The following is a 64,951-nucleotide window of genomic DNA, read 5'->3' on the forward strand; positions in this document are numbered from 1 at the left end:
ATAGCAGATCAGGTGTAAAAATGATGAAAATTTTTATTAGTTACGGATTTTTACAAATTATGCTTTTCATTGTGTTCAAGTGATGATGAAGAAGATATTAAAATTTTCCAAAACTATTGTTGCAGTAGAAGGTGAGTTTTGATTTTAAAAAGATAGCAGAGCTACAATTCACCGTTTATAGATAAAAGATCGTTGTAATTTAAATGAAACTAATATTTTTCGGATTATACCACACATATTTTATTACTTTAAAAAACTATATAGGTAATCCCGATGTTTTGGCTACTTTGCAGCAACCGTGATCACGGGCAAACGAGATGTCGTGCAATGTCGTACAATGTTGCTGGAAAGTAGCCGAAACGTCGGGAGAATGTAGTTTTTTAAAATAATAAAATACGCGTAGTATAATCCGAAAAATAATAGTTTTATTTAAATGAATACTCGCGAAAGTCTTAGATCTCATTAAATCGTTGTAATCTTCACTTGCTATACTTCGTGCTTTACTAAAAAAATATTTTATAAATGAGAAAAAATATTGAATTAATTCCATACTTAGAGTACCTTTCTTGGCCTTTTTTATATAAACAGAATCTAATGTCTTGACATTACGTCTTGACGTCACGTAAAATTGAGTAGACCCCTGTTTGACCCTAGAAGAACTTTAATTCTTTATTTAATGGAATTCTTATAACAAGTCTAACAAAGGCTTGATATTTCGTTGTTACATAACGAAACATAATGGAACACAAAACATAAAACTTTAACAAAGCATTTCCAAAAATAGAATATAATCCTGTCAATGTCAAGTGTGAGGGAATAAGATAATTTATAAAAATAAATCCACATAGTTGTTATCTTACGATTTAATATGTTCAAAGGTTTTTATTGTTTAATTAAATGTACCTAATGGGGATTTTTCATGTATTTAAAATAATAATTTTTCATTAAATTATACTTTTAATTGCTTTAGAAACATTTAATGGGACTTTCAAAACAATCAATACGTACACTGAAATCAATCTTGATACATAAAACGTGTAACATGGATAATGTGGATATGGTATTTCATTCTTATATAAATAATATTGTTTAAATGTCTTCAAGCTTCATCCATAAATGCTATATTAATTAATGCTATATATTTCAATATTTTTAAATATCCTTTATTTTCATTTGAATACTCGATAAAGAAAATTATAATTTACACTTATAGCAACACTAGGACTGTGTTAACAGCATATAACTATCGCAATTTTCTCTCCGCGTGTAAGAAAGATCGCCGTAAAAGACACGATGGTTCACGATCAAGTTGAAAGCACAAACAGTAGTTATTACAAGAGATGTGTATGTAAGAGTAATTCAATCTTAGAATCTGCTAAGTACCCTGTCACTAAGGTACCAAAGACGATAGACGCATTTGTATTCGTAAAAGTATCAAACCTGGTAGAATAATAAACAAGCCCTAGTCCGTTTGTATTTTTAAAAAATCAAAAAATACCGTAATACTTTATACCCTTCGCTTTCCAATTTTATTTTTTTCAAATTATCAGCTTCCTCATTTCCTTTAATTATATAGAAATACAATTTTAGATCAAAAGATATTACTTATTGCAAAGCTTAAATTCAATAGAAGTGTTGTTCATCAGAAGCAACCACTTTTCCATAATACAAGTACCTTTCGCCTGAAAAACACTAAACATACCTAATACATACCAATCGACCCAATTAAGTTGTTTTTTTTTTGTTTTTATAATAGAACCGCTGCTCCTGCAGAGTGTCTGTCATTGACTTAACCGATGATTGTCGGACGGAACAAAATGAGTGGATACAGCGTATGGTATAGTACTTTGAAATCAAATGTTTTGAACCATTTTCTCAGAATCCATTACATACAGACAATCATTATCATGTAGAAGTATAATTTTGCCATATCTGAAAAATTTTTACAATATTGAGGCCGTTTTTACTTCTCAGTTCGGTCCGATCTTATCAATTATTTTCTATAGAAACCTACAGTAACTGCGTCTTTTGCATTAAGTACCTCTCAATATCCAAAAATAAAAGTAGTAAATTTGGCTCTCTTCCTCATAAATTATTATAACGTATCCACTTAAAGTAAAAATCTCTTTTGTGCCCAGCTAGCAGCGTTTTGCTTATGCATAATCGCCGTTTAAGATCCTTCGGATTTAATTCATATAGAAACAAAATTTATTTGTTTTGCAATCTTTCGAAAAGATTTCATGCAATATGAGACTAATTGCTAAGTAACTTGTTTTCTGTTAAAGAAATTTCTCCAATATCCCCATAAATTTCTCCAATTCTACATCCTTGTATATTTTTGGCCTTACACTTATCAACTAAATCAAAATCGTTATTTCAATTTTTGAGACGACTCACGACATTTTCTTGAGTAATCTAAGTAGCCTAACTATATGCTACTATTAGAAATTGAAGCGTCTTAGCTGCAATTTTTTTATTTAATAATGTTTATTTGGATCAAATCGGAAATATATTGATTTGATTTTAGATTGTTTTTTATTTAAATATGTACTTTGGTACATTTCGGACATCTTAGCCATTTTTGAAGGAGAATTTTTATTTTGAAACCAGTTCATCAGCGAATTCTAGCGTAAGCCTTGAGTTATGCAAGTTTTCACAAACATCAAAAATCATTTGTCCCTCTAAGAAAAATTTCATTAAAGGTATAACTGTTCACTATAGAAGTATTATCTCATTTAAAAATCCTTCGAATTATACTCCTTTTTTATAATAGGCTATATATATGTTAGGCTAAAAGAGCAAGTACATAATGAAATAATGAAAAGCTGTTGGAAAGTCAAAACTATCCACATAATAGGAAAACTGGAATGGATTCGCCGCAATCCGCAAATTACGCGCATCATTTCAAGAATCTCATTCACGATGGTTGATGAGAGGCACTCACCTTATATTGAGTATGAAATTAATGTCATTATATAAAACATTCAACCATAACAACTAGTTCCACAACTGTTTGTGACAATTTTAAAATTACTTGTACATTTTTAATGTTATGTTTATTTATGTATATTTAATTTGTCCTTTGTAATTTGAATATATAAAACGTTAATAAGATGTTTGAATTACAAAAAAAAAACATTATTATTAGTTGAATGACTTTTGATTATGATGAACGATAAATGAATTATTCAATAATTTTTGATAAACAAAAAAATATTCAAGACTGTAAGTCGTGAATATTTTTTCTGTGTAATTTTTGAATCTATATACACCAGTAGGTACCTATCGTTAATATATCTTTATATAATATAATTATGACGAAAAATATTAATTTTGTTTTTATTTAATTCAAGAATTCAAGTATTAGTCAAGAATTATGAGAGTAAAATGCTAATATTTAACGGTAAAGAATTCGCAAAAAAGTTTTCGCTCTGCTAGACCGCATCCAAATAATAATTATTTTTACAATGGCTCTTCTATACTGGATAGTGAAGCTGAAAGAGCCCCTTTCTTCTTTCATGTGAGTTTTAGTGCTTCCTTAAGAAGTAATAAAAATTCATATAGAAATGACGGTTAAGCTAATTTTAAAATAATTGGTTTTAGGAAGATGCCACCAATACACCAGTATAAAGTGTAGTCTACATTTATAACGTCATAGTTTAATAAATAATGTATTCTTTTACCGGCTATTACAACAAAAGGTTATTAATGAAAACTTTATGATATTTAAATCTAATAAAAAAGATGACCTTGACAACTGTAAAGTAAAGTTACACTGTAAAGTTACCAACTTAGAGTTTTTATAGTTGGTACTAATAATATTTTTGGCACTAATAAAATTAATAATTAATTTCTGAAGCACTAATCCATATAATCTAACAAACAAAACAATAAGAAATCACGAATAATATTTTAAATAAGAAATTATTTTTTATAACAAAACAGTCTATCAAAATGAGTGGAAGGTGAAAAGTATTTAAAAATCAAAGACGGCACTTGAAAGCCAATATGTATAAATTACAAATATTAATTTCAAATATTTTCCTACGGCAAAGATATAATAATTGAACTTTTGATTGGTTGGGAAAAACTGAAAGTTGTAAAATTAATTCCTTTAAGAATGATAGGAAATTACCACTTATAATATCGAATGTATTCTTTTAAAGAAGTAATAATAGCAGGATTTCTATTTCTAGAATTTCTTTAAAAAAATCTTTTAGTGGAGCTTTGCACACAAATTTGACTCTCAAATATATTTATTTTTAAACTTTGTTTTTCCAGTGTTTCTATGAGATTTAAGTAAAATCTTCAACACCCGATTAAAATTTTTCTTAGAGCAATACTCAATGGTATACATTTTTAAATATGAATTAAATAAATTAACAATTATTATTCCATAATGTTATATTATTATCATTATAATAACATTTAGTTCAAACCTTTGGATCAAAAACAAATATTTATTTTCTACATTATCACTAGTTGCACTGCCATCTAGTTTAAAAAAAAATACTTAAGAAGGGTTTTATTTTACAAGTTTTTACAACATTTATTCGAAAATAACCATGAAATATGTTTATACATTACTTTATAATTTTTTAATATAAGTATATTTCTATGTTCTATATTTTCTCCTTACACACTCTGTACTATTTCTTGTTTTGAATCTGTGGACGAAGTGATGTGGACTGTGGTTGATGTGATAGTTAAAAATTAGAATATTCAATACCAATGGTGAGTTGAGTGGTTATGGCTTGCCGGTTATTTACATTTTTGCGAATTCAAAAGAATTAACAAAAATGTATTAAAATCTGGACTTTTGTAGTAACTGATACATTCAGTCAATTTTAATAGTTATAAGAGCTGACAATTAAGAGGAAATGTCTCGTGTGTTTATAGTTACATTCCTGTTATGCTTGCATTTATTAGATAGTGCTACAGGCCTGGGAGAAATTATTTACGCTATAAATGCCGGTGGTCCATCGCATACTGATATTTATGGTATTCATTATGAAAAAGATCCATTACAAGGCAGAGTGGGAACTGCTTCTGATTATGGAAAGCAACTTGTTATGATAGGAAGGGTTAACTCCAAAGATGAAATATTATACCAAACCGAAAGGTACCACCATAGTACTTTTGGTTACGATATACCAGCGAATAAAGATGGTGATTATGTTCTTGTGCTCAAATTTAGTGAAGTCTACTTTAATGCTCCTAACATGAAAGTTTTTGATGTGGTTTTGAATGGTGATCATACAATAGTAGCTGACTTGGATATTTTTGACAAAGTTGGTCGTGGAGTTGCACATGATGAATACATACCCTATTTTATAAGAAATGGTAAACTATATTATAATGATGAAGAGTCCGATATAAGGGGTGGAAAAATTAAAGTGGAATTTATCAAAGGTTATAGAGACAACCCTAAAATTAATGCATTATATGTGATGAGAGGAACAATAGATGAAGTACCTAAACTACCTCCAATAGTCTGGCCGGAATCAGAGAGTGAAGAGCCCCGAGAAGAAGTGGAAGAAAAGAATACCAAAACCCGAAGGGCTAGCGGTCCCAAACAACCAGATCCATATTTCATGGATGATAGTTCAGTTTTAATACCAGTGTTTATAACTATAGGTGCTTTTATTCCTTTACTATTTTGTCTCTGTAAACTTTAACATTTACATTGACTGTAATTTTAAAAGAACTACTGTTTATTCATTCTTAAAGTGTTGCTTTGTTATTTTGTAAATTTAATAAATTATAACAAAATATTATTTTACATTTTTCCTAAACTAAAGCTCAAGCCAAATAGTACAAAACGAAATAAAACACTAGTGCCCGTCCCACATAGAGTATAAATTAATAAACATTAAATATTTTATAAGCACTATTAACTGCATATGCACATATGGAAATAAATGTTTAAAAATATTAGAATTTGTTTTGCTTTAACATTAAATAAACAAACTTTATTGATATCAATTTTATTTATTTATGTATTGACAGAGGATATTTAATTCAAAGCAGTCTTGTTTTTTTTTCCTTTATAATATAATTTTATGATGTTATTATGAGTTTTCATTGCTCTTGTTTTCTCTTCTCAGTTTCATTCTCTGTGACAGTTTGACAAGTTTCAACAATCTGAAAAAATATATTTCTTATATGTATGGTATGGAAATCTGTTAGTCTTAGTCTAAAAATTGTTTAAGTTATAATATAATAAAAAAACAATATTAATAATCACATAAATATGTGTTGAAATTCAAAGTAAGATCTCTACTTAAACTCGAATTAAAATAGATAGTATTAAATTAATGTTTTTGAGCTTTATTGATCAAAAAGTAAATTTATATTTTATTAAGTGAATAGACAACGTTACCCTCTGAACAAAATGTATACTTACGCGTTCCCGGTATTATTTAATTGAAGTTGACATTCTCCTTTTTTATTCAAAAAGAAACCTTTTTTACATTTAATTGTAGTTCTCGGAGTTGTGGTCACCACTTTTTTAGTAGAAGCAATCTCAGCAGTTTTTTCAGTCGTATTATCATCCACAAAGTAATTTGTTGTGGTGGAAATAAAATCCGAACTTGTAGTTTCGCTAGTAAAAAGTCCAATTGTCTGTCCCTGGACCGGCGTCACAGTTGTCAAATTATCTTTTAAATTATTTAACTCTGTCGAAATAACAGTAATATTTAACGGTCTTGGTGTTGTACGGTTTTGAGGTTTTATTGTTAGTTGTGAATAGTCATAAGCGTAGTCATATTCCTGAAAAAAAAAAATATAACGGATATTTATCAGTACAGAAATTGTTATTTAGGAACTCGAACAAAAGTTCCGAACTAAATCCAACATATGTAGGTAATAATTATTATATATTATTGTTATTGTCTTGACTGTTTAAATGTGAACCACATCGTGATGGAAATTCATTTATTACTTATATGTTACCTAAAGATATCAATGCTTTAATATTTAAGAAATCAGTGAAAAATATTTCTATGGTATATATTTTTTTTGTTACTAAATTATCACATCACCTAAAGATATCCGTTAAGAAACATTATTTTCATTAATATATCATGTAAATTAAACTTTAAAAATACGTTATGTACATTACATTTAGTTCAGTTTTGTCAATAATCTTTAAGTCCATATTCGAAGAAAGGAACAAACCGGTTTCAATTTTTATGTTTCTTAAAGCTAGATATAAAATACTTGATTTTATGTGTCTACACATAACGGAATATAAAATTATCTATAAAAACACACATCTCGAACATGATAAACCAATTAATAAAAATTTAATTATTTTGGAAATGAAAACTGTTTATTTTATGAAGAGAATACTATATAATCAACAACAATTAAAGAGCATTGATTTCATTGCTCACCATATAGTCTTCCTCACTCTCACCATTCATCAGAGCGAATATTTGCACATCCTTCACGTCAACTTGGAAGTTATAATCACCAGTTTGACTCTGATCAATATGAGCGGAATTAACATAAACTGAAAATAGAGGACTTAAAAGACAAATAATGATAAACATTTTATGCTTTTTTATTATTATTATTTAAATAGATGGGTACCGAACAGATCCCGTGCAGAAGCGCAACTAACAAGCTAATCAGTATCGCCGGTTACCCTACGTGCTTAAAGCTTAAAGTTATTTCCATCAACATAACAGTTATTTCAAGTAACCGAGAGAAGGTCGATAGCCTTTGCTTGAGCACTGCGTCCGATTGCGTAAAGAACGCAAAAAATAAAAACTTTGTTAGTGTACAGAACCTTCTTTTTCTTAATAGATGGTACAATGATGATTAGGTAATTAAATGATTCATTTAATTAAAGACAGTCATCATGTTTAACAGAAAAATTAAACTCGCATTTTTCACCGACGAGTAGCTTTTATAATATAAAATTATTTGAATACAAAATAATTGCAGTTACAAACTCTGTGAATGTTTTTTTTCTTAATTACTAATATGTTTTGATTTTAAAGGCTTTGTCGTGTATAAAATAAGTACATCATTAGTAAAAAGAAAATTTTATTTTTGGTAGTTTTCATTGATTTTGAGGGTATTTGTGGTCACTTAATATATATTGTCTATTATCATTATAATCCTGCAAACTGTACCACCATTTTATGTAAATCCTATTAAAATTAGTTTAGCCATATCACATTACTTGTGACTAATCCCGAGAGACAGGTAAATAGCCAAAAAATAAAAAATATATTAATATCTATTCATCAGTGCAGTAGCAAAATCACTGGAAAAACATTAACTTATCTTAAAATCAAAAAATGTAATATTTCTTAAAAACTAATAATGATATCTCGTTCAAACCAATTTTCGTTGAAAGTTTCTATTGAAATCTACAGCATATATTTATTTTAGATTTCTCACTCTCTTATTTTAAAAGTTATAGGGGAGGGGGACACTCATTTTTCCACTTTGGAAGCGTCTTTCTTTCAAAAAATTGATTTTGACAAAAAATGGTTTTAGGAACCTTCATGTCTTTTTTAAAGCCCTATCCATAGACACCACGTATAGGTTAGCTGAAAGAACATTTATTTTGAATTAGTTCCATTTATGGAGGGTCCCCCTTTAATTTATAAATTTATTAATTTTTATTCAAAATTCGAATAGCGGTTACCAGAATACATCAACCTACAAAGTTTCAACTATGTAGGCACAACAGTTTCGGAAATAAATGGCTGTGACATACGGACGGAAGGACGGACAGACAGACATGACGAATCTATAAGAAATTCGTTTTTTGCCATTTGGTTATGGAACATTAAAAAAGATACTTCCTCTTTGCTTGTATGATTATACGCAAGCTATCCAGTGTCCAGTATAGAAAAGTATTAACTTATTTTGACCGAGATTATCGCTAAAAGCAAACTACTTGCTTACCAAGTAATAGGCAAGATTGTCATCTCAAATAGTTATCAATGTTTGGTAACTTATTAACTTTTTCCTATTATTCTGTAGCTCCACTTTCCGGCCATATTAATAAAAGAAACTTAACTATTAGACTCAGTTTCGCACAAAGTAATATTTATTAAAGTTTTAGAAATCTGCTCTTTAAAAGGTAAGCAGTTCTCTTGTGTTCGACGAGATGTGTTCACTTAATGAGATCTAAGATTAAATTTTCGCGAATATTCATTGAGATAAAACTAATATTTTTCGGATTAACTACGCGTTTATAATTATTTCTCACGAGATGTCTCGTCTGCCCGTGATCACGGTTGATGCAAAGTAACCGAAAATCGGGAGTATGTTGATAAAAAAGACGAGAGGAAACCTCTTAGCAGTCAATGGATTCACAGTGCGGGTGCCGGGTCCATCGCGTTGCAGGGAGATGAGCTTCAACAGTGCCTGGGACTTGCGACCCAGGTGTAGGATGGGCCCCTAACTAACGCGCGTTAAACGCTCACCTACACCGTCCAAGCTCCTCTCCCTACCTAACCATATCTGAAAAGAACCTACTAGGGCTGCCTTCGAAGTACGTTCCAAGAACGAATTGATGTGAGTTCTGGACAGGCCCAAGTCTTTTAGTAGGTTGTAGAGAGATTTTGCCGTTATACCTCTCGCTCCCACTTCTACCGCGTATAAATCCACGACGAACCTATTTCGAGTGAGTTCGTTTGTGAGCTCGTAATATTTGTTGACCCTGATGGTATTGTCTTTGGGGATGTTGGTTTCCCAAGGAACCGTAAGCTCTGTCATCACAACGCGCTTTAAAATTCGCGAATACATAAATATGTCTGGTCTGGAGGCCGACGCACAAATATCCTCGGGGATTTTGTATTGTTTTTCACACGTATCCATCATTATAGTCCAATCCGTAGCCGCTTTAAGGATGGAGTAAGGCTTGACATTTGTTTTTATAGCCCTAGTGCCCTCTCTCATAAAACGCTCGCTGATCGCTCGTTTGTGGTTATTTCCTTTTGCGGTCTGGCTACCGAAAGACTAACCGCTTCACGTATGATTTCCAGATACCTATCGTGACGACGCGAGTATTGACCGCTATCGAGGACTACCCTACATCCCACCAACAAATGCCTAGCAGTTCCAACTGCCTTCCCACAGATATAGCAAGTCTTTTCGGTACCTTTACCCCATCTTACTAAATTACCCTGATCTGGGAGAGTCATCTGGAACGCATTGAGATGAATTTTAGCAATGCTAGCGACCAATCATGGATTAAGGTGCGCCATTTTAGTGCTAATGGGATGCAAAAATCTCCTATGTCTAACCACTCGTTCTACATTTCTAAACTTATTGAAAGGATCTTATATTTATCATTCTCGTCTTGCCGAATAAAAGACTTTAATATATCCTTATCTTGGACCTTCTTACTCGATCCTAACCCTACTCTGTTACTTTGCTCTCCTATCATAAACTGCTTGTGAAATTGAAGCCTTGACTCTAGCTCTGGGGCATCTTTGTCTTTTGGGAGCGATGTAACAACGTCATTCTGGGATTTCCCCAGGATGTATCTCTTGGAAACTCTCAGGTGTTTATAGAGCTCCGATGGCCTTTTTAGATTATCCCAAAACTATTGCGATCCCTAAATAAAGCCGATGAATCAGCCGTTAGCGCGAGCCCGAGCCACAACTTCAACATCTTTATGACGCCTGCATGTAACTTTGACAAAAGGGTTTTATTAAAATCATAAACGAGGAAAGGCCAATTTAAACGTGAAGTTAGATAATTATCGTAGATCCAAGCTTTTTTAACGTTACTGATCTGTTGGCTATCTACCTTGTTGAGATCGTTTAAAAAGCTATCTACTATACCTTCTAAAGATGGAGTACGACCTATATTATCAATCTTCCGACCGAGAAAAATAAATGGTGCATTTTCTGTAACCGTAGAAATGCATTGACCGCCTAACAATATAATAAACGATAGTAGTGTTATAAACGATATTATAAACACGTAGTAAATCCGAAAAATATTAATTCTATTTCAGCTACTTCTGAACCTTTTTTGCTTGTACATTTGGTAATAATTAAAAGAATATGAAGAGAATTGTTATATTTTTAATTTAATTATTCCAATTTTTACTTTTGTGTTAAGTATAAGAAATGAGATATACATATAAATATAAAATTTCATAATAATACATGCAGAATCAATGTAGTGTTATGTACTTCGTATATTTCTTAAACTGTCAATTTAATATAAAAATTTTGAAATATATTTGTAAGTAATTAGTAATAGTATATTTGTAAAATGAAATTTTTGTTTGATAAACTTATGCAAATTTTTAAAATCCTTTAATTTCTCTGACATAAATGTCTCTCTGACAGCTGTCAATGAGTGAAACGTAGGTATGTTGTTACACTTTATTTACAAAATATTTGTGACGGTTTTGTAAGAATGTTCTTTCGTTGAAATATTAAGTTGTTACCTACTAAACATTGATAAAAACGTGATTTTTTATGAAACAAGTATTATTTCATAGCTCCGATGTAAGAACATGATAAAATTTTGGAAAAGTGCTGGTAAGTAATTTTATTTATATCATTTCTTGTAACTTTTCATGAAAACTCATTTTTCTTTAGCTAAAGGTAAAACAGGATGCCCTGTACGACCACCAGAGCCGATTCAAAATGTCCAATCAGAATTGTTAAACACTGAGCAAAACATAGACATAGATGGTAAATAAATCACACATACATTTATTTTTCAAAATAGTGGATAATACGTTCGGATCTAATTTATTAGTTTTATTTCAGATAATGTGTTTGAAAAAAAATCATCATTGTGTATCAGTTTGAATGACATCCTGTATGGAAAAGTAGCAATTAAACACTTTATAACATACATGGAAGGTATTAATCAGCAATGCCACATAAAATGCTGGTTTGAATTGGAAAATTTTAAGGTCTGTTTTTACAATTCTAAAGAAAACAATGATGAGTTCCGGGCTAAATTAATTCACACAAGAAGTTTAGATAACCATTCTCATGAAATTGATTTTGAGAAAAATTCTGAAAGTTTTACATCACAAATATCTAATTGGAGATCAAGCATTCCTAATTTGAGAAAAACTAAAAGTGAATGTTCTTCAAGTTCCCCTGTTGATTTTAAGAATCAAGACAATTGTAATTTTATAAGTGATAAAAATGTCGATATTACTGAGAAAGCAATTAGTATATTTAAAAAATATGTTGCTTTAGAAGCTCCAAATAAATTAGAACTGTCAGATTCTGTAAGAAAATTAGTAATATCAAATATATGTAAACCAGAGGGTCAAATAGAAGAAGACTGTTTCAAGGCAGTACAGGATGCATTATATTATACAATTGAAAAAGATTTTTTCAGTGGATTTCAAGACAGCCCACTTTACATTAAGTCACAAATAGATATTTTGACAAGTGGTTGCTTGTGCTTAAAAGATATTTTATACAATGAAACAATTCTATTCTATTATACTGAATATTTAGAACAAGAAAATTGCAGTAAATTACTAGAATTTTTAATATCAGTGACTAATTTTAGGGATAACTTAATAAACAACAATCCTAGCCTTGAACAGGCACAAGGTGATGCTATTGTTTTATATGATAAATATTTCTCACTGCAAGCTACGAGTCCACTTGGATTTTCAAGTGATGTTCGATTAAAAGTTGAAAGTGACATCTGCAGTGAACTTGGTCCTATAGCAAGCTGTTTTGATTATCCATATAAAATTATTTACAAAACTCTTAGTAGATATGTTAAAACGTTTTTGAGTTCTGAATTATATTACACTTACCTATCAGAAATGATGAAATCTGTTAACCAAATGTGGTCTGCAAATTATAAATCATATTCAGATTGTAGCAGTGAATTTAGTATAAGTACACAAAATACACTTTTAGCAATGGGTGACCAAAAATTTAGGAAGAAACGAAACCACTCTGTACCTGATATGACTATAGATTCTAACCAACTTTACAATGCTGACTCTTTATGGCAAAGAAAGAAATATGATGGCCTAAGCCTCGGAAGGATTAATAGTTTAGGAAGATTTGAATCAAAATTTGAACCTGACCCAGACAAAAAATGTAAATCGGTTCTAAAGAAAATGGTAAGCAAATTCACACCAACAACCTCCTCTAAGGTAGAAGAGGAAATGGCTTGGCAGATAGCACACATGATTGTGAAAGATGTAACTGATCTAACTATGTCACCACCAGAAAATGACAATGATAATATTTAGTTATGTGATAATATTAATATATAAAAAATAATATTTTGTAAATAATCATTGTTGAATGTAAAGTACTCTAAGCATTATACCATTAAAATAATTAAACCAAATCAAGTTTCTCATTTGTATTAATTTTTAGAGTTCTCATAAAAATATAGGGATTAAAGAGAAAAATATAAAATAAAATCAGTAAAAATGTTTTACTTAGTAATATAACAAAAAGTTTTTACATAAATTGTATAAAATATGTTATAAAATAATAGTAGTATCACATCACATCACATCACACAAAACACACATTACAAGGTAGCATAATTATTAATTGCTGGAATAGGAGAGAGTGGCAAACGTGGAGGCTCTGAACCTAGGAGAGGAGATTGTTCATCGTTGCTTTGGAAAAATTTTTGGAAACTTGGCACAGATGGCTTAGAACGTCTTTCATTGGTATTCCACTTTCGATACACCAATGCATTCAACAAAGCTTGCATAGGATTCAAGAGGGCCTACAAAAAATATACATATATAAACAGATATATGTTAGAGGAATAGTAATTAGATATTTAAAAATAATACCCACCATAATATACCATATAACAATGATAAATGTAACAGGCATATTGAACCACATGGTCCACACTAATATCCCATTAATAAGATTTGGTAACCAACAGATGTAAAAAACAGCATTTATTAGAAAAAACTTTAACCTTAATGTATCAACCACATGCCTTTCTTTGCTTGTAAACTGAAAATGTATGTAATATTGATTAAAATTTCCTGAATCTGATATATTATATACAATAAAATAATATAATTAAATAACTTTGTTGACAAAATCTTCTCTAAAAAATACTGTATGTTAATCATATTGTCAACAACTAAAATTTTAAATACATATATATATATTTGTTCATTGGCTAGTTTTGAGAGAAGAAGTAAATATTGTTTAAGTTGTTCATTTAAGTATGACTAGATTTTTAATATATTATTTGTAAGAAAACCTGAGTGTGTAAATTTCATAGTGACAATTATATGATTACCTGAGCCAAAGGTAGAGCTACTGTCATTTCAATCTTCCTGCTAGCCATAATATAAATAATAGGATTTGCTACCATTACTATGGCTATGGGCAAGTATGTAGCACAATAATTGGGTAAAATTTTAAGTAGAGCTGATGAAACAGATGTTATATGGTGACATCTAAAAATGATATCAAAAATTAAATTTCTTCATTATTTAGATTCATATAATTCTCCGTGGAGCTAGTAAATATGTTTTAGTTTTTTTTTTTGTATTATTTTGAACTCACTTTGCATTTGGTAAATACAGAATAGATAGCCCTATACTGGTGGTTGCAGCTGGTAGCCCCCATGCCAAAGAGTGATAAAGTGCTGACTGAGAATCATATCCTCTGATTGATCGCCATGTGTCTATTGCATAAAACAAGGTCCAAAACCAGGTAGCAGTGTAAAAATATTGAGTCCAAGCCTAAAAATATCAAGGCATTCAGATATTAAAACACAAGTTTTATAAATGGTTAAAAATAAGTATCAAAAACATTCACAAAATGGTCCAACATGTTGATTGAGTTAGCAATTTATTCAAACAGTACTTTTACAGAGATACTCTTGCTTATATGTTATTAGATTTTAAACACACATATTTATCTTAATGCATAAAAAACTTACAGAAATGATGCTGCAAAATAATACACTCACATCATCATTAGGCATGGGCATAATATTTTTGTATTGCAACCACAGTGAAGACCTTACAAGTACACCTGAAATTGAATCACATTACAAAAATAAAAACATGTCAAAAAAGATACTTTCATATATTTTACAGTTTAATCACCAAGAGCAGCTAATAAATCTGCAATTGCCAACCAAATTATAATTCTTCTTCCTCGTACTGAAGAACAGTTAAGTGGTCTGGTTTGATTTTTTCGCAGAGGCCTTGGGAAAATCTAGATTTTAAAAATAATTTGAATGTATAGGCATGTTGTTTATCAAATCAGATAAAATAAGTTTATCTTACCTGATATATAGAACCTAGTATTCCAATAGTTGAGGACACTAAACATACTGAATTATATGATTCTGTATTAAATTCACTCATAATTTTAATTGCCAAGTCTTCCTTATTTTCTGTATGATGACAGCAAAATGTTTGAATTGTTGGATCGGACATTGTTTCATCAATTAATATATAAGGGTTTATTAATTTGTTTAACCAATATATCTTCAATGTATAAAATATTTACTTTCGGAGTAATTGAATTAAAAAACACAAACAGCAAAGAGAATCCTACAAATTTAAACAGTACTTAGTTATTGTTATAACAATATAAATAGTTTTATAGTTATAATTTTTTATGTATGTTTACAATGTACTTTCAGTTTTAACTTTCAAGTCTAATTGATAAATAATAATGATGTGCCGAACTCGATTCCTGTTGTTAAATGTGCGAAAGTACAGATACTATGAAGGTCGTACAATAATCGATTGTCTTAAAATATTTTTCGAATAATTTATGAAATTTTAGACTGTTTTAGATTTTTATAACAACTTCCTTTTAATAATTTATGTATGTCTGAATTAGAAAGTAGAACATTTATAGTAGTATAATTTAAGTCCCGTAACAAAATTATTTAAAGTAATTATTATAACATATGATATAATTAGTTCAAAATATAGAGTTTATTTATTGTTTTAAATAGGTCTTCTATTCCTTATATTATTTGTTATAATATCACTTGCGATTTTTTGCATAAATTCGATTCTCTTAGACCGAGTAACGAATAAATAGATGTCTCGATACGTGCTGTGAGCGATGATAGATAATATCGACTGATTCTTGTTCATCAACAAAAATTTGAATTTCACTACAAATACATTAGAACAATAACTGAGGCCTCAAATTAGTTTAAACTTAAAAGTCATAAGTCTTGGAGGGCCTTCTTTAAAGTTTGAAATTAGTTCACTTCTGTATGATGCTACGCACTTGAATTCGACACCTTTCTATTTCTGTATTAAGCAACTTCATATATTAAAACGAAGTATTGATTGATATTGTAGTAACCTGGGACTTAAATTCAACTACACCTTGTCATCAAATATCAAACGTATTTATCCGTATTGCCTAACTAACTAAAAGAAAATTTATGTTATACTTTGTCTGTTAAATGTGTATTCGAAAAAAATCTACTCATGTCTTTTATTTATTGTTACTTATTAATACAAATTTCTATTACTAATCAATAATCATATCTTTCAATTAACATTTTATATCTTTTAAAGAATTTGTAACAAAAATCATCAACACGAGCAGGATGCGAACCCGCAACCTCCAGAATATCGAGTACGCTACTGGCAATCAAAAATGAATTTTCTCATTCTATATTTTCTAATTTAAATTTAACTATTAACTCAACATTGATTTAATGTTAAAAACATAATTGCACGAATAACAGATTTATCTCAAATCAGTACATATTTATCAATATTGTAATATATAAATTTTTGTAATTTAATATAATAGTAAACTAAAGTGGTAACAATATATATAATAAGTTCGTAACAAATATAAAAGTTTCATAAATATTTTTATACAACATTTAAAATTCCTTATAATTAATAGTTAATCAAATAAATCATAAAATATAATTGTTCACATATGAATAGGCTAAATGTATTTTATTCGTTTCATAAAATAACTGTTAAAATAGTTTCACTCAATAACTAACTCAATTTTTGCAAAGAATTTTGTCAACCGTAATTTTAAAACATGGACGTAATATAAACTTGTTTTTCTTCAATTAATTGACCTTTTTCTTACACATTAAAAATTGAAAGCTCTTACAATATGTTTGTACTTTTACTGTTCTCCCTTGATGTTTGTAATTCAATTTTATATAAAGTTTTTTTGGTCGGCTATAATGATAAAAAATATTGTTACTAAGGTCGACAGATACAAAGACTTTTTTAAAGGTCACATTATAATAATAAGCAGATAATTTGTATTATACATTAATAAACTTTACACATTAAAACACATTTTTATAAACATTATAGGTTTTATGCAAGACGTGTTTTATGCTTTAAAAGAATTATAATAGTCTTATTTAGATACCATATGATATGGAAGGAGATATTTGAGAAATAATAAATCGTTTATATTTGCATAACGTCATTGAAAACGTGATAATATAATAAAAATTACTAAACAATTACTAAACTCTTCTGGAATGTTTTAAAAGATGCGGTTGATGGATAATTCACATCTATTGTGTAACAGTTGTTTCTAAGGGAATGACAGTTAAATTATGTTTCACGCTAAAACAAGGATTAATGGGATCCCGAATTTCTCCTTGTTCTTGAGTACAGTTTAATGTAGTTTTAGGTTCTTTGAAGTTCTCATCTTCTAAAGAAGAAAGACGTAGAGCCGTGGGTTGGTCAGCACTTAAGGTTTCTTGAGGAGATAAAACCGAAGTACCATTTTCTATAGTCGTATTTGTATCCAGGATAGGAGCCTCGGTTACATTATTTTCAGCTGCAGTATTAAGAAGGACCGAACAAGGTATGGATGTCATAAATTCCTTAGACGATTTTGTAACCACAGTTATAATACATTCTGTATTATCGCTTGATTCCTTATTTAGACTCTCATCTTTAACATTGGCATCCGGAGTGAATGATGTTGCAATCGAACAGGGTATTGCAAGAACTTCTGTTGTATTACCATTATTAATCGTGAGTGTGCAGTTGACTAAATCACTTAATATTGGATCCACGACTGGTGTTGTACTGTTATCTGGAGCTACAGCGATCGGTTGACCACGATTGTCATAAATCACTGTATGATGATGATGCCCAGTTGATCTTGCTAAATTCCACAATGCTAAACCTGTTAAAACAGTCCCTATTCCTGCTCCTGCAATTCCGACTCCTGTTAAAACATTGCCTGATCGACTCACACCTCCATAATTTTTTCCTGGGTTAACGTAGTTTCCAAAGTATCCAGGGGCTTGAGGACTGTAAGATCCACCAGAACCTCCATAATTATGTCCATAGTTAGTGTAAGGTGGTGGCGGATGTTGAGCATGATGATAATTACTATTTCCTACATTAGTATAAGGCGGCGGTGGCCCTTGGGGATGATAGTTTGTATTCCCTGCACTTGAATATGGTGGCGGTGCATTTTGCGTGTTACGATAAGGTCCAACATTGTTAACGGGATATCCATTAGCTGTATTTATATTTGATGAAGGCTGTGCTGGGTAATTTGAACCCGATAATCCAGTTCCTTGTGGATATCCAGTCCCAGAATTAGTTCCAGAGTTACCTGATAGACTGTTCGATGCTGGATAAGTATGACTCGCTTCATTAGCATTTTGTTTATTCGGTGAAGAATGTTGAGACGGCACATTGCTTCTCTGCATGCTTCCTTCCTGTGTGGGAGGTTGTTTAGGTTGCCCATTGCCAGATAATCCTGTGTTGCTTGATGGATAAGAATGACCTTGATTTGATGGTTTTGATTTTTGAGACGACACTTGAGTTTTTTGAGCAGGTTTTTCTTGCCAGCCAAACAAGGATGGTTTAGGTGCTGAAGATTGTGGATAACTGAAGGATGTCGGTATTGGTTTTGGATTTGTTCTTTTACTAGAACTTCGGCCAGAACTAGAACTGCGACTACCTGATAATTTTCTTGCTTCTATTACATCATTCACAAAAATAAGAAGCACTACTGTGAGAACGAAAAACGTTTTCTTGAACATTTTCCTAATATTACATTAGTTTTAACTTTAAAGCGTATTACAATTGGCTGGTGCTGTATGTTTCTGGAACGTTGTCATGAGTCACGTTCGCTACCGTTGTGTAGAATAATACTAAGGTATCACTTTAAATCTGACACGCGCAAACTAACAATTTTATAAAATCAATACAAACTACTCAGTAAGTACCAACGTAGAACTTACTTGTTATACTCATAGGTATGCTTTAATATTTTAAGCCTGAAGGTCAAAGAAGTGGCAATAGATCGATACTTGCTTTTTAGAGTTTGTTCTACTTCTGAAATTTTAATCTAGGTAATAATATGAAAATACCCAATTTAAACCCCGCAAAGAGAAAATGTGACTGAAAAAAAAAACAGTGCTGCTTAGAATTTTTAATAAATATTTAAAATATTTTTAACCTGAACTGTTAAATGAAAACATTCTGATTTATATTTTATTTTTTGATGTAACTTATTATATAATAAATAAATAAACACATATTTTATTTTCAATAGTAGGGACCAATTTATCTTTAGAACGGAAATATCATTAGCCCTTGTTAAGGAGCAAAATTCGTATACAAGTGTGAGCGTCTCTATAACGTGGGCAAAAGGATCAATGTCATATGCTTTTATACTGTTATATCTACCGTGGGGAATTTTATACTCAATTGGTAAATTGAAGAGCTATCTAGACTATTTCATGAGAGTCAGTGAGTCTGTTATAAATATTTATGATATTCTCCGTGTAATACATAAATCTATTTAAACACATGTTATGTTTAAAGATGTTGGAAGATTCAACAAAAATCAGTCAATAACGTTTTTCAACGCCATAAAATAAGATATACCTTTAACAGCAAAAAAAAAAACAAAAAAATCTATCAAACAGCGTTTTCGTAATAAAAAAACAGGGTCTAATACTTTTTTATTTATGTTGTAACCATAGACGTACAAAAATGTATAATATTTGCTAGGTGGGTTAAAAACAGCGAGAAGCAAAACGGAAACTGAACAGTTTCTTTTTAAACTAGTTACTATTTTTTATGGTAAATATCAGATGATCTAGCTTTGCGAATAGCTACATCGAACCATCTCAAATGATCGAATGTATCTCTTTAGCACAGTTTATAGGAACATAAGATATAAAGGTCGTCGTTCATTAGTTGATATAAAGAAGCTGTGATCTACCTTAAATCTACAAGTTCTCTAGGCCTGTGTGGGTTATTACAGCTGAGCTCGTGTATATACATAGATAGGACTCATAGCAATTATGGCTTTCATCAAATATTTACGTCCTCTCTTCGTTTTCTGCTGTGATACTGATAGATACTGCTGCTGTAATAGAGATACATTGTTCTGGGTGAATTAAAGCCTTGTATTCTATATATGACACTGGAAGAATCGAAAATAATATTGTGCTAGCTTAAATTGATTAACTCAATTATTGGTATAATGAAGTGGATCCCTTCAATTCTGGACCAGCTTCTGTCCGGATTGTCACCGATTGTCCCATTATTAAGTCTGTTACTACATGCCAATACATAACGATATATTGGAATAATTTTTAGCATAATACCCAAACAGACCAATATTTACTTTCAGAAAATTGACTTGCACCGACGCCATTGTCCATTTCATCCCAAACACTTTATTTCACACAAGCCACTATCAGCCTTATGCGATAAATACTGTACAGGATTAATGGCTGTAAAACGATGGTAGTTTCAAACCTAGGTTGGGGCTTTAACGATGTAGTATCCAAAGGTAAACGACGCAAAATAATATATAACAGAATGCTATCCCTAAATTCCGCAAGAAGAACATTGCATGACCAAAACAAGATCGCGTCACTAAGTTCCACTTCATGAATCAGATACTATCTTTCACTTACCAAAGCCGTAAAGGATCAGTTTTCTTTAAACTCACATATTCACATTTTTCTGTAGACTGTGGTCTAAGTATAATTCAATACTCGTGGCTCAGTAAGCCCCACAAAACCTTCGATAAGCTTAACAAAAGTTAGCATTACGAGTAAAATTATGAGGCTGCTGCAATTTCATATCATTTGAGAAGCGTTATGATGCTCTTCAATCAAAAGTTGGAAAATTTTTAAACGACCCGACGACTTTATTTTGAGACGCCATAATTTTATTTTCTACAAGATAAACAATAATTGCTTCACGTGAAGACAAGTCTAAGAAATATTTTTTCTAAAAATTTCAAAAAAAATAATATTATAAAAACACTAACTTGATATTATTATTTTCACAGATACATACTCTTAATTTGTTGCATCCTTTAAAAATATCTTTATATTTGAGGAAAACATAAAATTACCTCACCTTTTTCATTTTCATATAAAATTTAAGTGACATTAGTCGGGCGGGGAAAACGATCGTTAAAATGTTCGATAAACTGTTTACAATTTACTGCAAATTATTATTTTCACACTCTCATTCCTTAACATTTTATTAACTATTATTTATTTACATGAAATATAATTTTCCGGATTTTGAAATACATGTTAACATTAATTAATGACACTGGATAACAAACATCGGTCTCCTATAAATTGCTTAGTGAAAACATTTTAACACAAACACGAATAGGTAAGTATTGTAGACATATTTATAAATACCATAATTTTTTTGTGAATATTCGCTTTTTTCATTGCTTTAATATAAAGAAAATAAGTATTTGTGTGTCTAATACACTAGGTATGTAAAAAAAATTATTACAGGTTCAATTAAATGTAGTCAATATTAAAACTTACACGCAAAGCTTTATTTACTTTTTAGAACATTTATTTAATCAAATCTATTGTTAACTAACGTCTTTTCATAAAAAGGTTCGAGAACGAAGCGACACAATGATACAAATTTTAGTCCTATCAAGCCTCGTGGCTATCTCTTTTGCGCGGCCTTATTACGGGGAGGATAGACATGGGCTACCTGTCCCAAGTCATTGTCCTCACGGCAAGGAATGGATAAATGGAATATGCAAAGACATTTGGCTTGATGGTGTCACACCTCCATCAATATTGTGGTAAGCTATTTCTTTGTAAACAACACCTTTACATGCAGAGCTCATTTGATAGAATCCTAGCCGACGTGCTTTTCACACAAATCTACTATAAAAACCTCAAATATATTGCTAAACATTATTCTTTCCGAAATTTCTAATTAATTCTTTAATTTATAACACACATGCTATAATTAACTTAGACAGGAAGTTATTCAGTAGTCATTGATATACAAAATACTTGCCGAAGTAAATCCTATCAAATTTATAAATGTGTAAAGTAAGATTCTACACTTTTTTGTTTCTTAAGAGATAAAAAAAAATCCTGGTATATAAACAAGATATACCAAGATTCATACCATCTTCAATACAAATCTCACTAGTTCAATTTGAATATCTTGCTCAAGTGTTTTTCACTTAGGATATAACCTTTAAATTAAATTTAATCATGCATTTATTACAAAAAAAGATTACTTCGTTTTTGATTTGCTTCCTAAACTAATTGAGTTCAATAGATAATATTATGCCTTCCATCGGCAACAGAAACTTATAAGTTTACTGAAATCTATAACCAACTACTTTAAATTACGGCAATTTGTAATTAACATCGACAGGGATAATCAAAATACCGGCTTTGACAACATAATTGACAACATAAACTCACCTCCCCGCTGCCCTCATGGTCATGTTCATATTCATGGAAAATGTCGAATTTTGCATGAAGCCGGCAAGCTGGCGTAAGTATTTTATTTGTAATAGGTATATGAATTATATCACAATTTGATTTCATTTTTACAATTGATACAACACACAAAAGTTTAGGTTTTGTATTAATTTGTTACTAATTTATCAACCATAAACTATTTTCCATTTAAAAGTATCGAAACTATGGAAATAATCAATGGTTTTAATTGTGGATATCGACTGGGCAATAATAAAAGTATTTTGTTTCAGGAATGCACACATCGTTAAAGGTCTATTGGAAAATGTTATGGATGAACATGGGCGTAAAGTACATTATTCACCAAAGAACATTGTAAACTTACCTCGCCACAGTCTAATTGGATACCAAGAGAAAGGCCCTGGAAATTGTTTACGCATTCCCTAAATTAAATGTTGGAGTTATTACATATCTGATATCGAATTTTGAATTTGGAAAAATTAAAGCACCTAACATATAACACCTCTTTTAATCACTTATTTTATAATTCTTAATCGAAATAACCTACTTCATAATTAGAGTAAGTTTAAAATAAAAATACAGGGTGTTTTGCTCATGAACCGCTTTGTAGTTCCTTTATTTGCCTAAAAATATTCAGTATAAATATGTAGTCACAAATTATTTTTTTTAAATAAACGACGCAATTAACAGAATTACCTACACTAATGTTTCACCACCAGAAGATATAAAAATTAATTTCTATTACAGTAAAAAGAAAAACAACCCAGAGATATCCGGCTCATATCCATACTTATTTCTTATCAAAACCACTGAAGTGTAAAGTCCCTTACCAATTAAGTAATTTCCCATTACTATAAAAAAATTAAAATACCTTTCAATCCCGTTTCCATCCTGGTCGTTGTACCTGCAACTACAATCAATCAATATCAATATGACATGATATTTGCGAAAGTATGAAACAACAACGTGTCATATTTAGTATCAGTGGTATTTGCTGTTAATAAGGGATTTAATACCGTGGGCTTTGATATCCTGATTGCTGTTTAATTTTCTCTTAACATATCTCCTAATTACTGATTACATGTTTGATGTTAGCTGTTATCGATTATTTTCATAGCAGATGGTACCACAAAAAACTCCTACTATTAATGGTCAAAAGGTGGTGTCTTTTAATAATATAAATATTGCAGGATACTATTTTCATTATTCAATATATGGCATTAGTATTCAGTAGTATGGAATCTTCCAAAAACGACATGACAAAACTATTCAGACTTGCGAGAAATAAATAGTTGGAGCAAGTAAAATGAGTTCCTGAAAAGTCTTGCTCAAACGTAAATCAATTAGTGGGCAACTGAAAACCGCAGATAGCCGTATTGGTGTCATATTTGATTAATAACTTTGCGGGTATCCTCATATAACTGAGCTTATTGAAGATGGCCTTGCTACAGCTACATCCCAGTGCCGACTGTTCAATATTCATTCAAACTGTTGTATGCCTTCCTTTTTTTACAGTAAAAAATGTCACAACTCTTAAAATCCATGTCTTTATTTGTGAAAAGTGATCCTTCCCTCGCATATTTAAAATTCTATATTTTATTTTCATATTCTTTTCTTAAATCTTCTTTGTTCCATAAGATAGAACATAAATGAGAAAGATCACTGTTTATTTATTTTTGGTCTATAAGGCTCTTAAAAAGAAAAACAAAGAATGTTAACTTCTTGTAGTCTTAAAACCATTATTATAATGCGTAGGTAATGAGTGGCCCTAGGCCTAGTAAACACTATTGAAGACCTTTTTAAAATTTGATGTAGAATTTAATTTTTTGATACCTATAGGAAATATAATATTAAGATTTAAGATCAATAAATACCTATATAATCCAAATTTGTGAATAGGCGTTTAATTGTTATGAAAGTTAAATTACTAATTAAAATTAATAATTTACCAAATTAAGTTATTTTAATTCTTGAAACTCTGAGTAATAAATAGTATTCATTTCCCTCCAATAAAACGATCTAAGAGTCGAAGTTGTTTTTTTTTAAACATGTTGACAAATATCGTACTTCTGAAAGTTCATTAACTTTTGCAATTTAAGTCTTCCGGTTAGGTATTCTTTTTTATTTTTAAAACGTAAAAAGTTTACAATATAACAACAGATGTAATTCTTTGGATTATACTTTCGGTCTTCTGAAAACAAACAAGTACCTTATACTAAAATAATATTTCATTAACACGTTTTTAATAATAAATAAAAAAAGATGCTTCAGTTTCAAGTGAATGAACTCAATACAAAAAATAATACGGGTATAGCTACATATGCTTCCACTTTGTCCTACTTTATAACTTTTTTTTTGTCACAGATTTCACCGTCATCTGTCGCTCTCTGGGACATTAAACAGTGGGTATGGCGAGTTTCGTAGATGTCATGCTCGGCAGGCGACCTTTATGTCATCCTACTTTACATTATATTTTATTTCAGTATGTCCTGGGGCATCTTCCATTTCAGTCTACGCATTATTGGCTCTTCGTCCATCAAGACACTAGCTAAAATGTTAGGGTGTTTTTTTAATCCGTCTTTATAATTTCTTGTATGATGCAAAAATTTTTGTTTGACTGTTGCCATATGTAGGTCGTTATGTAGTTGTTCATTCAAGGATCATTAGTTACTATTCTCAGCATTTTATTTTGAAATCTTTGCACGATTTCAATGTTGCAATGAGAGGCTGTTCCCCACAATTGGATACCTTAGATCCATATTGGTTTCAGTATTGTCTTATAGAGGAGCAGCTTGCTGTTTAGGGACAGTTGAGATCGAAGACTTAATTGTTTCCTTTTTGTGAAGATATGTTTTTGCCAAGTGAGCCGCTTTTCTAGGAGCAAACCCAAATATCTGAAATGGTCTGCTTGTGGGACTTCTAAGTTATTCAACTTGACTGGTGGGCAAATGCCTCTTCTCATAGTAAAGGTAACCTTCACCAATTTAGTTTCATTTGCCTTGATTCGCCACTTTTTTAACCAATCGAAAATATCATCCAGGCCGCTTTGTAAAATTTGCGCTGCTACATTTGGGTTTTCATTTGATGCTAGGATGGCGGTATCATCAGCAAATGTACCAGTTGTTATACACTCTGAAGTTGGCAAGTCAGAGGTATATAGGAGATACAGAGTCGGGCCCAAAACGCTGCCCTGTGGGACACCTGCCTTGATAGGGCATAGGCTTGAGAGTGCTTCACTGTTTTGGACAATGAAGTGTCTGTTTTCTATGAACGATTTTAGAATTTTATATATATATAAGTTGGTAGCAAGGATTTTATTTTAAATAACAAGCCTTCGTCCCAGACCCTGTCAAAGGCCTGAGAAATATCCAAGAGAGCACTTGCGCAGTATTTTTTTTTTTTCAAGCACTTATCGATTTCTCTTATTAGTCTGTGGACCTGGTCAATAGTGGCATGCTTATGTCGGAATGCAAACTGGTGATTAGGAATCAGTTTGCACTCATCTATTACTGGTGGCAGTCGAAGCGATATTAAAGATTCATATATTTTTGCAGGTATAGGTAATAACCTGATAGGCCTATACGATTGCGGGTCTTCCGGGTGCTTGTGAGGTTTAAGCAACATAATTATTTTTGCACCTTTCCATTGAGGGGGGATGAAATAAAATAAAAGTTTGGCAATTCCTGTAAGATCTTGTTGGTTATGAGGTCATATCCAGGAGTTTTCTTAGATTTTGCTTTTTGTATTACCCTAATTACTTCCTTTTTGGAAAATAATTCAGGATCATCATTATCTTGATCTGTATCTTTTATGAAGTCAATTACTTTTTTTTCATGATCTGCTGGCCCTTCAAAGTTGTGAGGTTGGAAAACTGTAACAAGATGTTCCGCAAATGTTTTTGCTTTTTCTTGGTCACTACGAGCCCAGCCGTTATCCTTATTTATGAGGAGGAGGAAATGCTGTCAACGGTCTTTTAATTTTTTTCGTGGCTTTCCAGAGGGAGTAATCGGTTGCACCAGTCGCGTCAAGACTTTCAAGATACTCTTGGAAACTTGCATTGCGATCCTGTTCTAGGGCTCGTTTTAATATTTTAATTTTATGGTTTGGCTTTCTTTTAGTATCAGGACATCTATTTTGCTGCCATAACTTTCTTGACGCTCTTTTATCCTTAATCAACAATACTATACTCGTAGCAATATATCAGGTTTAAATTTTTCTAGAGGAGTAGAGTTTCAAGCGGCATTTTGTATGTTAGTGTTAAAGAATTACTGCTTTATAATACATTATAAAAAAAAAAAAACTTCATGTTTTCGGTAATAATGTCTGTGAAATCGTTACACTTGCTTATTAATATCTCCTATAAGAACTAATTTTATTTTATAGTCTATAGGTCCTCTAAGATAACATATCTCATAGTTTCCTTTGATTTATCTTTCATATATAAATTAAAGATAAGTAGCGATATAAATTATTGTACTTTAACATCATTGTTCACTAAGATCTCTTCAGAAAGGTTTTAAAAACGACGCAACAGAATGCTACTAGTTTTCATTCTATCAAGTGTCGTGGCTGTCTCGTTTGCACGGCCGAATTACGGAGAGTCTAGAAATATAATAACTGTGCCACCTAATTGTCCTTCTGGCCAGGAATGGATAAATGGAATGTGCAGAGACGTATGGCGTAGTGGTGTGACTCCTCCATCAATGTTATGGTAAGCTATTTCTTTGTAAACAAAAACTTTATACCGTACAGTATCCAATCTATACCAAATACCAAAAATGTATTGCAGAACATAATTCAGGTTATACTGATATTTCAATTAAATTCCATAATTTAGGTTCATTAGTTATTATAATATAAAATATTTTATATTTTTATTAGTGTAATATGTATATATATAATATATATAATATCCTACTAAATAAAAAAAAACTCGAAAGAAAAGTTTTACAATTTTTTGTACTTTATCAGTGATTAGGGCCCTGGTATAATATAACGAAAGACATAAGTAAAAAGCCTTTATCAAAATTGAAACTCGTTCCAATATAGAACATTTGCAGGACTGTCATTGATCAGGTACTGAACCTCTGCTTGAGACATTTGTTAATATGAATAGCTATAATGTTTTAGCCAAATTTCTCAAAAAGACAGTTGAGAATCTATTTTTGATTATACTAATGTCCACAAATTTTAAATAAATATTCACACAATGAATATGATATTTTTAATTTACTCATAGTGTTCCTATAAATACTTAAACCATACATGTATTCAAATTATATTCAATAATGCACATGTTACAAAAACAAAAGATATCTTACTTTTTGGTTTGCTTGGTCAACTAATAAACTATTAATAACATTTTATCATCCGCAAACAACAAAAAATTCAAGTCCTCTATTCATCTTCTTTATTAAGCCCAGTTTATTAAAATATATGACTAACAGCTAACAAATTAACATTAATTTAATCTGTCTTTAACACCGGCAGGGATAATCAAGACTTAGGCAACGTCATCACCGTACCTCCCAATTGCCCACCTGGTCAAGAATATATTAACGGACAATGTCGAGATGTTTGGCGTAACGGCGGCAGTCTGGCGTAAGGATTTAATTAGTAATATATAAATTACATTTTAAAATATGCATTAATTACTAAAATTTTTACAACACAGAAAGCTTTAGGATTTGTACTAAGTTGTTAATTATAATTTGTAAACCATAAAATATTTTTGATCAAATTTATCGAAACTATGTAAATTATCAATGATTATAATTGTACATGTTTACTGCGGAATGATAAAAGTATTTTGTTTCAGGAATTCGAATCTCTTCAATGCTTTATTAAAAAAGTGGAGTGAACATGTTCGAAAAGCCCAACAATCATACGGTAGTGGATCAACAAGGAACATTATAAACGTTCCTAATCAATGTCCAATTGGTTTCCTACCGGACGCCTTGGGAAATTGTCGCCCTATTCTCTAAAATAAATTTTAGGTGGATGTTTCATTTATTTTGATTTTGATGATTAAAAATAACGATATGTACATAATGCTTCTTTTAATTTCATATTCTATAACTCTTGTTCTTTTTAATCATTTTTCTAACAATATTCCTCGTGCAGAAACGAATTGCTACTTATATTTAAAAACTCTAGTCTATGGTTCTTTAAATGTATAAATATGTTCTAATATATTATTTAGTAGAATTTTTAAACATAGAATATTGCACATTGCCATCAACACACTGTTAATATATATTTCTTTTTATTTTTGAACTTCTTTTTGTAAAACTGTGCAATAATAAACAAGTGAAGTGTATGATTAATTTTTATACATTGCATTACTGTTTTATCGAATAGACTTAAATTTTTTGATTTCTTTTTATTACTCAAATGTTATATGCGTGATAGTCAATTACAACGTATATAAATATATAATTATCTTATGAACATATCTCGATATTTAGAATTCAAAAACCAAAGATAAAGGAAAATTAATTAAACAAATAATAGGGTAGCCCTAGCCTTATTAGATGGGCATTTTGAAATAAAACTATTTATCCAATCCTGTACTGTTTTAAATAGTTAAGTTGTTAAATACTTTCAATTCAAATCACTTATATCATAATAAATATACAAAAAAATATTAAAGTTGTTACGATCTGATAAGAAATAAAATTATTAACTAAGAACACCCTAATTTGAAAGCTTTGGATTCTTCTTTAAAAAGCAATATTTTGAATTTGACTTGAACTTTACTACTGAGTACTTACTTATCAAGGGCATTGAACAGTCGACTGCACGTAAATAGGTATGTACTTACCCACTTATGCTTTTACAAAGTTGTCATTGATCTGTCACCTGACATTCAACAAAACTCTAAAACAATGTTCATTTTGACACATCATTTCTAAAATTTTCTCTTTCCTTTCAGTAAATAAACTGTCGTGGACCTGTTTAAAAACGTGTCGATTATAGCACTTTAACACACTATGAAATAAGTTTTGATCATTCTACTATGTTTTATATAAAATAACTCGTTAGTCATCGAGTGCACACATATTGTATATTATGATTATTTTATAGCACAAGTATTGTTTCAAATAAAGTTTTCTACAATGTCTGAAGTAAAGGGTACTAAAGCTTTAGAACTGTGGTGTAAACGGTTAATTAAAGATTGTCCTGAGGTACAAATAGATAATATGACAACATCCTGGAGAAATGGAATGGCGTTTTGTGCTTTGGTTCACCATTTTAGACCTGATTTAATGTAAGTATTTACATTAGACATAAGTATACATATTTTTATTAATAGTTTTGTTGGAATACAAAGTTTACCTAAATGATTTATCTTTCAGAGATATTTCATCGCTTAAACCTGAAAATATTTACGAAAATAATCAATTAGCGTATAGTATTGCTGAAAAACACTTGGGCATTCCTGCTCTCTTGGATCCTGAGGATATGGTAGAGAATGATGTACCTGATAGACTGTCTATACTGACATATTTGTCCCAGTTTTATCAACGTCTTGGCCATACCGGTAACACCATAATAACAAATCAATACGGTTACATTTCATTGCAAGTTTCTAAAGAATATTATTTTACAGTTAACACAAAATCATCTGAAAGTGATCAAAAAGTATCACCACCTGTATCAAGTACACAGGTAGAGGTTAGTATAATATGTTAATTGTTATTGCACATCAAATAAATGTTTTATTAAAGCTTACCACATCACCGCTCCTTTTTTTATGTTGTTCACATCACTGTGTGTTCTTAATTCTTCTCTGTTCTCTCTTTTAGAGTCCAATCAAATTTGGAAAAGTGGCTTTAGATAAATGTGCTGTATGTGGATTGCCTGTGTATCTGGCACAGAGGCTTATAGTAGCTCAAAAACTCTATCACAGGAGATGTTTTCGATGTTCCAAATGCTCGGGACATCTTAATCCTAAAAACTATAATATTATTGACTCTACAAACTTTTCTTGTGATACATGTAAAAATGAAAAGATAATCCCTAAATATCTCAATAACAATGACCAAATAGGAATGTTGGCATTTAGTAATGATGTTGATGTGAGGCCAAATTTTCATAATGAAGAGGTGGTCAGCCCAAAAGCTAAACCAAGGCCACAATCCATACTAGGTGAGATAACTCTTTCTCTCTTCTGTTCTTAGCATGTATACTTCAATCGATGTGTTTGTGTTGTAATTTATTACCATTTACATTGTTTCTTTTTCCCTAACAATTAATTAAATATAATATAATAATAATAGACTAAAAGCTAGAGTTAAAAATAAAATTAAAATATCTCATTGCTATGAAATATATTGTATACAATAATAAAAAATTATTTTTCAGACAAAATAAACATGTTTGAGAAAAATATAGAAAAAGAAACAGTAAACCTAGAAGATAAAGTAGGAAATATTAGTTTAAAAGACAACTATAATAATAAGTTAAAAGAAGGAATCAAAACTGATGATGAAGTTAAAAATAATAAATTTGAAATTCATAATAATGTTAATAGTTCGGAATTTAATTTAAAAGATAAAATTAAGTACCAAATAAATGCTGACACTGAAGTTATTTCTAAACCTCCATCACCCATATATAAGAGTAGTAAAGAAAAATTTGATTTTTTACAAACACAGTTATCTGACGATGCCTTAGACACTGGCATAGTCATAAATAGTCTAAAAAATGATTCCGTACAAATTAAGAATGAAGACGCTCTGAAAACAACATTCCCTCCAAAAGAATGTAGTGAAGTAACAGAAAATATAGAGAGCAACATAACAGATGATAGCAGATTGGCTCAGAGCAATATACTGTTGAATCCAAACGAAACGAAAATTAATAATATTGAACCGTTAAATACAGAAGAAGAGATCACTATAAGCGTTCCGCCGCGAAGAAAGAAACAGATTTTAGCTGATAGAAGATTAAAAGCTCTAAATAATAAAACTGAAGAAAACACCAAGGAGTACCCAGATCACTTGAATCCGTTTTCCGACGAAGAAAATGAGGTATGTATTAAAATATAGTTTCTGATTGTAATGATATGGGTTATAATGCATGCCTTGCACTTTCCATTTAGCATGAACAACAGGATTTAGCAGAGAAAGTCAGCACCAATCCATTCGGGAGTAGCGATGAAGACGAGATGCCAAACAATCCTAGTGTACCCGACATACAGACATCCACCCCTGTGTATGTAGTGAAAATGCATGAATATCCCAAAAATATGTTATTCCTGCCTGTAAAATATATTCTTTTTTAGAAAACGTCACATCAAAGCATATAACCCTTTCTGGTCGGACGGCGAAGAACCATCGTCTGATGAGGAGTGTGATACAAGGTATGTTTTCAGCTTTATATAAAAAAAAGTTCAGTATTTAAGAAAAAAGGTTTTAAATCGAAGTCTGAATCATTTTAACTTTCCAGTTCGAACATGCACAAATCGTCAATAACCGGTAGCACACCAAATCTCAGATCTCGGAGGAAGCCCAAGGCCCCTCCGCCCCCCATCCCCGAAAGTCTCAATCTTCCTTCAACATCAATGGACGATGTTGCCAGCATATCCTCATTCAGCTCCCACAACTCCACCATACATTCTGATCAGGTGAGTTTTCACTACACTTTTATCTCGAGTAAAAAAACTGCATTAAAGCGCAAGTATGTCCACACCAATAGAAATTTTGACCTGTTAATCTTATTCATAATAAAACTGTTATTTTTTTTTCTCTAACATGATTAGAATATCGATTAGTAATATCGTGTGAAAAGAAAAAGTCGTCAATCCTCATAATTTAACGGCGTGTGCTGAATGCTAAAATAATAGTCGCATTTGAAATAATATTAAACAGCGATATGTGCTTTTCGACCATAGACCATCGAACATATTTTTATATCATAGCATAAAGGAATTTACTTTTTATGATTAGTTTATCAATAGTTGATTCTGATATTGTATTTGATATATATATATTTATATATAAAATACAATTCCAAATAAATCAAGGTGACTCGTTACTGCTAAGATCTGACTGCACATCCTTATATAGACACTGCTCCAATAAATACCATAATGATATGTTAAATACCGCTTACAGGTATTGAATCACGATGTGGTCATAGTTTTTAAAATCGAGAAATATAAATAATTTGTAAAAAAAAACGAATAATTACCAAGTAATTTATATATAAAATGTGAAATTACACTATATTTTAACTTACATCATATTCAATACTTCTACATGTTTATAGAATACCTAACAGATAATAATAATAAACTACAATCATAAATGACGTCATTACTACTTGAAGTACAGATTATGTTGGTTTGTATAAAGGCCAATTGTAAATGTTATGTTTGTAAAGCACAATTGCATTAGAATTCAAATATAGAATTAGAATTCAAATATAGAACTTAAAGAAATGCAAGGCACGATAGTTTGATCGTAAATAGGTTGGGTTTCTGTATCCCGAGTGGCGCACGTTCTGATCGTGGCATTTTTCATTCTATTTTTTTTTTATATTATAATTTTTTATTGGATTCTTTGACTAAACAAAATTAAATTACACGAGTTATTTATTATTAATATTAATGTAGAAAACATAGATTATATACATAGTAGCAGATATTGCTGCATCCGATGGAAACCGGCTTGACGTGCAAATTCATATGCAAATATGGTAATGAATTTAATCCGGTATACGGTAACTGTTCGCGTATTTTATTGAAGTATAAACAGTAAACAGTATATAGATATATAGCTATTTACCAGATACGACTGAATGGAAGGTCATGTTTTACCTCATACAAATTATTTACAATGATATAATTGCATACAAATTTTGTTTGCATTTTATTTCTTTATATTAGAATAAACTGAGTCATACCATTATTTCGCTTATCCATAGCAAATCTTTTACCTTTATTGAAATCTATACTAAATACAAATAAAACATAATATTTTATACAACAGGATTTTAAAATAGATTTAAGCTAGCAAACAATAAGTGTACAAACTTCTTATGACCCGTTGAAATATATGTTGAGTATATTGTAATAGAAATCCTTCGGTGTCTCCACTCCGAAGTTAAAGAAGAAGCGGCCCGCTCCAACTCCCCCCGACAGCCTGTCCACTCTGTCAGGTTGTGGAGGTTCTATGGAGAGAGGTGTCGATACTTCCGGCAGCCGCAACACTTCGGATGGTTTGTATATTTTTTTATTGTTTCTGGCCATATTTATGTCCTCGAAACAAACTAGTATGAAAAGTATATATATATTTTTTTTTTATTGATTATAATCATCCGATGTGACATATGTATGTTGTTTTTGGAATTACGTAAATTTTTTCCTTAAACGTTTGTACCCGTCCCTAATACTGTGCTCAGCGATGTTTCTTTTTGCGTTCTTTAAAAAAGCGTTATTCTTTAAAGTATCGTCAGCGTTACTTTGTGTTAAAAAAAATGTAGGTAAAAGTTTTTGTCATATTTTTTATAAATTATTAAGTTAAAAAAAAAATTCAAGGAAGGTCAATTTTATTCAACAATGTATTTTCCTGGCTGAATAATGTTACAGTCTATCGATATAATACAATAAAATGTCAGCGGCCCTTCACTCCATAACTGTATGTTAATCCAAGTTCACATCAGCAAACTACACACGCAGCGTTCCTCGTTTCTCATTAAATAATAAGATACTATATCGTGCGAAGTTTATGAATGAAAAACTGTTAACTCTCCGTACGTAGTTTGACGATGCAAACTTGAAATAAGCATAGTGTAAATATATAATATTATAATAATTAAATAGAATTATTACATTATTATTGCAAAAACTCATTCAGATATAAATAACTTTAGAAAAAGAACAGACAATGTTGCACTTATTTTATATGAAATTAAATAACTCAGTATTATTTAACCGACTTTAAGAAAAGAGGTATTCGACTCTTTTATTTTGATATATGAATATCAGCCATTTTTTCAAAACTCAGTGCCATCGCTTGGATGCTATTTTCATTGTTTGTGAATAATTATCAGATTTAATTTAGCATGAAAGACAACAATTTATTGTAGATAGATGATTATAAGATTTTTTTTCATGTTCCTCTTCCTACCAAAAAAATGTCGTGAAACATAAAAATAGAGATATTATTACGTTTTATAAAAAATTGTAAATAAATGTATTATCCACTTAATAGTTATGTGCTAATGCATTTTGTTCGGTTATTTCATGTTATACATCCCTGAGATAATATTTGTTTTCACTTAGTAATATAGACTTTAGAATGATGAAATTTAAAAAAAAAAATACTTCGAATTGTAATAAAGACAAAATATGTATGTAATAGTGTCTTTATAAACATGATAACTTTTCTATGACCAGTCGTCCGTCGCGTAAAAGGACCAGCACCTGGTCTGCCACTTCCAGAACGTCGTGAGGTCAAATTGCAGATGTCCGGTGAAGAGCTGCAAGTGCAGCTGGATATGCTGGAGACGCAACAGCTGGGCCTGGAGAGACAGGGCGTACTCATAGAACAGATGATCAGGGATAAGTGTGAGGGTAAATTGATTCCAGCACTTTGTCACGCTTTTTACACTATTACAAATAAAAATTTCCTACTTCGAATATTTATTACCGTTAGGATATTTTTGGTAAAGCTTTTGTTTATTACGGTTCCGATACGAAAGGCTAAAAACCGTCCGATAGTAATCAGTCCGTTTGTTACCAGACTATCTCATGAACCTATAGTTAGAAAGTTGAATTTTTCACTGTTTTTGTATTTCTGTAGCTAGTATAAAAACATTATTATTTTTTGTTCGTTTTTATACATCAAATTACGGAACCCTTCGTGCGTGAATCCAATTCGCACTTAACCTTCTATTTCTAATTATAGGCTCTGTTTACAATGTGTTTTAATGATACTATAAACCAAATTAGGAATAGAGGTAGTATTTAGAAATATTCTTCAGCACCACTATGCACCGTACACGCTTTCACACTGATAATGGATGTAGTAATAATATAATATTTAAAAAAAACGTATTCAATTAAAATATCCTGAGACGATACAATATTTAAAATTTCCTCTTCCATAATTTTAAGGAATTCTATTTTAAATATTCTATTCTAAATTATAACACGAAGATAAAGAAATAGTTTTATTATCTGTACTAAATACTAAAGTAGTTCTGTGTAATCGTCTGTTTATTATGATTTCACGTGTGATCGTATTAATTAAGGAAGAAGAGGCTACATTTGAGTCATAATCGAAATCTGCAAGTGCAAACCCGCGGGAAAAAGCTATATGGAATAATTTGTCCGTGCATTCAGTTCTGCGTTATAATTTTTAACCACCAGCGTTTTATTCAAATAAATGGAAGCTTGTCGTAATATGCAACTATTATCTTTATATCTTCTGATAGTGATGTAATTGGTGTCGATATTAATTTAAATTATCTCTTATGATAAATAAAATAAAGATAACGGTTTTAAAGACAGACTTACAACGTTAAAAATACAATAAATACATGTATTTGGCCAAATAGATGTGATGTTATGCACAAATAATGTGTGTAATCAAAAGATAAGAGAAAATTATAGATTTTTTTAAGGTGTTTGTATGCATGGATATAAGTAATATTTGGTTATAAAGCATACATTGAGGTAAAAAATATTCTTGACAATATTTTAATTTCACTTTAAAAATTACGTATATATTTTGAGAATGTTGATTGTTATGTTGTATAGCAAAAAAAATGTGTTTTAAATTCCTTAATTTTATTTTTCTTTTTATATTGAACCGTAAATAGATCACAAACGTACCACTATGAGACGGAATAAAATAATATTTAAGAATTTCTTCTAAGATAACCTATCAATGTAAAAAAAGTAATTAATGATCGGATAATCATATACATATAATATGTATTTTATACAAAATAAGATTCTAAATGAGACAAAATAATAATAATAAAAAAAACAGGCTAAGTTATTATGCTATGAAACCTCTTTGATAAGATAAAACTTAAACGTTTTCAATGCTTTGTATTTTAAACCTTCGACCTTAAATTTTGCTGCTGTTGTTCATTATTCGTTACAAATTACAATATTAAGACTATTGAATCAAACGGAAGACGCTTCGTATGTAGTGTGTCTATTCAAACTTATGCTAAGCATACAGGATTTATTTACGTTTAATGTGTTCACTTAAACAATATACATAAACAATCCTACAAACATTAAATACTTTTTTTTAAATTTAGATTCATAATACCATAAGGATTATAAAATGGTGTCGCCTTCTTTGTTGTAAATAAAGAAAAATTTAAGTTAATCCTTATCAGTTATTAACATTTCAATGTACTAACGAAACCGATTTATATATCAACCCATATGTTTGTTTAGTTGTGTTTTATAGGTACACATTTAGATCTTTAAAAAAAACTTTAAAGACTATAGCTCTCGCATATACCTAGTATTTATTTGCGAAGTTTAAGGAATGAAAAAACTTAAAAAGTGTGTGTATTCAATATGTCTGTACAAATATTACCAAGGGTTCCGCTCTCAAGAATGAATACGCTGCTTCTGGAACCTGCTAAGAAAATAGTGTTTTGTTTTTAGTCGTTGTGCATTGTACATATGTATATATATGTAACCTGTTATCAAATTCCAAACATAACTCTGCGAGTTTGTAAGTATCATACATTTAATTTGACAGTAAATATAATGACTTTTACAGGTGATGGCGGTCCAACAGCCCCGCAAGAAGAAATCGAAGACCTGGTCATCCAGCTGTGCGAACTGGTCAATGAGAAAAATGACCTGTTCAGAAAACAAACAGAACTAATGTACATGTGAGTTAAAACATATATTTCTAATTGTTATATACTTTTAACTTCCTTTCAATGAAACAGATTATAAATAAAAAAATATATATATTTTATCTACTTTCCCGCCTAATCTCTTCCATGAATCGATTTGGATATCTTCGATCGAGAAATAATTATATATACATTTGTCAATCATATGACAATATAAAATTATATATAAATTTTATTTATATTTTATTTTTTTATTATATTCATTTCTAGACGAAGACAACAAAGATTGGAACAAGAACAGGCGGACATCGAGCACGAGATACGTGTGATACAATCCCGACCCGCAGTCAATCGTATTGACTCTGATAAGGTAACGATTGATAAACATCATTACACGCCTTATATATATATATATATATATACGTTTATTGTTATAGGTATCTAGTTATACTAAACATTTTAACAGATAATACTTTTTATACTTGGCATAAAAACATAAACAGACGTCAAATTAATGTCATTTCAATTGAAGATTTGTTTTTTTTTTTCAATGTTTTTTCTTACCTTCGTATTAGTTGCATCGCTCAGCGTGAATGGAATAAAACTTGTTGTCGTGATATTTTTTTTTAACAAACTCTAACCCATTGAGTTTAGACCAGATTAAAATATTAAAAATATTATTATTAATTCCTGTTTGTTTTCTAACATTACATATTTAAATGAAACTAAAAATTTTCGGATCACTACGTGTAATTTATTATTTTAAAAACTACATACTCCCGACGTTTCAGTTACTTTGCAGCAACCGTGATCACGGAAAGACGAGATGTCAGATTATTTCACATGTCATCTTCCCGTGATCACAGTCGCTCCAAAGAAACTGAAACGCCGGGAGTATGTAGTTTAAAATAATGAAAAAACGCGTTGTACATCTTAAAATATTAGTTTTATTTAAATGAACATTAACGAAAGTCTTAGATTTCATTATTTAAGTTACTATTAAAATTAAAACATTCTGTTATGTAGTATTTTCAAATGATCCAAAGTCCTACTAATGTTGAGCGAACTTTTAAGATAATTTTAACGTTCCAAATTTAAATACAGGAAACAATTTTGCAAGCGCAACAAACATTACAACTATAAGATTTGATGAGATGATTCGTTACTAGACAGATTAAATTAATGTTTAATTAAACTATGTGAATTAAATAATTAATATATATGGAAATACATATATTAAAATGATTAATACGCTCTAATTGAAGTTGTAGTACACAATACATATTACGAGAAATGGTTAGCGCATAGCACAACTAATCTAAAACCTCGCTGACGTGTTATTAATGTGGGGAAATACATTTTATATTACATGCTCTGGGTTTTCACCTGCACGATAATTATTTTCGAACTTTTTGAGCGTATGAATGAAAGTGATTGTTTGAAAATTAGGATTTCTCATTACTGAACCTGGCATAAGATTTCTTATGTATTCTCACGTCGCCTTTTTTACTATTTTGCGATTACAAAGATAATAGAAAATATTTGAATGTACATCGGCGTCTTGAATCGGGAAAGTTGTTAGTAATGACAATGCACATTGCGTGTTCTTTTCAATCGGCGTAACATGGAACGGTTTTTTCGTAATTAAGTAATTATAATCATCCAATTTTTATACAAAATTGATGTCTGCAAATAACAATTTTTAAACCTTTGGAATATTATGGTATAGAGATTTTTAAAATTTATGAAACAATATCTTTATTCCTACACTAGCTGAACCGCGACTTTCCGCGTCGTCTGCAATGCAATCGTCTGCAATTTTTAACAAAGTTTTTGTATATGCAACAAAATATCACTTAACACATATAGTGTCTATTCTCGTATCGAAAATATTCCTTTTCGTGTATCCGTTCATTATAATTGTTTTCAAATTACCCACTTCACCGATGTTAATAATTTTATTAGTACATCAGGTGATTAGTTTTTTCCAAGTACCCACAATTGTAATACAGAATTTACCATGTAAAAATCCAAGCATAATCGTACTGAATTCATTCTACATTGGTCGCTCTTAGGAGCCACAGTGGTAAAATCTCTGCTATACAATTCTTGACATTCATTGTAAGAATTTGTTAGCAATAAACAAGTATCATTTTGAGTAAAGACAGACTATCTTTGCTTTAAAATGAAAACCTGTCCATCATCATAGGCACTTAACGCCCAGACTCGAAAGCCTTTTAAAGGACTCGGGTCTTGGCCAAGGTTCCACTAGGATCACCTCGCTCTCACATATATGTTTGTTGCTCGTTTTTAAAAATTTAATAATTTAATTTTAAATAAAGATATCTCGCAGTTTCTTAATATGGTTCAAGTCTCCAAGAAAACTCTAATAAACTTAATTTAGATGAAAAATTCATCCAGTGGTTTTGAACTCGACTACCGACTTTTATAATTATAATCAAACTCAATATCAAATACTAAGTAGAATAGAATTTATAAAATTAATCCTTGTATTTTGTTTTTATCTAGAAATGAAATCTTGATACATAAAAAATATATATGAATATGTTAATCAGTAAATTTTATTTACTTGTATGTATATTTCAAGTGAAAGTCTCTGTCCAAACTCTCAGCCATAATGGCTGTATATTAGTAATGCACTATAATTTTATTTCTGCTAAACAGATTATTTCATTCAAAATTAATATTTTTTTTTTATCACGAGATTATTTTATCGTAATAGCTTTGATAAAATAATTTTTTATCTCAACATCATTAAATTAATTGATCATTTACCTTATTATTGTGATTAGTAATTTTAAAAATAACACATTTTCAAAGTCAGACAGAGGAACTGTTTTGCAGTATCATCCATACTAATATTATAAATGCGAAAGTAACTCTGTCAGTCTGTCTGTCTGTCTGTTACTCAATCACGCCTAAACTACTGAAACAATTTGCACGACATTTGGTATGGAGTAAAAGCTATATATTACTAATTATGAAATTTACGCGGACGAAGTCGCAGGCAAAAACTAGTTTTATATAAATATGTTACTACTATTTTAAACTCTAGAATGAAGAAAAACTACTCTCGTGGGATCATTTCAATACACAGTTAAATAAAAAACTTAAGTATAAAATACCTTTTTATATTTGAAATTAAAAAATTCGGTTTTGATTTTGCTCATTTGACAAAGTCATTTTTTTTTTATATTGCTATTATGATAGGTATGGATTTGATTAGACGATTTTAGAATTATATAATAAAAATCTACAATGCTTCTTAAAACTCTCTGGGTAGATATGAATTTTACCCTAAACAATAAAACAAGCCAAGGGCTCTGATATTTTTCACCCAAGCTTTGTTCCATGCTTTATACAATGAAGTAAATCTTCGCAACTTTTTTGGTCTCTTCTTTTTTCATTGTTTTTATTCGCAACCGAATTCCCAACGGCGATTTTCTATCATTCAAGCCATCTGTAATAAATTATTTCTAATAGAGATATATATTCTCATTTTCCTTAACTTTCCTTTCCATAGACTGTGGGTAATAAATAAGTCTTTCCAAATGAAAAAAACTTTTATAAATGTAACGTAATAATTCATAAATCAATATATTTTTTATGTTTTTTAAATATAATACTGACGTGTGTTAGTGTTGTACTTCATTACATTCACGCAACAAAACCGGCATCACAACGTTTTGTTGATAATATCAGGTCCGCGAGGAGCAGCTGGTCTCGCGACTGGTGGAGATCGTTCGCCTGCGGGACGAGCTTGTACAGCAGCTTGATGCGGAAAGACGACGCGAGAGACAAGAGGACCTGGCCATAGCAGCATCGATCGCTACTAAAAGAGGTTTAGTAATAATACTAATTCATATGAATGTGATGGTTTGTGTGGTGTGTGGATGTTTATTGCATTTAACGCGAAAACTAACGAAATGATTTCGATGGTATTTGACAGCAATGCAACTTAGATATCATAATAAGACATGGGCTGTAATTAATACCGGAACTTCTTGCAGCTTACACGGTATCAGGGTATACCAGATATACTGTATGTAATGTATGTGATACAAACCATTTACCATCGGTATTGTTTTATCACGGTATACAATTATCGCTGAGCCCAACTCTGAAGCGTCGATGTTACTAGTAAACTATAGACCTATAAATAAATTGGGAAAGAAATTGTATAGAAGCTCGGAAACATGGCTTACTTTTTAACATTATAACATAATCAACCTCTACATGGCGAAGACGCACTCAAAATCTTGTAAATGATAAAAATGACATACATATGTATATATTATGTAACATATGAAAAGAATTGAGATAGGTATTTGACAATATATGATTTGGGAGTAGCGTAAGCATTTGTAAAAATATATTATAATCTTATAGCTCCTAATTTAAATTATATTATTTCTATATTAAAACATATCAAATTATAGAATTAATAAATTTAATTTAATTTTAAAATTTTCCAGCACAAAGAAACAGCGAATCAAACAGTTCCTCGATGAAATCGGGGGACGCCGTCACGCCTGTCAAGAAGAACAAAGTTAAGGATAAAGTTAAAAAACAATTGAAGAAAGCCAAACACACTTTGATATCAAAGAAAAAAGACGAAGACAAACCTGACAAAGAGAAAAAAACTAAATAATCCATTTATATTATACATTTTATTCGCTTACACACTAACCTAGTTATAAGATGTGAGGTATTAAAAAGATCTTAATTTGCATTTTAGTCGAATCGAATGTTGACATGTGTTAAGTACTTAAAAAGACTGAGGCATTCCACTTAAATATTACTGAAGATGAATTTATTGAATGGTATTTATAGAATTAATTTAGAAAAAAAACAACTTAATTTGAATTTTGGATATCTTCTTAGTTCATAAATAAGGTATAAATCCAAACATTGACAAGTAATTAACAAATCTTTGTGATTAATAACTTAATAAGAACAAAATCTAAATCTAATTTAGGAGTGTATGTTGATGTCATTAGAAGAAACACATTTTTATTTAAAATATTTTTGCTTTAACACTAGGTATTGAGCATATGCATGGCAACACCTGCATCAAGTCTTCCCATTGTAAAAATACATTAGTAAGACCATACTTAATAGTTGATTTTGAGAACATTAAACTAAAATTACTAACAAAAAAAAGGTTTTAGCTTATACCGCTTTAACACTGTGCTATATTGCATACATATAATAAGAATAAATACACCACAGAGATAAACTTTACTAATTCTTAATTTAATGTTATACTTTTTTTACTTTATTTTTTTTAATTGCCAGTAATGAAAATTCGTGTCACCTGTAAGATATTATAAAGCATTTATTAACAGAATCTCAATGTAAAACTTTTTTTTTTCAAATTATATAGCAAAATGAAATTTAAAAAAAAATTATGGTTTATATACTTATGTTATAGTCAGTTATATACTACATATCAGAAGTAAATCAATTCTTATCACGCTATTTAAACATGTTGATTATAAAACTATGAAATTGTTACCATATTTTACTACATGAAAATAAATATAGGAATATTTAAACCAATAACATTAAACCTAAAATTATAAACTGGCACTAATTGTTTGTTATGTTTTTTTTTTTTTTTGTTTAATTCAGCCTATGTAAATAAAAACGTCCTTATTCTATGACGGTTGAATGAATTAAAAACTGTTTATTTGAGATCTAAATGAGAACTTTATTAAATCTACTGCTCCGATTACTATTTCATTATAAATAACAATGTTTTACATTGAAAAGGATCAAATAGCTGTATAAAACTTTAAAACTGTCAATTACAGTAGTGGAATAACCTAGTTATTTTGGAATTGTTACCGTTTATTATGTTTATTTACATTTGTTGAGCTTTTTATACACAATCTTCAATAATTTACATCATGACCTACCAGGATCCAACAATTATATTAATACACTTTTTTATAAGTGCACAAGATATTATATAACAGCACAAACGATTTTATAATATACTCTATTTTACTATGGATATACTTTTTTTTTTATTTTCTCGTCATAAAATATTTAAGTAAATAAAAAAAATAAAATATAATTATATATAAAATTGATTTATTAATTGGCTTAACTATTGTCTATTTCTATGCGAATATTACATTGTTTTGACTTCCCAAGTCTGTCTCTTAAATCGTCTTTATGTTTAGGTTTACGTGTTGTTAATATTTGTCTCAAATCTTTCTGTCCTGAATTCTTGGGTTTAATCTCCAATCGTGACCAAACATTTGATGTATTTTTAGAACCAGTTGTTACTTTTTGCACCCGGCTTGTTACATTATAGTCTGATTCATTTGATGAAGATTCATCACTATAACTTCTTTCATTATCCACTACTTTGATACCTAATCTTGAGTGTACATTCCGAGGCATGCTCTTGAAATGTTGGTCTGAATTCCTAAATTTCTCAGATATTCTCTTCGAATGTTTAGAAGTGAATTTACTACTGGAGTTCAGAATTTCTATTGACAAGGGTGCATAATCATCTTCATCTGAATCATTTTGTTTCGTTTGATTGTGATTCTTTTGCTTTGACTCCTCATCGTCAGCTCGCATTCTCATTCTGGGTGTCTTAGACTTCTTCTTCCACTCAGAATCGGAATCACTGGTGGCAACCTCTATACTATGGTTTCTTTTACCAAGCCGTGAAGCTAGCTTCTTGTTCCTAACTTGGACTTTTTCAAATGGTTCTTCAAGTTCTTCCTCATAGTCAGTTTTTGATAAATTTCTTTGAAACACTTCTTGGTGATCATAGATGCCCCAGGACCTGCACAAGTCACCCCAGGGATTCTTACCCTCATTATTTATATTCTTGTCAGAGTCTAGTCTATGTTTTTGTTCAGGTTCAACTTTTGTTGACTTCTTATCACTATTTGTAGCAAATCTCATTAAAATCAAGTCTTTATTTGGGTGTGGAACACCTTCTCTCCAGTAATGTGAAGATTTTTTTTGCAGCATATCTTTAATGTGTTCACTTTTAATTTCCCTGGAATGTACCAATAATGCCAATGCAGCAGATATATGGTCCTGACAAACAACATTACCTGTAATAAGAACAAAATAATACAACACATATTAAAAATCTTCTAAAATATATCAAAAGAAAAGCTATGGTTTTTATATTTATTGGATGTAAAATGTAGATTTCATAGATACTTTTGATTTAATGAGATGTTATTCTATTAAGTTATGACTTCCTAAGATACCCACATGAATTATCATCAACCCATTCTAGAGATACTGGCTTGTAATCTACCAAATACTCAAATATATCCTTTGTTATTAAACCATTGACACCATTTAAATGAAGTGTATCAAATCTGAAATGTCTTTCATTTCCACCTTCAATACCAAAATTATTATACAGTTCGTCAATCTGTTTTTGTGTTACAATCCTATTTCCAGTCAAGTTTAAACCAAATCTTTTAGCCCTTTCCTCAAGTCTACAAGCATCAACTTTTTCTAATTGTTGAACCAAAAGTCCATTTTTATCTGCGATAAAAACCTGAAAGAACGTCAAATTAAAGAATTTAATTAACACGATATAAGTGTATTCATAAAAAAAAATATTTACCACAGTGCTTTTAGTTGGACTATCAAGGGGTTGATCGTCAATAAGCATTTCATGGTCATCGCTCATTTCTCCTTCCTCTTTGTCGTGTTCCATAATTAATTATATAAATAAATCAAGTACTTTCAAATATGTAATTTCATTTGAGTTTAAGTTATATAGAAATGAACACAATTTATTCAATAAGTCAATATTTTAGCATAAACACAAGGAGTTCAAACGTCACAGGTAGCTTCATTCCAAAGATACCAGATTGTATAATAGGTGTACAGAATAAATGTCCTTCATTCACTTATAATATTTTGTATCACTAGTTATAATAAATATAATTTTTATATCTACATATAGCGAAAAGTTATTGTAAGTGTAATTAGACATATCTATAGGGTGAAGAATAAAGAAACTCCAATAATATATAATAATAAAAAATACTACTGAAACAGCAATTACCTAAAATAATAAGAAAACATAAAAACCATATGTGTTTTATTTTTAATATAGTTTTATTTTATTATAGAATATTACTGACTGTGACGTTTTCATAAAAAATATTATGCGCTGTTATAGCCAAATACTTTCCGTCAGTTAATACGTCTGTGGATATTTGTAATCTGTATTGAAGTTTAAAAATATCAATGGCAATCAAATTTCTTCCAAAGATTAAGGGAAATTTCGTTGTCTGTTTGTTTCATTTGTATATGGTTCATTAAACCAGTCCTCGAGTGATAAACTGGCTTTGCATATAATTGTTGAAAGAAATTAATTAACAATAATACAATAATTGTTTTCGTCGAGTAAATCAGGTTTAGAAATATGGCTTCATATGTTAATATGAGTCTAGATGATATAATACAAAAACAGAAAAAGGATTCTGTTAGGTTTGTATGTGAAGTGATTTATTTTTATATAAAATATACCGCTGGACTTTTCCGTCGATATATTTGATTGACTCATGTTCCTTAAACTATTTCTTTGTATTTTTATTGTTATGTTTATTTACATGTATACTACAATTATATTTTCCTTTAGTAGGAACACATTTAAAAATAAAAAACAATTACCAGTGAAAAAGAAAACTATCATGGATGCAAGAAACAAAATAATTTCTAAAAAACGCACTCAAATCACAGATGCCAGAGAAAAATTAGGCGAACTTGCCAAGCAAAAAGATGCACGTTTAAGATTGGAGCAATTAAGAGCGAAAAGGGTATACTTTTCTGTATTTAATTTACATACTTATTAAGCTTTAACCATTAAGGTGACCATTGAGCTATGCTATTATTGATTAATTATTATATTATACATTATTCTAATTAGTAATTATTGTGAGTTTTGTTCCACATATATTATTTTTATGATGACAGGCCGTGACCAAGATGCAGGGTGGCTTCATTTCTCATAAACATGGGAGGCCCAATAAGCAATTTGCTATGAAAGAAAGAGGCAATTATTTTTTATTTTAAAGATATGCATTATAAATAAAAAATTTGATAATAATGTTATGTTTTAATTCACAGTGTTTACAGATCCATCAAGACAAGTAGCTTATCAATCCCTCACACCGAAGTTTGTGAAAAAGAATGTCTTTAATAAAAGATTTGTAGGAGAGAGACCAAATGAACCAAGAAATTTTGGTAAATATCCCTTTCTTAACAGTTGTCCTTATTTTTGTGTATTTTTATATTTCATTATTTCTTTCTACAGCTGATGTAAAATGCAGTTACAAACCTATTATAAGGACTGTCGAAAATGATATTGCAATAATTGATGATCCACTTGAGAAAATGTGTGAGCCAATAGGAACATCACTAACAAATAGGAAAGCGAGTCTGCAATTGAAAATAGTCACACATAATAGTGATGCGCACAGGTAAAAACTTCAAGTCAGATTACTATATAAATGCATGTAACTCACTTACCAATAATGAAGTAAATAATGTAGTTGTATTTAAAAAGTATGCAATTATAATAAATTTAAACTTTTTTTTAACTTCATGCTTATTTATGATTATGTATTTTATAGGACAGCTACAATTGAGAAAGAGAAAAGCCCACCGAGACCTCCGTCTATATTAAAGAAAAGGCCGATGGCTGCCTTGCGTACTGAAAATAAAGTTGAAAAGCCTGAAAAATCTAATCACGAGTACAGAATCATTGTTAGCAATTTAAGAAACACTGTAACTGGAGGTGACATTGAGGTACACAGTATTTTAACATGTTAGTCAAAATTATCAAAATTTCATACATCATCAAAAATAAAAAGGTTATCCAAAGAACTTGCGATACTTAAATATTTTTGTGTTATTTTAATTTCTAATGCTTCGAAAAAATAAGTTCATTTTTATTTTAATGATTAGATACATATTTTGCATCTACATGTTTTAAATAGAGTTCATAGATTATGCAATAAAATTTAAACCAATCCTAAACTAAATGGTTACCTGTTATTACTACTTTATTTTTTCTTAACATGTTTAGGAATTGTTTGGAGATGTTGGCGGTATGGTAGAATCTCGACTAGTAAGACCTGGCACAGCAGAAGTTATATACAAAACTGTTCAAGACGCCCAAAAAGCTGTGGAACTCTACCACAACAGACAGTTAGATGGTCAGCCCATGACATGTCTCCTTGTCACACCACGACCTAACACTGTAATGAGGCAAGTTCTTCTATAAAGTGTCTAATACATAGACCTTAAATACTTACTGTCTAGTAATATACCTATATATATATATATATTATTATTTTTTCAGGAACACAGGCAAACCAGCATTGTACAGCACCAACTCAAATGTTGTTCCAGACATATCTACCTTCCATAAAGTCTTATTCAGCAGCTTTTAATAAATACTCTTGGATGTATTTACGTTTACTATAATGGTGGAAATTTTATAAATTTATTCTTGTCAATGTTAAATACGTCAAGTAAATTGTACTTAGCGTTTAACATACTTATATAATTAATATATAGGTATAATTGCATACATATTTTGAAGTGTAATAAATATTGTAATTCAAAAGTTGTTTTATGTGTTACATTTTCAATATAACATATTTTTAGGACATTAGTTGAAATTACAGACTGAATATATCAAAACAAATTTCATTACAAGTTTTGTTCACGCACTCTTAGTAAGTACAAGTATGGTGACTACAATTCTCGTATAATGACTAAGCTATAATTAGTAGGTGTACATACATGGCGCATGTCTCAGACACTATGTAGACGTCACGGACGCAGTCGAATGTAAGTATAAAATTGTTTTATGCAATTTAATTATAAACGCCTCTCCTGAAGTGGTATAATAAAATAAACATAATACGGATACAGAATTTGCTCACTCTATAACTGCAATTGAGGGATGAAACCTACGTGAAAACAAATTTCTACCAGACCATAAATGGACAGTTCAACAATAGTAGGAACATTCCGATCAGGAATTTTAACCTATATTGCATTATTTTTTAATGCTTATATCGTTCAATCATATCAACAAACCATTAATTCCTAGGATTATTATGACCCCTTCCAAATAAATATTAGAAATGAACTTTGATATCGGGCAAAAAGTAAATAAGTATTTCCTTTTCGAGGTCTGAGTATAAAATAAAACTCTTGGTTGATTCTTTTGAATTACATAGTAAGAAACAAACTTATTCATAAATACATTGTAGGCTCAATCACTATTTTAAAACAGGTAATGACTCTTTCAGGGAACATTCTTCAACTAAAGCATTTGAATAGTTTTTAGATGATCTTGTCTCACTCCTCCTGAAACCTTTTAGTGCTCTGAAGATGTTTCTGTTTCACAGCATCGTATGATATACTTCCAGTTTTGACATACTTCTAATATGTAGACAGCTGATATTAGCATTCATCCCCGGTATCATATAAAATGTAATTTGACAATTTTTCCACCGATTTATCGTCAGTCGTAAATATATTTTTTTGGTAATATGGTTAACTTATTAAAAACATCTATCGAGTGGACTTTTATTTTTCCAACACGCCTAGGACATGCCAAGAAATAAAAGCCCTTGGTAGCGCCCTTGACAGTTGCAGTGAATTTATTACAATACTTAAATTAAAACAGAAAAATTTTACATGGCTCTTTGTCTAAACAGATAGTTCTAAGTAGATAAATTACAAATTGTCAATACTAAAAGGGGAAATTGAATTTGCATATAAATTCGAAAAGTAAAAACGGTTGCTCTCTTGTTTCTAACAGTGTAAAATACAGAACTACTCCAACAGAACCGATACCCGCACTTACTACAGAAAGACATTCTATTTTTGTTTCAAAATTCTGAAATACGTCTTCATCGAAGGGGTTTTGTTTTCATGGTAGTGGCCAAAAATACTCTACATCATTTTGCAAAAGTTCTTAATTTGAAAGACCGTCATAAACTAAACATAGCTAAGAATAACAGCAAGGAAACTGGGTTTCAAATCAATAAAAAGCGCATCAAAAGTGGTCCATCCGTTTGAGAGTTGCGATGCCATAGACAGTTACATACACTGAGAGAGACATCGACGTCAATCTTATAATATTTTTCTTTTGGCGTCGTTATGAATTTGATAAAGCATTTAAGTATTGTGTAACACTGTCTACATTCTAGATTCTACTTTCATGTAATATCCATAGCTCATTATAATGTAATTTATATTGTTAATTAAGCTGTGAATTTGTTTTTATCAAGTTACATTTTAAAAAAACCTTTAAACGTTTGTTTGTCGTTTTGGACTCACTTGAAGGATATATTTCTGTAACTAGAATTATTTCTAGACAGAAAACTTGATAGAAAATGGCTAACAATTTTTTTGAAACTTTAATAGGAATTTATTTGTAATTTATTTTAACCATAGACATGATATGTATCATTCATTCATTTCCTGTTCCGTAAACGCTGATAGTCTGTCACATCGTGTTTCCGTCGGCCATAATAGTTGCCGCTTGCGGCACTAGTGTATAAAGTTAGCGGTGTAGTTTTTCTCACACGTAGAAATAAACACACTGGTTGTAAGTGTTTTCACATTGTTGTTTCAATATTACGTCTAAAATGGGTGATCGTAAGTAGTCATATATCCTTTTAATCTTTTGCTTCGAGTTTACAAAATGGCTTAACTCATTTTCCTTTTAGCTTATGCTTCTGGTGACTATAGCGGCGGAGGGTATCCTGCTCAATATTCAATGCCGCCTCCAGCAGTTAGTTCGGGAGATAATAGTTTTAATTCCGGTCAACAACCAGGAGGCTACAATCAAAATAGTTATAGTCAAAATTCAGGTGCGGCTTGGAATCCACCAAGCTCCGGAAGTATGTAAAACACATTCCTTTAAGTATGCAATGAAAATAATAACTATAATGTATTATTATTATTTCGTGTTATAGGTGGAAGTGGTGGAAATTATGGTGGTAATCAAAACGAAAGCAATTTTAACTATGGACCCTCTTATGGGGGTGGTGGCAGCGGCGGGGGTGGTGGTGGCTATGACCGAAACAATGGAAATAACTACAATGTGAGTGGGGGAGGTGATCGAGGAAGCAGTAATTACGGTGGAGGAGACCGTGGAAGTGGTTATGGAAACAGTGACCGCAGTGGTGGAAACTTTGGTGGCAATGACAGAGGTGGCTCCAACTATGGTGGAGACAGAGGCGGCGGAGGTTACTCTGGAGACCGAGGCTATGGCGGAGGCGGAGGTGATAGATCAAGCTACAATAGAGATGGGGGGAATAGAGAAGGAGGCTATGGGTAAGCATCTTTTCATATTGTTTGTTTGGTGTCAAAGAAACAGCAACACGAAAGTTTAGGAGTACGGTATGAATTAAACATTTTGATTAACCCTCCTCAAAATTAATACAGCTTTTCAAAACTCCATATATCTAGAATTTACATTGATGATGCACTCCTCATTACACCCTTAATTTTTATACAAATTAATATAAAAATAATTTGAATATTTTTCGAAGTATAGGGATAGAGATTAAATAATAGGAAAGAAGAATTCTTGATGAGAAGTATTTTTTTTATTGTGAACTATTGTCTTTATGAAAATATTTCAACATATCTTCATTTGATATAAGTATTGACTGGTAAATTTACATTTCAGACACAAATATATTTTTTACTCGTGTCTGGAACTTTTTTTTTCATTATAAGTGGTGATTTTCTTTACTCTTTTTTGGTGATTTTATATTTAGAAATTGATGTAATGCACTTGGGTTCTTTTTACAATAAATTATATTGTAAACTTCTTGAAACTAAACCATAGTAAAAGGATGAAAAAGTACAGAAGAAACTTTCTAATGTGTAGGTTCACCTTAAACTAAAATATAAAGACTATAATTATTTTAAAGGTTACTGAAATATTTAGTTACTTTTGTTGGTAAAATTGTCAACTGTATTCACATCTGTGAAATGTGTATAGGTACATAATATCTTTATTGTGGCACACTTCACACAACAATAAGCAAGGTTTAGAAGTTGGTTTGTGTAAACACAGGTCCAAGTAAAGTTATTTATTTAATAGGTGACCCACTTGGGTGTTATACTTTCTTATATCTGGTTGTGGAAATATAACTTCACAATATTCTAGGATTAATTATTCAGTAAGAAAAACTAAAAAAGAGGAATTTTAAGGTTATATCTTAAGGTAACAAATCATTTCATTGAAATGAGGAAATATATGTAAAAATATTTCTACTTAACTTTAGGCATCTATGAGCACTGGATATATCTAATTAGTAATTAGTTGTTGGGTGTATTTTAATTTAGTGTAAAGAGGTGCAGCTACATAAAGAATCCTGATGGCAGCCTCAAAAATTATTCAACTAAATACACATTAACACAAAAGGTCAAAGGCACAATATCAAGATAATTTGTTTTATAAGTAAAATATTTTTTTATATTTGAAAAAAATTTTTTTTTTCAATGTTGAACAATACGAAAATATGTCATCGGCATCAATACTCTAATTATTAAAATTATTTAGGTTTTAGTGTTGGTAGATATTTCGAAATAATGAACGAAATTATTACTGAAAGAGTAATACAGCTTTACAAAAGGGTAATTAGTTTAATAAAGATATATTTTCCCACAACCTAGTTAAAAAACAAATTCAGAATATTTTAAATTGGAATAAGAACTTCAAGTCACTTATGGAATAGATTATATTTTTATTGTTCACTTCAGTAAAAGAAATTTTACTTAATATTCTTTCTACAAGACGGATTTATGCAGAATATTCTCATAGAATAATATTTATCATTTGATGTAGTGAGAATTTTGCACATTGTAATAGTATAAAGATGAATTACTGTAGAGAGTAACTAAGCTTCTGATAGATTAAAAACTACAGCAATTTTTATAGTTAGTTCTAGGATTTAAAAATGTCTTGAAAAAGTATTGTAAGATGTATGATCTAATATCTTATGTTAAAATCAACAAAGTGTTACCAAGTTATTTTGTGTTACAAACATTTTACATCTGAAGATAGGTCCTAGGTTAAATAATATCTCAATCTAGCCTTCCTACTTTATCAAGACATTGATCAAGTCTCTTTAAATATGTTTTATCATTGGTGCATGTATCATCCCAAGTTATGTTAAATATTGTGTCACCAAAATATTGTTCTAAGATTTTCAAGGTATATCTTATGGCCAAAGAGAAGGAATCGTCACAAATGGTCATGGATAGTGGTATTATTTTCAATCAACGTGCTTGGAACAGAGCCCCCAGCCTGCCATGTGAACTAAATGGTGTTTTTGTTGTTTTAGTGGCGGCGGCAGGGGGGGTGGTTATAATAAAGGTAAAGCTCCTCGCTATGAGCGTATGGTGCTGTTGTCATTATTTTACTTTGTAAATTAAAGGGCTGCCAAATTATTTTTAAGTTGAACTTCGTCATTTGAGGTATATGTGACTACACATCACTTGTTGGCTGTTGACAAATTAGTGGATGTTAATAATTTTTCTAACAATAAAAAAATATTGTTGTCTTAAAATAATTGTCGATTACATTCTATTTACTTTGTTTAAATCGAAAATTTTCATATACATTATTTGTTTCTGTTAGACTGCAATGTGGTTTATGAAATTGTGTATATGCCCCAATTGTCCACTTTTACCTTTGACACATTATTTAAAACTTATTAATAGGACAGGATCAAAAAATAGGAGTATATGTAGGTTTAAATTTTTTATGTATATACATATTTGTAGAAAGTATGTTATGGTGTATCCTATAAAAATAGGAATTGAAACATGTTGAGTATAGGAACAAAAGAAGTGTTAAAATATGGAATAAAATGGTGGTTATGTATTATGAATCATCATATACATATTTTCTTATATATGGGTGTTTCATAATATCGCGTTCTTCAGAAAATATCTGCTGGTGAAATTTCAATGACTGTAATGGGTGTAGTTGTCAGCAGTCTGACCAAGTGTTAATCAGAAAGATGAGAAAACTTTCCACATTATATACGTCCGTGTAAATTATGTAAACTACGTGATACTGCGTTAAATATTATGGTAATATGTTTATGTATTTATATTATTTTGTGACCGAACCTACAAAAATTATGTTGATATTTTGGCAGCCCTATGTATTGCAATATATTTTATACATATTTCGAGGGTATTACACGTAAAGGTTTTCCTTCAGGGGCTATAAAGTGTTGAATTTATTGTTGTAAAGCGATTCATCGACCTTTTCGTCGTGGAGATTACATCGACAAAAAATTAAATCTGCTTATTAATTAAGTACAATGATTAAATCTTCGTATAAAGGGTTACAAACAAGTTTTGGTTTGATTTAACTTTAAGCGTATTAGTAATAATGTTTGTTGGGAGAAATAATTAAACATATTTTTTTTATAGGTGGCGGTGGAGGCTATGGCGGAGATCGAGGTGGGGGTGATATGATAACTCAGGAAGACACAATCTTCATCCAAGGCATGAACCCATCGACAACTGAGGACGAGTTATGTCAACATTTTGGTGCTATCGGCATAATTAAGGTAGTTTTTCTTTAAAACTGTCAAAGTTTATTCATTCATTTATAAAAATAATTATATAATTGTTATTTGCAATTTTATAATAACCTTTTTTTTTAAGACCGATAAAAAAACACAAAGGCCGAAAGTTTGGATGTATAAAGACAAAGCTACTGGTCAGCCCAAAGGAGAAGCAACAGTCACTTATGAAGACTCGAACGCTGCCTCATCTGCTATTCAGTGGTTCGACGGGAAGGACTTCAACGGTGCCACCGTGAAAGTATCTCTTGCTCAGAGGCAGAATACCTGGGGTGGCAATAAGGGTGGTGGTGGAGGAGGAGGCGGATACCGCGGTGGTAGAGGAGGTGGCGGCGGCGGCGGTGGAGGAGGAGGAGGAGGAGGCCGCGGTGGCGGTGGTGGTGGCGGAGGTGGAGGCGGAGGCGGACCACCTTCCGGCAACCGAGCCGGTGACTGGAGATGTCCGAATCCCAGCTGCGGGAACACTAACTTTTCATGGCGGAAAGCTTGCAATAGATGCAACGAAGAGAAGCCCGGCGGAGGTGGTAACGGTGGTGGTGGAGGGGGAGGTGGCGGTGGTCCACCTCCTAGTCGCGGAGGCGGTGGCGGAAACGGACCTCCAGGACGTGGGGGACGTGGAGGAGGTCGCGGCGGTGGCGGAAGAGGAGGAGGAGGAGGTGGTGGCGGCGGTTGGGGTGGAGGACGACCAGATCGTAGCGGAGACCGCGGAGGAGACCGACGAGGCTCCGGCGGTGGAGACCGTGGCGGCGGTGCCATGAGAGGCGATGGAGGGTATGCTACGTCTATCATTATTATATACATTTAAATATTACTGTACTATAAAAATATAACGAAACACTTTTTTTATTTCAGTGGCCGTGATCGACAGAGACCTTACTAAGTATTTATAAATGTAAATTTAGATTATAATTTGTTGTAACTGATTTATTTGTATTAGTGTGTTCCACATTTAAAGATAAGATAAATTCGTTTTTTAAACCCGAGTCATGTCTTCATAGTTAAAAATAGCATGTAACTGTGTCAATTGCTACTTTGTAATATTTTCTATGACAGTTATATTTTCTTTCCTTGTAAATAAGTAAAATTGCAATATTTGCATACAAATATTTAATGACAAATTATGAGTTTGTTGAAGGTAAAACTACCATTTTCTTAATCTAAGTTCTGTACTTTTAAGGCAATGACGACGATATACTTCTAAGTAATAAATAAATAAAAAAAAAAAGATTTTTTTATAAACCTCTCCTTCATACTATCTATTTTATTTCGAGAATATGTTTAATTCAAAACTGTTTATCCATCATGGACATGGGTATGTAAAAAAAAACAAGCAATATAGATTAATTTTCAGAATGACTAATTTTATAATTCTATAAACATTATAGACAATTTAATATGCACGAACGTACGAGCCTTGAAGGACAATTTATTTTCTCCTTTCTAGTTAATTAGTTAAAATACATTGAAAACGTTAACTTGCTTTTATTTATAAAATCTTTATAAAATTAGAAGTTTATATAAGTGTGACCAATTTGGTGAGTTACTTTGTTACTTAAAAATAATATCACATAATGTTGCATCTTCAATAAAATTACTAAAACGTTAAAACATAAATGGTTGAGGTTACGTGTCGCAAGATTAAAAAGGTTAGATTTGTACTATCTTGTTACAATAGTTAAATTCAATAATGTTTTCATCGACCTGGTTATTTTAAATAGTGGAAATACTGTAAAAACCATATTAATTTCTATGTACTAAAAAGTCGAAGACATTTAAAAATTAAACAAAATATATATTTTAACACCCGATACAAAAAAAGGTGTTATAAATTTGATGTTTATGTATTGTGTGTGTTTGTCTGTATAAAACCGTGATCACGGTTGCTGAAAAGTAACCGAAACGTCGGGAGTATGTAGTTTTAAACAAAAATAAAACACGAGTAGTATATCCGAAAAATATTAGTTTCATTTATATACAATGTATATATTTTATGTTATAAGAACGTTAAGGTACACCAATTATTTCTACTTAAATTTTCACCTATAAATGAACTTAAGAAATATTAGACCCCATAGCAAATCAGTATCCTTTAAAAATTTGCTATAGGCATCGCGTTAGCTCAATGAAACAATAAGTATGTAATAAATGTGACATAAAAATGCTGAAAAACTCAATTTTCAAGTCAAACATAAAAACATGTTAAATAAGATTTTCTCTGTTAAACTAGTATAGCAATTCTCCTAAAAAACATAATGTATATATTTTATTCGAAATAGCAATTTATAAAATTTAAGCTTTTTATTCGTCCTGCAATTTCTAATCTTACCATTTCACAGTATTTCATTTCGTTAATTTTTGATGTCAGACTCAGCTGTCAAATGTCATTGTTGGCGGCGTTTTTCCTTGGAAACGATATTGTTATCCCCTATTATTTGTTTTTAAGATATATTATAATATGTTATTCATATAAAAATCAATAACTAACGTGATTAATGTGAAACGCAGGAATCGTGTCTGAGTGATTATATATATATATTATTAATTTGAATAATTTAACTAATACGACTATATTTTATGGAAATGGCTCAAGATATTATGGTTATTACTGTTTTTATTTCATTTTATATAAGACCGGATATAGTTTACAATTAATTTTAATATAATGACTTTTTCTTTGAATTACAGAGTCAGTTTTATACATGTCTAAATTTACCATTGCCAGAAAGAATTTTAGAACTTACAAGGATTATTGATCAAAGCAGCCCTAATAAGGAATTGCAAGTCCTGTTCCCACAGCTCATCAGTAATATATTTTCACCATCTCTTCACAATGGTTGGAATTTACGTCAAATTACAATTGAGGGCAACAGATATGAATATGAAGTCTTGCTCAGTTTTCTGGAGCCCCAGGGTCCAATTTTCCGTTTGTGTTATAAACTTTTATCCGATTCCCATTTGAAGTACAATTTGCCATTGAACCTTTTACCAGTGAGCCATTTTTTAATATAATATTTTTTTTTTATTGTTTAATGTGATTCATACATAAACAAGTCATATTTTTTTAGTTAGATTTGCAGATGACCTTAGACAGGGGCAGGTGTCCCCAGTTTTATGCAGACATGCTAACAATGGATTCACAATCTCTGAATGTTGTGTCACTAGCTTTGAGTATCCTTTTTAAATCTATATTTCTTAATTGGCTTTTAAGTAACATGTTTTATATGTAATTTCAATGCTGTAATATATTTTAGAAACCAAGTGTAGGTCACATAAAGTAAAATGAACTGTGTCCACTGCATAATGCCAAAACAATATTGTATTTTCCTACTACTTATTTATCAGATCCCTTTGATTACTATATTGTTAATTTTGCTTTGCACTTGATTAACAACAATCAAACCAAAAGCTCGTGGGAAAATTGGAACAGTGTGTATTTTGCTCTTGCTTGTGATTACCTAATGCATTTCCTGCCTTCTGATCCTAATGTTGCCGTTCTGCCACACATACCACACTACACTGGGAAGGTTCCTATCGCTGCACCACTACAGACTGCCAACAGGTTTTAATATAAAATAAATTTAAACTACAAGTCGCTGGACATTTGATAAATATCAATATCCATTAATAAAAAAATTATTAAAGTAAAAGTATCATATTATTATCATATTGAAGCATTATGTGTAAATCTTTTGTCTGTGTAGAGTTTTTCAATGTAAGTTATTTATTTCAGGCCACTCTGTTCACCATCTTTGTTATTGATACCAGACTTATCCGGTATCAGTAATCAACATACCTCACAAAGCCAGTCACGGAATGAAGTGTGGAGGTCTGAAACTGTTTTACAAATCTTCATTGATCTATGGATGAGTGTTGAACACTTTGGAAATGGAAGCATTGAGGCATGTTTTTTAAATGACAATTATAATTATAATTTATGCTGGCAACCTTTAATAATAACTCAATTATGATAATTACAGATGTATCAAAGAAATTATACAGTGGCAACATCAAGTGCGGAGAGAGTTAGAATAGTAAGAGTTCTGGTTAAACACATTCATTCATTTTCTGCCAAATATCACACTGATCTGGCAGTGAGGTCGTCAGCTCTGCGCAAGTATGCCCGGCAAATTATGTGTTCGAGGGCATATCATTATGTAAAACATTTAGTTATGACCTGGCCTCTGGATGCCTCTTTTAGATTGGTCATGGAATTATGGCTTAGTCTCATACAGCCTTGGAGGTACACTGATAATTCTATCACGCAAGATAGGTAAGATATGCCTTCAATATTTATGTGTACTGTAAATATATATAGACATTTTCAATATTGAAAAAAACTAGTTATAAAATAATATTTAACAAATGCTTTTTATTTATTAGGTTTCCCAGCACACAGAGAAATCAAGAAGAAGGCAATACTGGTACTTTAGATCCCAGTTTCACACAATTCATAGCCGAAAATTTTCCTTCTTATACTTGCATATTTCAATTAGTTCTCCCAAGATTTACAAGATTGGATCTTTCGGCCTATAAAAATGCTGTGATGTTATTTAGGCTAGGCAAAGTTAGTCAGTTTGAATATCTCCTTGACATATAATAATTATATGTTAATAAATTCTTAATCTGTTTTGATTTTCAGGTATTTTCACAACTGCATCTAGTACCCATATTGTCCAATTTAGAAAAAGCTGTAACAGAAAATACATCAGGTTGGCAAAGTCCTGATACCAGTTACAATAGTTCCAATGTTGAGCAGAGGTGTGTACTGCGATTATATTTTATATGAATAATTAATAAATATAAACTATCGACATAAATTCATAAATTTTTAGCTATTCCTATAATGGAGTCGCATTACACAAGTGGGTTGCAATCGCAAAACAGGCAATTTCTGAATTAAATGTTCCAACCACATTTGAGTATGAACCCATCTGGAGTGAAAACAGGAAACCTGAAATGCTCGAGTTTGTTAAAAGAATTCTATCATCAAAACACATTGCTGACAAAAATTTGGAAAACTACATTGAAAAATTAAATGAGAATAATAAAGGTAACTTTTAGTATATATATTTAGAAAGTTATCAAGTCAAAAAAATACAATTTTTTTTTGGTGAGAATGATAACTATTTCTGCTTCTTTATTTGAAAATCAGTCGTACTATTGAACTATTTTAAAACTACGCACTAAATAGTTTAATACTGGTTTTATGTTCTTTGGTATTCAATGCTTCAATAGAGTTACATATATTTTATAAACATTAAAAGAGCAACTGAAATATACTATAATATTTTTTTCAAAGGCCTATGGAATTCTATTAAACAATTTTTGATGATGGGAAACACTGAAGAAGAGACCACACTGTTGGAGGAACATAAAAAAGTTCCGCATTATTTGACAAATTGCATTAACTACTTCACAAATATCTTCGGGGTAAGAAAAGCATTATACTCTTATTATTAATTGCATAAAAATATTATTAAAAACTTTCTATTCGTTACAGTTAAATGAAAATTTATTATTACCGCTGGAAACAGAAATATTGGATTCATCAGATCACTCTTCATTTGCAAATTCCAACAATTTCACTCTTTCCATAGCTAGAAAGGTTTGTTATCACACATACTAATTACTATATACTCTCTTTAGTTGATTCATTACTAAATTAAAATTATATTTCAAGCTAAGAAACAAACCAACTAAAATTCAGTATATGGGAGATCCCGATCTGATGCCGATAATGTCTTATGAGAATACAATTCTAGTGAGGATATTTTATCAAATATCATCTAGGCTTAATGAAATTGTAAGTATTTTTATAAATCATATTGATTAAGTATTATCTTGATTAGTTTCATAAGGACAATCAGGTCTAATCCTAAGTACAACTTACTCGACTCCATAAAATGCTTAAGATTTAAATATTACTAATTTAAATAAAAATGTAATATGTTTAATGTAATGTTTGTATTTATTTAAATTTTGTTTTCAGTATGGTGAAGAGTTTTCACGGTTGTGGAGAAAGAATGATTTCTGGGGTTACATATCGAGAGAGATCCTCCAAGAGCCGACAACAATACACACATATGTCAAGGATGCGACCTACCATCAAAGTGTAATAAACAGAGAGCTGCCAGCACGGCTGTCATTAAGGAGACTCGGCTCTCATGTGTTCGTTGTATGGATCAGTCTTGGCTATATATTGTTCAAAATGTTTTCATACAGTGGCATTTTTTATATATTTTTCATTATTATGATGTGGCTTATGTATGTATTATCTAAAGCCACTTTGAAAATGTTGAGAAGGTACTGATATCATTTTATAATAAATAATTTGCAATTTTGATTTCTTTTTTTATGTTTTTTTACTTACTTTTTACGTATTTCATAAATTAGATATATTAAATCCGAAAATTTCCTATAAAAACCTGCATGAGAACATTTAATGTCAAAAATAATTTTAAAAAAATGTCATAATTGTTATATTTTATGCAGAGATGATAATCAGTAACTTTTAATAAAAACTTACCTTCCGAATCAAATAAAAATTAAAAGAGTATTTAAAAATATTAAGATGATTTCGAAAATTATGCTTATTAATAGTATAAAAATCCTTTTCTTGTATTCGTTAATACATTCTTAATCTTGCGAAAATATGTAAAAAAGGACCTAATGAAGAAGTACATAAATTAATGTTTTAGACGAATGGCAACTAAATAATGACGTAACGTTCTCGATTTAATAACTTGCGTTAATTCTATAGCGCGAAGATTTATGAATAAAAAGTTTTTTCTTCACAAAACGCTCCATATGTAGAACGACAAAAACGACTTTTTTTTCACATTCACATGTCACACTCGAATGCTTAGCACAAGTTTGCATCGTCACAATACATACGTTAAATCTGAGCATTGAATAAAAAAACTGTTAATGCTCCGTACGTAGTTTGGTGTCGCAAACTTGTACTAAGGATAAATTCTAATGGAAATTAAAGTAGCAACGTCAAGCGTTGGTAGCATTTTTTTACTTATTTTCTATTTTTTACTATCTTTAAAATTTAAATCGGAATTTATTAGTGGAAAGAAATCACGAAAGAATCACTACAGTGCGCATTAAAACAACTCTCTTAAGCCCGAAATATATTAAACTACCTAAGAAAGAAAAAATACAAAAAACAATATTCAGTATTGGTATTAACCTGCTATTAAATTCGTTATTGTTATCTCAAGTTGCCAAAATTCATGACGCAGACCACACAGAATTTATATTTAAGGATATAAAAAAAAGTAAGAAGGGAACTTCCTTGAGTTGGCAAAAATGTTCCGGTCTTGGCTGCTACAATCGACAAGTTGAATTAGTACACTTACCAAGTGAAACTGAGTTTTTGTGGAAAATAAATATAAAACAATCGTAATAAAACATTTATTTACTTAAATACTTCAATGAGTAACTTAACAAATCCTTAATTTTTGCTTAGATAAAGACCAAGCTGTCATTTTTAATCAGTGGGCAGAAACCATTGAAACTAGACTTATCAGTCTATAGCTGTTGAGGTGCATGAAGCTAACAACTGTCCTTTGTTCAAATAGCATGCGCGCAAAAACGTATAAATGTAATTTATAGCAGGCTAGATGTAGATAGTATTTTGGTCTGTGATCTATCACGAGTACTTCTTCAATTTCAGCCTCGGGACTATATTCATGGAGGCCAGCTCCTGGAACAATAGCTTACAGGCGTAAGGCATATCGACCGCCGAGACGGCTGAGGAGCGGCAGGCGTGGCACCAAGCACGGGAGGCCAGCCTGCCGCAACTGCTGCAAATGTCCGCACTGAACGCGTCAGACGCTAACATCAGACGTTCCATCAACAGCATACTATAAAACAAAACAGAACATCAGATACCTTATATCAATGATTGACAAATTATAGGCCCACAGAATATGTCGAAAGATAATGTCCCACTTGGATCAAGACTAGAATAATTTATAATAATTTAGCTTCCGAAAATTGTTTATTTAAATGGTTTTCAAAATTTTCATAACAGTTTTATTATTACTGTGGAACTATAAAACAGTCCATTCGCGATCACTCAATATAATCTTACTTACCACCTCCCACGTAATCAACATTTGTATATAAAATGTACTCAATAAAAATGGTTACCTTGCACCATAACCAATAAGGCAATCTCGTTCCATCTCCCCAAGTCGTAGTCCTCCATCCCTCGACCTTCCTTCAGTGGGTTGTCTCGTCAGTACAGCTCTCGGTCCTCTAGCACGAGCGTGCATTTTGTCTTGCACCATATGTTTCAACTTCTGATAGTAAACTGGCCCGGAATAAATGTACGCCTCCAAAGGTTCTCCTGTTATACCAGAGTAGAATATATCCTTTCCGTGGTAGTTATAGCCATGCTTTTCCAACTCCTGACATACATCGCGAACTTTCGACCCACCGAATGCTGTGCCTGGAGTGCAACATACCGTGGTTTTAAAAGAAATTAAAGTTTAATGGGAATAATATATCTAGATATAGATCTGTGTTACCGTAATGAAATTTTCCCTCCATCAGTCCAGCTTTTCCCGCCAATAGCTCTATAGTTTTTCCCACCGTCATTCTCGAGGGGAAACCATGTGGATTCATGATCATATCGGGACATATCCCTCTATCATTGAACGGCATGTCTTCCTGTTGAACTATCAAACCTGTCACTCCTTTCTGTCCATGCCTGGAACTAAATTTATCACCGATCTCTGGTATTCTAGTTTGCCTCAGTAATATTTTTATTAGAAACGCATCTTCAGAGTTGGAGGACACCATGACTTTCTCTATATAAGATTCGACTGGCCCTTTGTACGTTATTGGCACGTCTTTATAATCTATTTGTTGCGGTTGACCTTGATTTATAGGATTGAGCGTGGCGGGAGGCATTTGTTTGTTTATCAACACTTGACGGTTCTCGACCATTTCACCCGGAGCTGCTATGCCGTCGGAATCCAGAACTTCGTGAGCCTTAATAACTTTTCCAGTATTAGCGTCTCTTGATGGTCCTAGGATTCTGTCCGACGTCTGATTGCTGTATCGCTTCATAATTGTTTTGGCACTTTTGTATACCAAACAACGTCCGTAACCACGGTCTATCGATGCTCTGTTCAAAATTAAAGCATCTTCTATATCATAGCCACTGTAACTCATAACAGCGACAGTAGCGTTCTGCCCGGCCGGCAGCTTATCAAAATTTGTCAATTCTATAGTCCTCGTTTTAACCATCGGACACTGCGGGTACACTAAATTATACATAAGCGTGTCTATTCTATTCTTCTGATTATAGCCAATTGTACCTGAAATGTAAAACATTATTATTACTGGCACATTATGCGACTATCCAAAGTATTTGTTATTAGAAATGTACCCATGGCCTGTTTGCCCATAGCACATTGGTATGTGTTCCTGGGGCTCTGATTGTGGTGGGGATAAGGCACAAGACCCGCACAAACTCCTAGTATAGTGAACGGCTCTATCTCGAGATGCGTTGTCACGTACGGATCTATCTCGGTCTCAACAGTCGCTATATGACTGTCATTTTCTTCATTCACGTCCAAATATTCTATGAGACCATCGTTAAGAAAATCTTGAAACTTTCGTATACCCCTGTTGAGCTCATTGATATGATGCTGTTGAACCAAAGGCAAACCTTTCTCCACTATTATATACGGACGGCAGAGTCTACCACCGTCACTGCATATATACACCGTTCTTTGATTGTGATTAGGATATATAGACACAAACGCAGAGATCAGACCTCGTCTTCTAAACATCCTGAAGATTTTTATCAGTTTCTTATATTCTCTAGTGACGCCTAAGATGTTACCTGTTCAAAAATAAACAATTAGTACAGGTATATCTTTAAAAAAAAAACAGTTTATATTTCGCCCACCGTTTAAAAAGACCATATAGAGAGCTGGATGGTTTATTTCTTCACCTCCTAGTAGTCTAACGTCCTCAACCCCGGCGTTACAAGCTAGCCTTGATATCGGACCTTCTGAGCACTCTGTTGTAATATGCGTCATTAAAGCCAGATTTTTCACTAAGCCACAAGCTTCTCCCTCAGGGGTGTCAGAAGGACAGAGCATTCCCCACTGTGACGGTTGCAGCGATCTAGGCCCAGAAACCTTCCTAGTCTTTTCGAACTGTGAATTAACTCTCGTCATCATACCGAGAGCCGAAATATAGCTGAGACGACTCAATACTTGGGTGACGCCATGACGTTCCATTTTGAACCTCTTGATAGTCCAATTTCCCTAAAATTAAAATTTTTTAATTATGCTCTAATCGCCATATTTTTTTTGTAGGCACATATAAACCTTCATACTTACGCTAGAAATAGCCACAAATAAGCCATTAGCAATTAAATCAGGTCTCATGTGCTTAACTACATCAAACGGCGCTGCTTTTACTCTCGGTATTATTTTATCAGCTATAGATTTCAATTCCCAATTAAATCTTTTGAACAGATCTTCAAACATGAGCGCCAGTAGTGACCCTGCCAGTTCCAGCCTCTTATTTCCATAATAGTCTGGGTCATCTATAGCCGCTTTGTTTGTCTCTGCCTCTATGACTCTTTTCACCATTATCGCCAAGTAAATAGCTTTCACATAGAAATTATAATTTTCTACTACCACATGTGCTAAAATGGTTGTTGCTATCAGATCTCTTGCTTCATCCACCGGAGTTCTAAA

The 64,951-nt window shown here is 31.0% G+C and overlaps 12 protein-coding genes across 18 annotated transcripts in view; 7 read left to right on the top strand and 5 right to left on the bottom strand.

The window, feature by feature from the left end:
• Positions 1-4,668: 4,668 nt before the first annotated feature.
• Positions 4,669-5,934, top strand: LOC116767657 (malectin-A). Its single transcript, XM_032658080.2, has one exon. The coding sequence runs from the start codon at positions 4,881-4,883 to the stop codon at positions 5,676-5,678; it is 798 nt and encodes a 265-aa protein (XP_032513971.1). The 5' UTR covers positions 4,669-4,880; the 3' UTR covers positions 5,679-5,934.
• An 18-nt stretch (positions 5,935-5,952) lies between these two features.
• On the bottom strand, positions 5,953-7,656 carry LOC116767490 (uncharacterized). The gene is made up of 3 exons (XM_061527281.1): positions 7,398-7,656; positions 6,407-6,771; positions 5,953-6,144 (listed from the first exon to the last, which is right to left on the bottom strand). Exons 1-3 carry the CDS (start codon positions 7,554-7,556, stop codon positions 6,072-6,074), a joined length of 597 nt encoding a protein of 198 aa, XP_061383265.1. The 5' UTR covers positions 7,557-7,656; the 3' UTR covers positions 5,953-6,071.
• Positions 7,657-11,348: 3,692 nt separating this feature from the next.
• On the top strand, positions 11,349-13,332 carry LOC116767652 (A-kinase anchor protein 10, mitochondrial). The gene is made up of 3 exons (XM_032658076.2): positions 11,349-11,528; positions 11,589-11,684; positions 11,763-13,332. Exons 1-3 carry the CDS (start codon positions 11,504-11,506, stop codon positions 13,229-13,231), a joined length of 1,590 nt encoding a protein of 529 aa, XP_032513967.2. The 5' UTR covers positions 11,349-11,503; the 3' UTR covers positions 13,232-13,332.
• A 71-nt stretch (positions 13,333-13,403) lies between these two features.
• On the bottom strand, positions 13,404-16,284 carry LOC116767691 (G-protein coupled receptor 143-like). 3 transcript variants are annotated; one of them, XM_061527248.1, is made up of 7 exons: positions 15,263-16,284; positions 15,080-15,191; positions 14,941-15,005; positions 14,532-14,710; positions 14,263-14,422; positions 13,800-13,967; positions 13,404-13,725 (listed from the first exon to the last, which is right to left on the bottom strand). In XM_061527248.1, the coding sequence occupies exons 1-7, from the start codon at positions 15,413-15,415 to the stop codon at positions 13,522-13,524; spliced, it is 1,041 nt and encodes a 346-aa protein (XP_061383232.1). In that variant the 5' UTR covers positions 15,416-16,284; the 3' UTR covers positions 13,404-13,521. The 3 variants fall into 3 exon arrangements, with proteins under 3 accessions (XP_061383232.1, XP_032514027.1, XP_061383233.1); XM_032658136.2 differs by having other exon boundaries at positions 14,911-15,005; XM_061527249.1 differs by lacking the exon at positions 15,080-15,191.
• Positions 16,285-16,425: 141 nt separating this feature from the next.
• Positions 16,426-19,119, bottom strand: LOC116767418 (uncharacterized protein DDB_G0275275-like). Its single transcript, XM_032657729.2, has one exon. It carries the CDS (start codon positions 19,000-19,002, stop codon positions 17,509-17,511), a length of 1,494 nt encoding a protein of 497 aa, XP_032513620.2. The 5' UTR covers positions 19,003-19,119; the 3' UTR covers positions 16,426-17,508.
• Positions 19,120-21,828: 2,709 nt separating this feature from the next.
• Positions 21,829-28,758, top strand: LOC116767295 (uncharacterized). The gene is made up of 6 exons (XM_061527353.1): positions 21,829-22,049; positions 22,640-22,762; positions 22,980-23,127; positions 27,228-27,418; positions 28,198-28,308; positions 28,526-28,758. Exons 1-6 carry the CDS (start codon positions 21,874-21,876, stop codon positions 28,689-28,691), a joined length of 915 nt encoding a protein of 304 aa, XP_061383337.1. The 5' UTR covers positions 21,829-21,873; the 3' UTR covers positions 28,692-28,758.
• An 828-nt stretch (positions 28,759-29,586) lies between these two features.
• Positions 29,587-43,591, top strand: LOC116767407 (MICAL-like protein 1). 2 transcript variants are annotated; one of them, XM_032657709.2, is made up of 14 exons: positions 29,587-29,977; positions 30,066-30,250; positions 30,320-30,384; positions 30,516-30,858; positions 31,075-31,742; positions 31,814-31,926; positions 31,997-32,074; positions 32,161-32,338; positions 33,792-33,933; positions 35,114-35,284; positions 37,470-37,584; positions 37,822-37,921; positions 41,275-41,413; positions 42,048-43,591. In XM_032657709.2, the coding sequence occupies exons 1-14, from the start codon at positions 29,826-29,828 to the stop codon at positions 42,221-42,223; spliced, it is 2,625 nt and encodes an 874-aa protein (XP_032513600.2). In that variant the 5' UTR covers positions 29,587-29,825; the 3' UTR covers positions 42,224-43,591. The 2 variants fall into 2 exon arrangements, with proteins under 2 accessions (XP_032513600.2, XP_032513599.2); XM_032657708.2 differs by having other exon boundaries at positions 29,588-29,977; positions 35,114-35,290.
• Positions 43,592-43,649: 58 nt separating this feature from the next.
• Positions 43,650-45,425, bottom strand: LOC116767585 (nuclear cap-binding protein subunit 3-like). Its single transcript, XM_032657971.2, has 3 exons — positions 45,188-45,425; positions 44,824-45,118; positions 43,650-44,657 (listed from the first exon to the last, which is right to left on the bottom strand). Exons 1-3 carry the CDS (start codon positions 45,278-45,280, stop codon positions 43,684-43,686), a joined length of 1,362 nt encoding a protein of 453 aa, XP_032513862.1. The 5' UTR covers positions 45,281-45,425; the 3' UTR covers positions 43,650-43,683.
• Positions 45,426-45,819: 394 nt separating this feature from the next.
• LOC116767665 (polymerase delta-interacting protein 3-like) lies at positions 45,820-48,205 on the top strand. Of its 3 annotated transcripts, none has more exons than XM_032658095.2 (8): positions 45,820-46,062; positions 46,214-46,391; positions 46,549-46,627; positions 46,711-46,818; positions 46,889-47,054; positions 47,208-47,382; positions 47,663-47,844; positions 47,939-48,205. In XM_032658095.2, the coding sequence occupies exons 1-8, from the start codon at positions 45,998-46,000 to the stop codon at positions 48,027-48,029; spliced, it is 1,044 nt and encodes a 347-aa protein (XP_032513986.2). In that variant the 5' UTR covers positions 45,820-45,997; the 3' UTR covers positions 48,030-48,205. The 3 variants fall into 3 exon arrangements, with proteins under 3 accessions (XP_032513986.2, XP_032513984.2, XP_032513985.2); XM_032658093.2 differs by having other exon boundaries at positions 45,821-46,062; positions 46,702-46,818; XM_032658094.2 differs by having other exon boundaries at positions 45,821-46,062; positions 46,217-46,391; positions 46,702-46,818.
• A 1,888-nt stretch (positions 48,206-50,093) lies between these two features.
• LOC116767436 (RNA-binding protein cabeza) lies at positions 50,094-55,468 on the top strand. Of its 2 annotated transcripts, none has more exons than XM_061527217.1 (7): positions 50,094-50,256; positions 50,328-50,471; positions 50,577-50,937; positions 52,962-52,993; positions 54,064-54,203; positions 54,301-54,989; positions 55,071-55,468. In XM_061527217.1, exons 1-7 carry the CDS (start codon positions 50,247-50,249, stop codon positions 55,096-55,098), a joined length of 1,404 nt encoding a protein of 467 aa, XP_061383201.1. In that variant the 5' UTR covers positions 50,094-50,246; the 3' UTR covers positions 55,099-55,468. The 2 variants fall into 2 exon arrangements, with proteins under 2 accessions (XP_061383201.1, XP_032513647.2); XM_032657756.2 differs by having other exon boundaries at positions 50,095-50,256; positions 50,328-50,501.
• Positions 55,469-56,599: 1,131 nt separating this feature from the next.
• LOC116767558 (sphingomyelin phosphodiesterase 4) lies at positions 56,600-60,567 on the top strand. Its single transcript, XM_061527277.1, has 13 exons — positions 56,600-56,816; positions 56,904-57,206; positions 57,284-57,386; positions 57,561-57,777; positions 57,949-58,117; positions 58,196-58,488; positions 58,599-58,782; positions 58,858-58,976; positions 59,051-59,268; positions 59,518-59,648; positions 59,719-59,823; positions 59,899-60,021; positions 60,208-60,567. Exons 1-13 carry the CDS (start codon positions 56,793-56,795, stop codon positions 60,526-60,528), a joined length of 2,310 nt encoding a protein of 769 aa, XP_061383261.1. The 5' UTR covers positions 56,600-56,792; the 3' UTR covers positions 60,529-60,567.
• Positions 60,568-61,622: 1,055 nt separating this feature from the next.
• The window catches only part of LOC116767391 (DNA-directed RNA polymerase III subunit RPC2), a 6,850-nt gene continuing 3,521 nt past the window's right edge, over positions 61,623-64,951 (bottom strand). Inside the window, exons 7-12 of the mRNA XM_032657690.2 lie at positions 64,589-64,951; positions 64,150-64,513; positions 63,625-64,083; positions 62,759-63,553; positions 62,379-62,679; positions 61,623-62,089 (exon numbers count right to left, since the gene is read on the bottom strand). The exon at positions 64,589-64,951 is cut by the window's right edge and continues 22 nt beyond it. Coding sequence (XP_032513581.2) covers positions 61,876-62,089; positions 62,379-62,679; positions 62,759-63,553; positions 63,625-64,083; positions 64,150-64,513; positions 64,589-64,951 — 2,496 coding nt within the window. The 3' untranslated portion in view covers positions 61,623-61,875. The remainder of the gene's footprint in view (positions 62,090-62,378; positions 62,680-62,758; positions 63,554-63,624; positions 64,084-64,149; positions 64,514-64,588) is intronic.

The sequence above is a fragment of the Danaus plexippus genome (assembly GCF_018135715.1).
Source record: "Danaus plexippus chromosome 9 unlocalized genomic scaffold, MEX_DaPlex mxdp_24, whole genome shotgun sequence".
Classification (NCBI taxonomy): Eukaryota; Metazoa; Arthropoda; class Insecta; order Lepidoptera; family Nymphalidae; genus Danaus; species Danaus plexippus.

Bases quoted from the DNA above. Each gene is read 5' to 3' on its own strand.
- LOC116767436 (XM_032657756.2), top strand. The intron at 50,502-50,576 runs GTATGTAAAACA...TTCGTGTTATAG, and splicing joins GAATCCACCAAGCTCCGGAA to GTGGAAGTGGTGGAAATTAT. The intron at 54,204-54,300 runs GTAGTTTTTCTT...TTTTTTTTTAAG, and splicing joins GTGCTATCGGCATAATTAAG to ACCGATAAAAAAACACAAAG.
- LOC116767691 (XM_032658136.2), bottom strand. From the start codon at position 15,415: ATGTCCGATCCAACAATTCAAACATTTTGCTGTCATCATACAGAAAAT. The intron at 15,006-15,079 runs GTGATTAAACTG...ATTCAATTTCAG, and splicing joins AGATTTATTAGCTGCTCTTG to GTGTACTTGTAAGGTCTTCA. The intron at 14,423-14,531 runs GTGAGTTCAAAA...TATCATTTTTAG, and splicing joins CTGTATTTACCAAATGCAAA to ATGTCACCATATAACATCTG.
- LOC116767558 (XM_061527277.1), top strand. From the start codon at position 56,793: ATGGAAATGGCTCAAGATATTATG. The intron at 58,783-58,857 runs GTTAGTCAGTTT...TTTGATTTTCAG, and splicing joins TGTTATTTAGGCTAGGCAAA to GTATTTTCACAACTGCATCT. The intron at 59,649-59,718 runs GTAAGAAAAGCA...TATTCGTTACAG, and splicing joins ACTTCACAAATATCTTCGGG to TTAAATGAAAATTTATTATT.
- LOC116767295 (XM_061527353.1), top strand. From the start codon at position 21,874: ATGATACAAATTTTAGTCCTATCAAGCCTCGTGGCTATCTCTTTTGCG. The intron at 23,128-27,227 runs CCCTAAATTAAA...GAAAGGTTTTAA, and splicing joins CTGGAAATTGTTTACGCATT to AAACGACGCAACAGAATGCT. The intron at 27,419-28,197 runs GTAAGCTATTTC...TAACACCGGCAG, and splicing joins ACTCCTCCATCAATGTTATG to GGATAATCAAGACTTAGGCA.
- LOC116767407 (XM_032657708.2), top strand. From the start codon at position 29,826: ATGTCTGAAGTAAAGGGTACTAAAGCTTTAGAACTGTGGTGTAAACGG. The intron at 30,859-31,074 runs GTGAGATAACTC...ATTATTTTTCAG, and splicing joins AAGGCCACAATCCATACTAG to ACAAAATAAACATGTTTGAG. The intron at 37,585-37,821 runs GTGAGTTAAAAC...ATTCATTTCTAG, and splicing joins CAAACAGAACTAATGTACAT to ACGAAGACAACAAAGATTGG.
- LOC116767418 (XM_032657729.2), bottom strand. From the start codon at position 19,002: ATGTTCAAGAAAACGTTTTTCGTTCTCACAGTAGTGCTTCTTATTTTT.
- LOC116767490 (XM_061527281.1), bottom strand. From the start codon at position 7,556: ATGTTTATCATTATTTGTCTTTTAAGTCCTCTATTTTCAGTTTATGTT. The intron at 6,772-7,397 runs GTGAGCAATGAA...TTTTTTTTTCAG, and splicing joins AGAGTGAGGAAGACTATATG to GAATATGACTACGCTTATGA. The intron at 6,145-6,406 runs GTAAGTATACAT...ATATTTTTTCAG, and splicing joins TTAAATAATACCGGGAACGC to ATTGTTGAAACTTGTCAAAC.
- LOC116767585 (XM_032657971.2), bottom strand. From the start codon at position 45,280: ATGGAACACGACAAAGAGGAAGGAGAAATGAGCGATGACCATGAAATG. The intron at 45,119-45,187 runs GTAAATATTTTT...ACGTTCTTTCAG, and splicing joins GTCCAACTAAAAGCACTGTG to GTTTTTATCGCAGATAAAAA. The intron at 44,658-44,823 runs GTGGGTATCTTA...TTCTTATTACAG, and splicing joins ATGGGTTGATGATAATTCAT to GTAATGTTGTTTGTCAGGAC.
- LOC116767652 (XM_032658076.2), top strand. From the start codon at position 11,504: ATGATAAAATTTTGGAAAAGTGCTG. The intron at 11,529-11,588 runs GTAAGTAATTTT...ATTTTTCTTTAG, and splicing joins AAAATTTTGGAAAAGTGCTG to CTAAAGGTAAAACAGGATGC. The intron at 11,685-11,762 runs GTAAATAAATCA...GTTTTATTTCAG, and splicing joins GCAAAACATAGACATAGATG to ATAATGTGTTTGAAAAAAAA.
- LOC116767657 (XM_032658080.2), top strand. From the start codon at position 4,881: ATGTCTCGTGTGTTTATAGTTACATTCCTGTTATGCTTGCATTTATTA.
- LOC116767665 (XM_032658093.2), top strand. From the start codon at position 45,998: ATGGCTTCATATGTTAATATGAGTCTAGATGATATAATACAAAAACAG. The intron at 46,063-46,213 runs GTTTGTATGTGA...ATTTTCCTTTAG, and splicing joins CAGAAAAAGGATTCTGTTAG to TAGGAACACATTTAAAAATA. The intron at 46,819-46,888 runs GTAAATATCCCT...TTCTTTCTACAG, and splicing joins AAATGAACCAAGAAATTTTG to CTGATGTAAAATGCAGTTAC.